The 71,140-nt window shown below is 48.9% G+C and overlaps 2 protein-coding genes across 5 annotated transcripts in view; both read right to left on the minus strand.

The window, feature by feature from the left end:
* Positions 1 to 9,743: 9,743 nt before the first annotated feature.
* ACVR1B (activin A receptor type 1B) lies at positions 9,744 to 41,465 on the minus strand. 4 transcript variants are annotated; one of them, XM_060305710.1, is made up of 10 exons: positions 41,321 to 41,465; positions 24,477 to 24,716; positions 23,397 to 23,645; positions 20,224 to 20,454; positions 18,847 to 18,969; positions 17,481 to 17,648; positions 16,325 to 16,481; positions 14,873 to 14,997; positions 11,462 to 11,592; positions 9,744 to 10,012 (listed from the first exon to the last, which is right to left on the minus strand). In XM_060305710.1, the coding sequence occupies exons 1-10, from the start codon at positions 41,409 to 41,411 to the stop codon at positions 9,887 to 9,889; spliced, it is 1,641 nt and encodes a 546-aa protein (XP_060161693.1). In that variant the 5' UTR covers positions 41,412 to 41,465; the 3' UTR covers positions 9,744 to 9,886. The 4 variants fall into 4 exon arrangements, with proteins under 4 accessions (XP_060161693.1, XP_060161690.1, XP_060161691.1 ...); XM_060305707.1 differs by lacking the exon at positions 18,847 to 18,969; XM_060305708.1 differs by lacking the exon at positions 18,847 to 18,969 and having other exon boundaries at positions 23,397 to 23,517; positions 24,436 to 24,716.
* A 28,917-nt stretch (positions 41,466 to 70,382) lies between these two features.
* Positions 70,383 to 71,140, minus strand: part of ACVRL1 (activin A receptor like type 1) — a 13,096-nt gene continuing 12,338 nt past the window's right edge. The window contains exon 11 of the mRNA XM_030851839.3: positions 70,383 to 70,779. Within this exon, the coding sequence (XP_030707699.1) occupies positions 70,645 to 70,779 (135 nt within the window). The 3' untranslated portion in view covers positions 70,383 to 70,644. The remainder of the gene's footprint in view (positions 70,780 to 71,140) is intronic.

Consider the following 71,140-nt stretch of genomic DNA (forward strand, 5'->3'; position numbering starts at 1 on the left):
GAAAGGCTTTCTGTCTCCTGTCTCTCTCAGTCCATGGGTCTGTCTCCGTCTTCTTGCTTCCTAGTCCCCTTGACTCCGTCTGTGTCTTCCCCACCCCCAGGCCCCTGGGGCCCCAGCCCCTACAGGAGGTGTGTGTGTGGGGGTGCTTCTTCACCCTGCAGTGATTACACAAGTCCAGATGGCAGGATGCTCGTTGGGTGGGGGGCAGGGGGTGGACTGGGGACTGCCACGAACCAAGTGCTAGCTCCCTTAGTGCCTTCCTCTCCCTCCTCCCACCTTCCCCCTTGGCATCACCAAGTGGCCATCAGCTGAGGGGCCGAGGGGGCGTTGGTGGGGAAACACGGGACTCTATTGTGAAGCATTAGCACAGATGGACCCCTGGACCGTCTGCTGCCTGCTCCTGACAGACGGCATCTGCAGCGGGGGTGGGGATGGGGAGGCGGGCAAAGGCAGCAGAGCCAATGGTTTCTATCCTCCTCACTCTGTGCTTACTCATGCAGGGACCCTCAAAAGGGCATCTTGTAAGCTCTTCCGTACCGCCACCCCACCTATCCCAGAGGCTTACCTAAGGGACAGCTCCTCGCCTGAAACCTGGAGGAGCAGACACCACGGGTGTCACAGCACCTGTGTCTGCCAGCCCTGTTGAGACATTCCTCCTTCAGACTGACGTGGAGACAGACAGAAACTGCCCATCAGTATCCAGGCCAGTCTGCCTCCCGACCTCCAAGTCAGAGAACAGCACCAGAGAAGTGAAGCTTACACCAGTTTCCGCCTCCTGCCAGGCAGGGCACCCTAGAGAACCCCAGAGTAAAGGTGGGCCCAGGAGATGCAATTTCTGTCACGTTCATTGCATGATTTCCTCAAACCCTAGAACTTCAGAGCCGGGAAGGGCCCCGTGGGCCGGAAAGGTCACCAAGTGGTCCAAGTCCTTATTCAACGGAGGAGGCGAACTGAAGCCCACCAGGGAGGGAAAGATGGTGGCAGAACAGGCACTAGAAGCCACTAGAGCCCAGGTCTCCTGACTCTGGAGACTATTTAACTCAGCTGCTGGTAGCTCCCGCTGAGAGCTCAGAGACCCGCGCCTGCTTCCTCCTCCCAATCTTCCCAGTTTCTCCAGGGAGGTGATGGAGAGCCCAGGATGCCACACTGTGGGGTGGTGGTGCCCTCTGGTGGCCATGAGTCTCGGAAAATCTTCAAATCAGACTCCGAAGGGCTGTCTGGCTGGTGCTAGCCCCCCTCCTGGAATCCCAGCCAGGTTTAAGGAGCCCCCAGAGCTCCTCTCTGGCCTGAGATGGTCTGTGTTCAGCTGAGACCCCCAAGCCCCGCTTCGGTCACTGCGTTCTGGAGTTTCACACCTGTTAGGAAGTTGTGTGTTTGTCACCCAGCCGCAGGTGACACTGCTCGGTGAGAGGGCAGACAGCTGGTGGGCTTCCTCCGTGGAGGAACCTGCACACGTCAGACAGTACACCAGGCCTAAAGCTTTGCTTTTTCCGACCCTCCACGACTTCCTCCTGAGCCCGAGTCTCTGGTCTAGCATCTGCTCTCCTCATCCCATCTTCTGCAGCTCTCTTAAGGCTGGTGGTGGCGGGGGGTGGGGGGGAGGGGGGGAGGGAAGCATGCTGCACGCCACCTGGGGCCTCATATTAGGACACCTCCCCCTCTGTTCTCCTCCCCCCGGAAGCCTCTTTGCAAAAGCCCCATGGCTCTGGCTCCCGCAGACATCTGCACTCAATCTGTACCTTATTCCTGAGCGTGTCCCGGGCTTTCAGAGTGAACTCTCCAGGCTTTGCTTCCTTTGGATCCAGCTGTCCTGGCCCCTGGCTCTCAGGGTAGGCAGGGCTTGGCCTGTGGTAGGGGCACAGAGAGCGGGGGCTTGGCTAATGGACAAGGCCTAGGTGAGATCCCTTCTCTTTGGGACAAGCCCTTGCCCAGGTACCTAAGAGTCAACGGTCCCCTGAGTCCCGTCCTCGCCCACCTGCTCCAGCTCTAGGCTCCCATCAGGAGGTCGGGGCACTCAAGGCAAGAGCTCCAGAAGCCCAGGCTCCTCTGGCACCTGAGTTAATGTCAGGGCTCTCGCACAGTCATTTCATCCCAGGCCTGGGGGGCTGACCGGTCCGCTGGGGCTCCTCTCTGGGTACTGCCACTGCTTCTGAGTGGAAGGTGGGAGGGTGAGGGCCTGGGACGGAGCCGGCTGTGTGGGCAGGAATGAGGGGCTGGGCCCTGGCTCTCGGATGCTGAGGGAGGCCTGGGCAGCTGGTAGGCAGCTGACTGGGCAGGGAGCGGTTGTTTTCCTTAATGGCTCATATTGCCCAACTGTTTCCACGGGCTCGTGTCTGTGTGTGGCACTGGGGTCCAGGGGAGCTCAGCAGCAGGGGCGAGGGGGGAGGTGGATCCGTCATAGCCCAAAGAGCTAATTCTAGGGGGTCTGAGAGCCGGAGCCAGGTGGATATGGCCGTTTATTTGTTTTGGATACTGTAGCTTCTGAGTCTAGTCCCAGCCAGAGGCCAGGGACCATCTTGCCTCCTAGGTGGGATGGCAAGGTATCTCGGGCTTGAACAGGTTAGACTGGCAGGAGGGAGAAAGGGTCATCTCTCTAGTTTTCCTTACAGTATCCACAAACCACTTCTAGGACAGAGGGCACGTACTATCGTACCCCACCCCATTTCAGACAGGTACAGACGGCTAGGACAGAAAATGACAGCTTTTAGGGCCCCAGACTCCCCAGATCTCGTCTCTCTTGGCAAACACAGCTGCTCTGGTGGTCCAGCCCTCGTTCCTTCTCCCCAGGGACAGCATTGTACACAAGGCTAAGATCCTCCCGTGGACTCCGCACTGAAGTCGGCTTCTCCTCACTGTCCACATCTGATCGCGCCCCCGAACTCTGCGTCCTTTCCACCGTCTCTCCCCATCCTCCAGCTTTTCCTGCTCTACCACCTCGGCAATTACCTTCTCAAGTCAGCACTGTGTCCTCCCCCCCAGTACAAGTAAGATCACATCACTCCCCTGCTCAAAACCCATCAACGGCCTGTCATTCCTACAGCAGGAATGAAAAAAGAGGTGTTCATTCATGGGACAACTCCACATAAGCGAGCTGTTGAGAAGAATTTGGAGACCAGGTCGAGACTCAGGAGGAAAAACTACTGAGATCAGCAGTCTGAGGCAGTTGTCACAGGGGAAGTGATGGCACTGGTGGCTCTCGGGATACAGTCTTGACGGCTTAGCACAGGATGGCTCTAAGAGATTTCCTGTGTGCGCCCCTGGCTCTCTTGCTCTAGCCATACTGAACCTGTGGTTCTTGAGCAATGCACTTTAAAAAAATAATTAATTAATTAATTAATTTCTGGCTGCGTTGGGTCTTCGTTGCTGTGCGCGGGCTTTCTCTAGTTGCAGCAAGCGGGGGCTACTCTTCATTGCGGTGCATGGGCTTCTCATTGCAGTCGCTTCTCTTATTGGGGAGCACGGGCTCTAGGTGCTCGGGCTTCAGTAGTTGTGGCACACAGGCCCTAGAGCGCAGGCTCAGTAGTTGTGGCGCACGGGCTTATCTGACCCGCGGCCTGTGGGATCTTCCAGGACCAGGGCTTGAACCTGTGTCCCCTGCATTGGCAGGCGGATTCTTAACCACCGTGCCACCAGGGAAGTCCCGACACACTCTTTTTGACCAAATCTCCCTCCTCCCCAGTCAGCAGGCCAGTGCCTATCCCTAAATAGATGTCACCTCTCTTGACCCCATCTTCCTGTCTGTTCTGTGTTTCCAGAGGATTGTGTGTCTACCCCACCATAGCACTTACCTCAGTCCATTGTAATTACCTATTAACTAGTCCATTCCACCAGGTAGGGAGCCCCTGAAGGGCTGGCTTTCCCTAGGCACCTCACCTGAGCTTCCACGACGCATTACATACGGCTCTGTAATGGGACTTGCTAAAACCTGCTCTACTCTAGATTCTCTGTACCAATCCTCTCGGTCTCGAAGGGCAGTGGCCACAGCTTGTTCATCCTTGTATTCTGCCTACTGCTTTACACACTAAGGTTGCTGAACTCGTGCTTGTTATTTAATAAGAATGTATTTAGAGCCCAGTCCATCCTATCGTTCCTTAAACCTTCCTATCCCATTATCCTCCATCCTTGGCCTCCAAGGAGCATTCCCAGGTGGATCCAGAGCCGTCTGCCTTATTCCTTAAATCCCACCCTGTCTGGCCATGGGATGCCTAACACTTTTCAGGGTGTGACGCCAGGGGTTTGGTCAGACCAGTCTGGATGTTCCTGTGAAGGTCTGATTGAGATGTGATCAACATTTAAATCAGTAGACTTGGAGTAAAGCAGGTTAGGTTACCCTCCACAGTGTGGACGGGCCTCATCCAATCAGCTGAAGGGCTTAAAAGACTGAGGTCCCCTAAGGAAGAAGAAAGTTTGCCTCCAGACTGCCTTCAGACTCAAGACTGCAACATCAATTCTTCCCTGGGTCTCTAGCCTGTCAGCCTGCCCTGTAGCTTTCAGACTTAACAGCCCCACAATTGTGTGAGTCAATTCCTTTAAATGTCTATCTATCGATCGATCGATCTATCATCTATCTAATCTATCCAGCCCTATTAGTTTTCATTTCTCTGGTGAATCCTAAGAAACCATTCCTGTCTTGATCTACAGCTCTCCCTCCCTCTCTCTCCCCTTCATTATGCACCCCTCACATGTCCCTGCATGTCTCTTGAACTTTACTACTCTACCCCTCATTTTGTTTTGGTTGTATTTAGCAAGCATGTTCTCCAGACTATAGATCAGAAGACATGGCCGGGGGTAGGGGGTGGGGACAGAAATTTAAAACGTGTGAAACAAAACCCCTAGTGATACACCATTAAATGAACGCAGGTCTCCTGGGTCGTGGGCCTTACAAAGGTGAAACGTTAGTAACCTTCAAGGGCACATGAAGCGGTCCCAGAATTGCTGCCTTTCTGATTTTCAAAACGGTAAGGGTGAACCTGCAATCCACAGCCTAGTGAACTTTAGGTCCGTGCTTGGCAAGACGACTGATCATTGATTGGCTTTTGAACTAGGCTGAGATCCACTACAAACCACTTCACCTTTCCTTCCGACAGACAGATCAGAGACGCAGCAGCCACAGGAATACCTGCCACTTCAACAAGGTACCTGGGATTCTCCTGTTATCTTTGTCCAAAAAGAATTAGGGCCAGGGTGCGAGGACAGTTTAATTAGCAGCCACTCTGGATTACTAGGATATATGCCAAACTTCGAGCCAACTTCTAGAGGTAAGTTACTTGATTTTCTCCGGCCCAACAGTCTCAGATGGGAGGACAAATGGAAAACTCTGGGCAACAAGCAGAATTCTAAAATATTGCCAGGCTGCAGCCATGGACAGGTTCTGTGGTGAAATTTAACAGGGTAAACCTGTAAGGCGTACGAGGTCCTGCACTTGAGTTCAAAATACCAACTTCTCATATACAGGAAAGAGGAAGGGGGCTGGATTTTACTCAACCCAAACACAAGATGCAGTCCTGGGATGTGACCTGAAGGTGTCAAGCAGAGTCTGGGATTCTCCTTCTAGTCTGTGCTGCCAGTGAATGCCTGGGTGGAATGTCATGTGCTCTCCGTGGCCCCAGGCTTGAGCCAGGTTCTCGGAGAGCAGCCGGCGTGGGGGAAGGGCATGGCGCCATGGAGGCAGGATGTGCAGAGGCTGAGGGGCTGCAGTCTCTGGCCAGACACCCTGGACCCAAGGTCTTCTCCACCCTTGTGAGCTATGTGGGCAATTTATTTGTTTTCTCTAACCCTCAGTTTCCTAATCCAATCTCATACATTGTTTTGAGGATGAAAGCAGTTCATGTACGTAAAGCCAATTTTGGCACACTGCGTAGCACAGAATAACTTTTTTTTTTTTTTTTCCGCCGCACAGCATGCGGAATCTTAGTTCCCCAACCAGGGATCAAACCCATGCCCCCTGCAGTGAAAGCGCGGAGTCTTAACCACCGGACCCGCCAGGGAAGTCCCACACAGTAACTTTTTAATAAGTATCTGCTAATATTAACTGAAAAAACCCTAAGCTTTGCCAGATTCATAGTAACGTAACAGCTGCCTTCAAATATGTTAAGGGACCTTACATGGAAGACAGAGTAAGTGCTCTGAACCATGCTGGAGAGAAGTTGCAGGGAGGTTTCCCAGTTCTAGGTAAGGAAGGGCTGTTCACTGAGCAGATGGCCGGCAGGTGGAGGTTGTGGTCCTGAGCGTTACAGCACGAGGCCCACGCCACTCGGCAGGGATGCTGTGGGGGAGGTCAAATGCCTGATGGGTGCTGGACCTCTGGAGTCCCATCTAAACTTGAGAGTCTATGATTCTAAGACTTGCTCTCTTGGTTCCTCAGCCTGGAGATGTTGGGTTAGGGCTGTTCCTCACAGCCACCCGCACACTGAAAACCCCGGAGTCACCACTGAAGACTCCCATCTCAAAGTCGCTTAGCCAACCCCAAATTCACATTTATACTCCAAGTCAGGAGGGGGAAAGCTAAAACTGAGGAGGGCCCAGGCTGCCTTCGAGACTGGGTGGTTTGTGACTTACCAGGATCAAGACCCTCTTTTATATAAAGAGAAAAATGCTAAAAGACAAAGACAAATACAGGCAAAGCCCAAGAAAAGGTGCTGAGTTCGTCCTCCGCTCCCTCTCACACGCCAGGCCCTCCTTCTATGAAACACAGGGCAACAGCCTCAGGAAGACCCCGGATGTTCCGACAGGGTCCTCTTCTGACATGACCTGCTGCAGCTGGTGTTAACGTCGTACCCCAGCCAGTGGCGGGAGGGACGCTACCTGAAGCACCTGCCCAGCTCCTCTGATAAAGGCTGGGCAGCCAGTCCACGGATGTAAAACAGATGGCACCAGAAAAGCTCTGTGAATAAAACTTTAATAATGTACAGCAGAAACTGGACAGGCTCATTCTTATATTAAAACAAAAGATTTCCTATATTACAACTTATTTACATTTGCATACTGAAGAGGTAAAGTGTCTAAGTGGCTATCTTACAGTCCATTCTAATAAAATGTACAAAAACAAAGAGAAGTACCGAGAATGCCGTTCGGGGGCCTTGACGGCGACCTAAGAACGGGCTTGGACTTGGTCTGTGAATCCAGAATCCAGAGGTGCAGGTAGCCCTATGGATCGGGGTTAGCCTCAGGGGGCCAAAACCACAGCTTTAGTTTCTTCCCAACTCTCTCACTCCTAACTCTCGGGTTAAGAGTGGTGGCGGTGGGATTGGGAGCTTCCCCCCAAAACTGCTCAGTCTTCCCCAGAGGTGGAGAAGGAGGAGTGTGTGGTGAGGACAGCAGGGCCACCGGGGGAGTGGGCTAGTGGCTTGGGAGTCCCTGGGTCAAGGAGTGTTGGCAGATCCCAGAGGCTGGCTGCGGCGGGGGGGAGAGGAGTCTGAGTTCCGTCATCTCCTCTAAACCGCTAAGTTCTGCCGCAGGGCGGACAGATGGGGCATCGGCAGGGGTGGGGAAGAAGGTCCCCCTAATGACACAATTGGTATTCGAGGGAAATTAGTCAGGAGCCAGTAAATTGGCTCAGAGGGTTAGGGGAAGATCTCCTTTAACGCAAGGAAAGAAGCGATACAGCAGGAAAATAAATAGGAAGGCCAGGGCACGGGGGAGACCAATGGAAGTGGGGGGAGGGCTCTCCCCTCCTCCACAAGCTTTGGCAGAGAATCGCTGGGCTGGAGGCAGGGATGCTCTGAGGCTGCACACAGTCTGTGCCTCCCCTGGGGGTAGGAAGGGGGCTCCGGATGAACGCAGCGACTGGGGGGGTCTCACTGCCCACCACCGGCCTCTTTGGTGGGGGACAGGTGGGCATCCTCACTCCTTAGTGGTCTTATATAAGAGCAATCACTCCAGGCTCAAAAGGCTCAGAAGCAACTACGAAAACTTCTGGTTTCAAAACAGTCACCCACTAACTTGAATGGGTCCCATGGTCGGCGCTCCAAGAGTAGGACCCGAGCCTGTCTTGTTCACAGCTGTATTTCCCAGCGCCCGGCGCACTGCTTGGCATCCAGCAGGCACTCAGCGATGTCTGTAGCGTGAATGCCTGCAGGAGAAGCTGCAACCTGCTGGACAACACACGGAAGGCCAGGGCCCCAGTGCAAAACCCACTTGTGGAACTGGGAGGGGGGGCAGAACGCAAACGAGACCAACCCCCAGGGCAGAGGAACTCTTGCTGCTGGGTGGGGGGAGCAGGCTCAGGTACAAGGACAGACATTTCCAGTGTGATTGAGCTGTGTGCGTTTGATTGAAGCATTTTTTGTGTGGTTGTTTTTATAGGGATTTCCTTAAAAACAAATAGATTGAGAGGTAATCATCACATAGAGATGGTTTTCCTTTTATAAAAACTTAACAATATTTAAAAAAAGTTAAAATCCAGACCCTCCCAATTAAATTAAAAAAAAAAAAGAAAAAAAAAGAAAGAAAAGAAAACCAAACCACTCCAGTTAAGTTATGGCTTCAAAGTTAATATATACCTAAGATATGCTGACGGAATCACCACCCACAACCGCGCTTCCAGACGTCGTTAAATACTACACTCAGGTTAAACAACAGGTTCAGCTCGGGCTGTTCCCTTTAGTAAAGCCCCTGAAGTGGATGCAAGTCTCACATCTTCCCTCCACCGTGATCAGATAATCCAGTAAAAGACCCATGCAGATGCCTCCCTCCCGCCCCAGACTCCCTCCCCACTCCTTGCCCCCCCTTCCCTTCCCCACCCTAAATCCACTACCACCAAAAATATACACTGCTGTTTCCAGAATGTGGGATATGAAAGACAGATGTGACATTCCGATCTGAGTCCCAAGATCTGGGCTTCAGATTCCTCGGCCCTTCCTCGACGCTGCCGAGGACGCTGCCCTTAGGCTGGCTCATTTCCCACGGTGGCCGCTGACCACAACACCCAGACTGCCACCGAGATTCTCTCCCTGCCCATCCCACCCCGCCTCCCTTACGTCTGGACCCAAGAGCCTTGCCTGCCAAGACAACCGGGCCAGCTTTGGTTCCACAGTCTGAAATGGAGAAGGAGGGCCAGGCGACACAGGGCAGGGAGACCCACCGTGGAGGGGGGGCTTCTGGAAGGGAGGGGAGGGAGACCTCCGGGAGGGGCACCAGGGAAACCAGACGCTGCTCACTACTGAACAGAGGCCCCAGCGCGCAGAGCCGGCGTGACGACCACACGCCTGACCTGCACATGCACGGAAAGCTCGAGCAGGTAAGTGCGCACCTACAGACACACGTGCGCGCACACACACACACACGCACACACGCGCACGCGCACACACACGTGTAAGGGCGCGGCACAGACCAGGCACAACAGGGGACGCACCTCGGCACATGCATACACGGCTGGACAGACGGGCACTGGCAGTCCCTCCAGGTGTCCCGACGGGGCGGAGGGGAGCACGAGGCCCGGCGCTGCCGAGAGGGGCCATCCTTCTGGTTCCCCGGGCTGCCTCGCTGCGCTGGGGTTGGTCCCAGAGGAAAGCCCTCGGTGCCGCTCAGCAGGGGCCACGCTCGCTCCTCCCGGGCCCTCCCAGGCCGCCCGTCACCATGCCAGGCTTCTCGCCAGGTGCGCCGGGCTTTGCAGAACTTCCCACTACAGCCGGTCCAGGCTGTGGCACTGAGTTCTCCACACCGTTTGCTCTCAGAGGCTCTGTGCCACTAGGAGGTAAATATAAAAGGTGTCTGTGTCTCAAACCCAATGTGGGAGTGAGCGAGTCTCCCGGGCTCTGTCCCTCTTGCGGGCCAGGCTCCTGGCCACAGAGGGCTGGGCAGAAACGAGAGGTAGGCCTCCATCGGACGCTCAACACGGCAGCTCGGCTGTAGGTCCCGCTGCCCAGCAGCGTGTGGGGAGGGGCAGCTAGATCTTCACGTCCTCCTGCACGCTGAGCTGGGAGAGGGTCTTCTTGATGCGCAGCGCGGTCAGGCGGGCCGCGCCGTTGGCGTACCAGCACTCCCGCATCATCTTCCCCATCACCCGCAGCGCCTGCACAGAGACCCGGCGTCACTCGAGCCTGCCCCCGCCCCCACTGAAGCCTTCCTGGTCCCCAGGCTGCCGTCTCCCCCACCCGTGCTCCGCCCGCCCCCCACCCCCTGCCCCGGGCTCCCCCTTCCTTAAGGGACAGCCTGGGGAGGGGGACCTTCTCGGCAAGCATGGTTGGTCAGCCACTCCCCGGTGTCTGGGTGATCCTGAGAGAAACACCTGCAACGGCCTGTGATCTGAAAATCACTTCTGGAAGGTTTGAGTATCCGTGTTTATGACTGTTTACTGACTGCTTTTTGTAAAGCAGCGCTCGAGCCAGGCACAGCAGGGACATCCCCCAGCACGAGCACGCACGCGGCTGTGACCCCACGTTCACGTGCGGAGACAGGGTGGCGGAGGAGGAGGCAGCAGCCCCTGAGGGGCAGCCTCGTCAGAGGCAGAAGCTCACGGCCAGGGCCCGGACGGCACAGGCCAGGGGCAGCCAAGGGGCGGACCTGGAAGGTCACCTGTGGAGGGCTACGGAGTCCCCAGACTGCTGCCTCAGGCCTGTTTTCCAGGTTCCTTTTAGCAGTGGGACCCGTTTTCCCCAGCGGAGTCCCAACACACAAACAGCCCCGACTGAAGAGGGAGTGGGGTGCGGGCAGCTGAAGACCAGCTCTTTCTGCTTCCCTCACCCTCTGAAGTGAATAAACCCTGAGGGTTCCAAGGACCATTTTGGAAAAGGCTGCTCTGTCAGGCAAAGCGGAGGCGTCACCAAAGTGCGAGCGCAGTAATTCTGCTCTTCAACGCAGGCCTGCCCTCCAGTGGACACACTCCTTAAAGCAGAGCCACGAGAGAAAAGGGGGCCCAAGAGCACTAGCGAAGCAAACCCTGTGCCGCCAAAGACTCCAAGACCCCGCAACTCCATGCTTCTTAGGAATCTAGATCATACATTTGTCCTCGTTTCTGTTATTGCCATCGAATGCCACCCTCTCCCCGCTTCATCCGCCATCACTCCCCAACCCAGATTCTCTACACCCTCCTCGCTTCTGAGTTTTTAGAAAGGCCACTTCCCTCGCAGACATGTCTTCTCACTGAGTCCCACCCCCTCATTCTTCTACACCCTTCGTGGACGCCTCTTCTTAACTCTTCCACGAAGCTCAGCTCACCCCTTGGCTCCAGAGCCATTTTTCTAGTTGGGCAGGTCTAACAGCTCCCACTCAGTCTTTGTTCTGTCTCTTATCTGTGTCCTGGGACCAAGCCTTTTTCTTCTTCTAGGCTGTCAATTCCAAAGGGGACCCTCCAGTGCCCAGGACAAGGGCTCAGTATATAATACAACAGCACATAACAGTTTGCAATGACCGACACGCTCAGGGGGTAGCCCTGGGCTTGGCCCCACTTTTGGCAAACCCTCTTCTAAGGGAGAGAAATCGGGCAGATAGAAAGGCCACGGGAGAGAGGGGAGCTTCCCACCTCGTAACTCTGCCACCAGTTGGGGATGTTGGGGCGGAGCTTCTGGTCGCATACGACCTTCCGCATCTCCTCAATGGAAGGGTCAGAGGGCACTAGGTCATAATATGGTAGCTGATATTCCTCATGGACTCCTGGGAGAAAAGAAAACGTCCACCGGAGTTATCAAAAGAAGGAAGAGATTACTCAAAAGCCAATGACAACACCCATGTTGCGATCTGTAAATACCACTTCCCACTAAGAGGAACTAGGGCTCCTTGGAGAGCCTGGTCAGTGCTAGTTATGGGACAAGAGACACACAGGATTAGCCAGGAATATCTTTTTCGTAACAAAAAGCAAGGAAACTATCAAAGACTACTGAGGCCATGTCAAAAGGTACCGACCTGAAAAGCTCCCAACGGGCCAAAGATGAGAACATTTAAGCAACAGTAAGACCTATGACTTCAATGGAAACAAATATTTTAAATCACCAGTTCGTGATGACACTAAAAACAAACAAATAAACCAAAACCTCAGTCGCCTTTGTAGAATGAGAGGGAATAAACTCATTATTTTGAAAAATGTCAAATAAATGGAAAGAATCAAGTATTTATCCTGCCTTTCCTCTTCAAATTAAACATCTTGGTAACCAAATAGACAATAGGGGAAGTTTCTCTTTAAAGAAAAAAATCTAGCTAATACATGAAGTTTGACAGGATCGGAATACTGGCATTTTTCAACCTCTAATACATTTGGATTTGGACAATAATCAACAACAGCTGTTAACATCACAAAAAGAGAGGTAACCACCATTATCTGTGTCTTTTAACAGAAGGATTTTGGGGGAAAAAATGATTCTAGTCTTTAGATGGAACTCTCATAGGAAATTCACAGAAACAGTAGAACGTGTGAACTGCATAAGAGGTTACCTGGAAAATCTAGACAGGAAAACCCTACAGGATGAAGGACCTGGATTCTCCAATTTTGAAAACTGCAGGAGAGGGGACTTACTTGGTGTTCCAGTGGTAAAGAATCCACCTTACAATGCAGGGGATGAGGGTTCGATTCCTGGTCGGGGAACTAAGATCGCACATGCCATGGGGCAACTAAGCCCATGCGCCACAACTACTGAGCTCTCGCGCCTCAACTAGAGAGCCCGCGTGCCGCAAACTACAGAGCCCACGCGCCCTGGAGCCTGCGTGCCACAACCAGAGAGAGAAAGAACCCGCACGCCACAACTAGAAAGAGAAAACCTGCACGCCGCAACTAGAGAGAAGCCTGCGCGCCGCAACAAAAAGATCCCGTGTGCCTCAACGAAGATCCCGCATGCTGCAACTAAGACCCGACGCAGCCAAAAATAAAATAAAAATAAATAAATAATAAATCTTAAAAAAAAAACCCAAAAAACTGCAGAAGAAAAAAATTGAGGGGTAACCTGTAGATTATGAGACTTGGGAGTTATATCAATCAACTGCAGTGGATGGACATTTAAATTAAACCCTGATTTAACAAGCTGTTTTTTATAAAAAATTCACAGATAATTGGGGAAATCTCAACACTGGCTAATGTTATATGATATTAAGAATTAAGATATTAAGAAAACAGAATTACTGTCTGTTTTCTAAAGTGTGATAATAGTACTATATTTTTGAAGTCCTTATCTTCTAGAGCTACAAACTGAAATATTTTCCGTAATAAAAAGTTAATTTAAAAAAATCCAATGTAACTTTCTCATGCCTTTTTCCAGAAAAAAATTCTGCTGTTCTGAGCTGATGGGACAGATTTTTATTTTTATTTATTTATTTTTTTGAGATTAGCATTTATTTTATTATTTCTAAAAAATATTTATTCATTTATTTGGTTGCGCTGGGTCTTAGTTGCAGCTGGCGGGCTCCTTAGTTGCAGCTCGCTGGCTCCTTAGTTGTGGCACGTGGGCTCCTTAGTTGCGGCAGGCAGGCTCCTTAGTTGTGGCATGCAAACTCTTAGTTGCGGCATGCACGTGGGATCTAGTTCCCTGACCAGGGATCGAACCTGGGCCCCCCTGCATTGGGTGCACAGAGTCTTATCCACTGCACTACCAGGGAAGTCCCCCACTGCACTACCAGGGAAGTCCCGGGACAGATTTTTAAATAGAGTCTGACTTGGTTAATCATCTAAGGAGCAATTAGCTTAAACTCTGGCCTCAGTCTGCCAGAGTCTGAATCCTAGTTTATCAGTGGTGTGACCTCGGACAAATCACCTAATCTGTGACTCACCTTCTTCATCTGCAAAACGGTGACAATAATAGTACCCACACAGACCCGTGCGACCAGATTCAGCTTGATCTGTTTTATCTGTATATCATGATCAAAATTTAAGATGTACAATACCTGGGTGCCTCCTCCATGATTTGGATTTTACCAAATGTATCACAGATGGAAAAAGGCAGTAAAATACAGAAAAGGGCTCTGCTGGAACACTCATCAGTTCTTTTTAATTAATTTAATTCACTTCCACTGACCTGGAATCTCTTACATCAAAGATAAATGGCTAAGGGCAGGGTTCTAGTGGTTCTTGAACTTGATCATGTGGCAGAATACTTAGAAGTCACCATAAAATTCTGATATACTAAGCCGATGATAAAAAATGTTTTCTGCTGGGCTTCCCTGGTGGCGCAGCGGTTGAGAGTCCGCCTGCTGATGCAGGGGACGTGGGTTCGTGCCCCGGTCCGGGAAGATCCCACATGCTGCGGAGCGGCTGGGCCCGTGAGCCATGGCCGCTGAGCCTGCGCGTCCGGAGCCTGTGCTCCGCAACGGGAGAGGCCACAACAGTGAGCGGAGTACCGCAAAAAAAAAAAAAAAAAAAAAGTCTTCTGCTAAATCTGATACTACCTTTCATTGAGTTCTGACGTGGTTGAACACTTGCAAATGCCAAAGACTTAGGAGAAAATTGCATAAGAAAAGACTCATTGTGAGAAAATTTACACATTAGTAAGCTTTCTCCCACAAATTGAGAAATCACCACTATTATTTTATCAGTGAAACCCCACATTCCCCAGGAACGTGGCTTGAGAGCCAGTGTGTTAGAATACCCTGCCTCCTGTATAAAAGAGACCCCTGCATTAGTCCTGTGCTATTCCTACCCAGGGCTTTCCCAACCTCGAAAGACCAAGAAAGACAATGTGTTACCAAAAAAACCCCCCAAAAGCCCAAATGAGTCCCCGGAACGGTCACCACTACATAAAACACTATTCAACAAGTTGGTCCAAAGAGTAAACACACTCTTGTCCCTGCGGCTCCCCGGTCCCCTCCCTCCTCTTGGATGAGAACTCTAAGTATGATGGGTGCTGGCGCCAGGCATCTGACAGGCCGTTAGGAGAAAGAAGGCAGGACAACTCTAGCCCCTCAGGACTCTGGACTGCGAGGGAGGAGCCAGAGAAGGCAGGAAGAAAGGTACCTCCAGAGTTGCATCTTCGAGCAATCTCCCAGTACACGAGCCCAAGGGCGTAGATATCAGCACACTTAAAGGAGTCGAAGTGCTTCATGTTGATGGTTTCATCAAGTACTTCGGGGGCCATGTATCTGCAAGAGCAAAGGAAACGTGATCACGCATAGAAAATGATGACTTCTTTCTCGACTCAAAGTACTGATTCAAGGGCCCCCTGAATGTGGGACAGAATCACCCCAAGACAGCCCCTTGGGGAGGAGGAAGTGATGGATTCTTATTATTGCAAACTCCCATGCTTTGGATTCGAATCTAAACACCTTAGCAAGGTTTGGTAATACTAGCCTACTCTTATTTCTACCTCTATTTTTTAACCGCCAAGATTTATTTTAAGCGTGTTTTGATTTCTTGGCAGAGGTATGTGTACTGTAGGCCACAGAGCAGGAACAGTACATAATATCTGGTTGCTACTGGGGGCTTGGACTTTATTCAGTGCAGCCAATAATGGGTTGAGCTTAAATTTCAGTCTGAACTTCTTTTGTTATCTTACCCGTGCAGGTAAGTGAGAATTAGTCCTAGGTAGTCATCAGAGTCCCACTCAGTTAGTTCATGAGTACTGCTTGAGCCACTCCCCACTGCCCACAGAAGGCCAATCAGCTCACCTCAGGCCTCACACTTTGGGGCCTGGGTGGCTGCAATCATTCAGGTCAAAAGGAAGGGGAAAAAAAGCAGCAGCACAATTAGTGAAATTCACTGATACTCAGCAGAGAAACAGCCCTCCTCTTCCATCCTATGAAAAGTTGCATTTCCAGCTCGTGAAGTCGACCTGGAGCCACAGTCAATCTGTCCCTTATTTCCTGTGTTTCGGCCTTGCCATGCGGCCTGTGGGATCTTAGTTCCCCATCCAGGGATTGAACCCGGGCCCTCGGCAGTGAGTGCTCGGAGTCTTAACCATTAGGCCAGGGTACGCCACGTTCCTTATTTCTTACGTCACTTCTCTGTGACGCGGGGAGGAGGCCCATAATCCTTACGCGGGGCCCTCATCTCCACCCTGGACTACCTCTGCTCTAGCTTGGCAAACCTGCTCTCTACACCCTAAGCAAAGCATGCTCCCTGCCTCCTGTGGGGTCCTGCCCAGGCCACCCCTTCAGACTGCAACATTTTCCCTCTCCCCCAGCCAAGCCTGGTGCCTGTCTCCCTTCTAAATCTTGCTCCAGGTTCTCTTTCTCCATGGCCTCCCCTGCCCAAGGCACCAGCACCTATGGGTATAGGGTCCTCCGGAGCTGTGCCGCTCGCACTTGTATCTGTGCGATGCAACCTGTGTGGCTTTCCAGTGTGGGGAGCGGGTGTTCAATTCAACCGCCAGCTGTCAGAGTAAGGACCACACTGCCTTCTCCCACGCAGTTGGGCAAGGGCTACTCAGTACCAGTGTCGGGCAAGCGCGAAGGCCCAGGGCCTTCCTACCGTTTGGTTCCCACCCTCTGGTTGGGGGCAATGTCAATGGTGTCCGTGACTGCATCGTGACGGACAGCCAGGCCCAGGTCTGCAATGGCACACATGCCATTTTTCTTCACCAAGATGTTCTTTGACTTTAAGTCTCGATGAGCAATTCCAGGCTTCCCTAGCAGAGAAAAAACAAACAAACAAACCAGGGATCTTTAAAGACAGACAGTACAAGTGTTAAAAGCATAGTCTCTGCAGCCAGACGTATGGGTTCGAGTCCTCGTTTTGCTCCCCACTAACCCAGTAACCCTGGAAATGCAACTTCACCTGTCTATGCATTGGTCTTCTCATCCATAAAATGAGACTAAACCCCAGTACTGACTCCAGGGGAATGCTGTAAGGATTAAATGTACTGTATTAACTTAGGTAAGTCAAGAGCTTAGAAGGGCATGCGTACGAGCTAATATTGCTATATTAATACTACTCCTGCTCGCCTTCCCCGAACTAATAAGCTCCTGTACAGAACTGCTGAGGACTTCAGAGAGAAGCTGCTGCGCTAGCTACGTTCTGAGAACCAAACGGGGGAGGTAAGGACTGCTACTTGCCCTGAAGAGCCCAGCAACAGGGTCAAACTTTCGTGGCTGGTTTTCTGTCACGGGCAGCAAGAGCTGCTGCCCGGTCGACCAGGCACGAAGGAGCAAGGTGCCGCCTGCCAAGCCCAGGAGCTCCCAAAGAGCTGACGTCAGGCCACAAGCAGGGGTGCCCGCGGTCGCCTTCCTCCAGGAGGGCCCTCCTAGTTCAGCAGAGCCCAGTGTCGAACCCATCAAGCTGACCCACCGATGAGGGTGTGAACCTGCTAAACTGACGCTCGGCACAGCAGCTCCTTCGATTTTCTCAGTCCCCTCCTCTACCAGTGATCCGTGGGCATCTGAGATGACCACTCAGTCAACGGCAGCCTCCCAACCGACAGCCACGCCAGTCCATCGGGGACAAACCACCCACACTTCCGTCAGGAGTCCCCCGAGGAGCTCTGAAGGCAGAGGCACCTCTTGTTCTCGCTGGAGTGAGGCCAAGCTCCTCTCGCTTAGACCAGACCCCAGGCCCTGAGGCCCAGATCCCGCATCCTCAGGGAGAAGGGGTTCTGGGAGCTCGGTGGGGATGGGACAGGCCCACTCACCTTGGGTGCCCACAATCTCCATGTGCAGGTGTGCCAGACCACTCGCGGCAGACAAGGCCAGCTTGATCATCCCCTCGATGGTCACCGTGTACCGGTTTAGATAGTCAAACAGGGAGCCGTGCTCGTGATAGTCGGAGACGAGCCACAGCTGTGTCCAGGTGCCGTTATCTGCAGAGAGCCACAGAGCAGGTCCAGAAAAGGCACAACTACCAGCAAAAAGGTCAAGGTAGGGAAGGAAGAGTCTGTGTGCAAGCCCCAGTTAGACCCCTGTACTCCCCGCTCCCCGCCCCTACACCTCCTGAGGCCCCTCTGTGCCCGTCTCATCCACCACCGTCCACAGCTTTAGGCTCCAGGAAGGACAGAACAGTCTTTCTTTCTTAGACCCGCTCCCTTACTTCTCGTAGGCAGGATTCTGAACCGCACGCACCCTGATTACACCCAAATTTGAAATGCGAGGCACCCCGAGGAGGAAGCACATGCTTAGGCAAAGTAACAGGATCATCTGTTTCTTCTGCAACACTGCTTCTGATCCTGACGAGACCCGCTCATCAAAACCATGACTGGCCGCACCCACCCCCGCCAAGGAGGAAGGCTTCGCAGGCCCTCCTCTGTGCTCCAAGACCCTGCGAGCACAGCCCAGCCCGAGCACCAGGCTCATCTGCAGCGGGTCCTTGAAGTCCACTGCTCTTACCAGGCCATGAGCTCTCTGTGAGGGGAGGAAAGAGCTCCTTTGCGTATTATTGTGTTCCAGGCCAAAAATGCTTTTCAACGCATGAAGAGCACACTTACAAGTATTCCAGAGAGGAATCTTATCATCTCATCCTCAGAAGAGCAATGGGAGGTGGCGAGCACACACTTTCCTACTAGGGGAGAGGGGTATGCAGTGTACAGCGGGAAGGAGGAGTGGGAAGAAGGGAGGGAGAGAAAGAAAAACCGAAAGCTGGTAGTCTAATTAGCTTGTGCTGCTGTCAGTAAGAAGACTGGGAAATGGGATCGAGATCGCCCAAATTCCAAGCTGGCCCTAGCTCCAGGACGCTATACTATCCGTATCATGTTAAACAGGCAACAACAAAGGAATCCGAACTTCCTCCTCCCCTGGCCCTCGCGTGGGTTTCAACAGCCAGATCCTACTCACACAAGCTGCCAGAATCAATACAGGCAGTGGCTCCTGGAAGAGCACCAGCCTGTTTCCCTGATTACGAACGAGCGGTCCACCGAACACAACCCTTTACACTCAACTAGCCCTGACATCTTGAGGACCCTGCCCATGAGTTAGAAGGGAAGACATCTTCTGACCCTCTAAAATATATGTCGGATTTAAATGAATAATCAAAAGGTAATGCTGTTTTACAAAGGCACAGCTTACTCAGAGGGAGTAAGGAATTCTCTCTTCCCCTTCCTCCCTTGCGTGAGAGGTCAAGGCTCTTCAGCCTGGGGGCAGCCGAGGCCACTACAAACCTCCACGGCAACGTGAGGAATGAGCGCCCTGCTGTTGTTTTAGGAAGGAAAAACAAACACTTAGCATCTTCCGTAGCCTCTGCCAGCACCAACTTCTAAAAATTACTGGACCACGGAGCAAACTGTGTCCTGACCGCCGGAGACACTCTTCTAAAATGCAAATGCCTTCACCCACGGTCTTTCTGACTTCAAGTGCGCTACCTGCCCAGGTGTCGGCTGTCCCCTCTTCCTGGGCACTGTAAGGTCAGGGACTGTGTCTTGTTCTTATATGTGATGATTCCAGGACCAGACAGCAGCCAGTGAATATTACCGAATAAATGAATGCAATTTCGATTACTACCCACTCTCTATAATAAAATACAATCCTCTCAAAAAGGCCCTTCCTAATCTGGCCTCTGCCACCTCTCCACCCATGTCTTTGGCTGGAACATCCCAAGCTACCTGCAGGTTCCCAAAGACACTTCCCCTTTGCACATGCGTCTGGAGTGCTCTTTTCATTCGTTTTTCTTTCTGACCAACTCCCTGCCACCTTCGCCTCAATCAAGCTCAGGTGTGATATCTGTGATCCCCATCTCACCCCCAATTTGCGCTCACCAGAACAGCTGTTGTTTGATTACTTCCTATAAACAATCATTAGTTTGTCTCTTTGCTAGTCAGCGAGGTCCTTAAAAATGAGCACATGCCTGGGCACACGAGAGAGACTCAAAAACTACAGCAAAATCAGCAGAGAGAGGGAGGAGGAAATAAGGAACCTCAGGTACAAGCGGACCAAAAGCTGAGCTTGGAGGCCACGGGGGAGCACCCGGGGGGAGGCAGGCTGTGTCTCTGCTGCACCCGCTCCACTGCAATATTGTGTATGATGCTGGTCTGTCACTCAGTGTGGATCGCATGCCATTCCAGGGCCAGCCTTTCCTGGCAGGGGTTGAAGCCACCCTTCTTCGTTCCAACCGGAATGAAGGTAAATTTACTGGAGCCCCTGCAGGGACTACCCTAGGGGTGGGTTTGGGAGTATCACAGAAGGGAAAGTGAGCAGGTAGGATGAGGGTTTACTTATCTGCTTAATAACTGCTTATTTACTTGCTTAATAACCTGGATTTCTGTACAAGCTTTTCATAGAAGAGAAGTTTGAAAACCATCGCCTTACTCAGATCCCCTTGCTATGGGTAATAACTATAAAGGCAAACAAAACTGTGCTGTCCCACAACCGTTCAGTTTCCACAGTCACTCCTCCATCTGGGACTACTGTTGGCTTTGGGACACCCCGTATCCAAACCCAGCCCTTTACCTTTATTGTCAGCAGCAATAAACCCAAGGATGTTCTCATGGCGCAGCATGACTGTCTGGTATATCTCTGCTTCCCGGAACCAAGACCGCTCTTCACGAGAAGAGAATATTTTCACAGCCACGTCACCACCCCTCCAGCGGCCGCGCCACACTTCTCCAAACCGGCCCTTGCCAATAATCTCCTGTAAAACGATGGTTCGGGCCACTGTGCGCTGGACAAAAAGGGGTAACCCTACGGACCAAAGAATGGAAAGAAAGCAGACATTTGTGCATTTGCTGAACTTTGCAACGCCCACTCTCACTGCCACACTGGAAAAGCCCTTATCACAGTGCCTCCGTTCTACACTGGTCCAATGACCACGGAGCTCGGCTGCCCCTACAACCGTCCAGGTAATCCTCCGGAAGTCTAAGCTGTGCAGCGCTGACAGTGAGTGAGCGAGGACGGGGCAATGTATACGATTAGCTCCCCCTCATCTAAGCGATTTCTCCTCCCAGTTAGTACGGACGGACGACAGATCTGAATGTAAATGTCTGACCGGATTTACTAACTCTTCAGCCAGCCTCCGGGGGGCCAATCCACCTACAGCTGCTTTATGTGGAAGAGGAAAGCGGAGGTTTGAGTGCTGGGGGCCGCCTCTGCTGCTCCACTCATTGGCCACTGGAGGGCAGTGCTGCGTGGCCCATGAGAGCCGACGTGTGGTCAGGGCCCACCAGGTTCCCACCTCTCTCCAGGGAGATCAAAGTTCTGCTCACTGGGAGCTCCACATGCAGGACGGGGGTGGGGGGCTACCCAGGCTTATTCTAAGATTACATTTACTGCCTTTATAGGACTCGTTTATCGCCTCATTTGACCCATGCAGTAAGTGTCTCCCTGTCTCTCCAATCACCCCCACCATCGTGACCCTTAACTCTCTCCCTCTCCCTGACCAAACAAATAACGTGTCGTTAACCCCTAAGTTGTGTACTGTATGTTTAATACTATGCAGGAGGCACCTGCATAAATGATCTCATTTCCTCACAACCACCTATACGGTAGGTGGTGTTATTATGCCCATTTTACAAATGAGAAAACTAAGCATCAAAAGGGAAGGTTAAGTAACTCATTCGAATTCCTACAAGCTGTAAATGGCAAAGCATCTAAGACCGACTCTAAGGTTTATGCTTTTAACTCCCACAGTACAGAGCCACCAAATGCTTCCCAATGCAGCCCCCTCCTCTCCAGGTCCCCCCTCGCTGGCCCTTGTCCCGGCCCTCCTTTGAAAGATTTCCAGTGGGCCTCTGCGCCTCCCAGCTCACCCGCCTTGCCCTGCCCTCCCCAACAGGGGGCGTAAAGCACAGCAGCCCGAGGCTTTCCCACCCTGGCCTGGGGACGGCGTGCTGGCCTCTTGACCATTCCCTAAACACCCAGTGAGCGTTCATGCCTTTCTGTCCTTTTGCTCAAGGGTTTTCCCTTGGCCTGGAATGTTCCCTGCCCTCTTACCACTCTCAAAACGTCCGACTCGTGACCCCTTTAGACACGACCTCCTCTGTGAGACCCTTCTCCACAATCTCTTCTCTCCCATCCTGGCTCGGCCTCTTTCTCATTTTGTTTGCCCTGTATCACCCAGAGGGTATTCAACGCATACTTGTTAGTGTGAACTGAACGTCACACAAACAGCAATGACTGGGCTTCCCTGGTGGCGCAGTGGTTGGGAGTCCGCCTGCCGATGCAGGGGACGCGGGTTCGTGCCCCGGTCCAGGAAGATCCCACATGCCGCGGAGCGGCTGGGCCCGTGAGCCATGGCCGCTGAGCCTGCGCGTCCGGAGCCTGTGCTCCGCAACGGGAGAGGCCTCAACAGTGAGAGGCCCGCGTACCGCCAAAAAAACAAAACAAAACAAAACAAAAAAAACAGCAAGGACTTAGTACTTTAAGTCCACAGAATTAAAACCCCAGCACCTTGGAAACTTTGCATATTCTGAATTAAGAATGGACTAAACCATCCAGAGAGGAACAGTTATTAACCATTTTCCTCCAGATGACCGGGCAACTGCCCTGGACCTGCCCTAACCTCAGCTAATCCTGATCTTACAAAAGACTCCAGAAACCCCGAGCAACCCTCCTCTAGCAGCAAGTCAGGTCACAGAGTCAGTCAGTTCTAACCACTGCCCTACCCTCCTTCAGCAAAGAACAAGCCATATATTTTCTCTCTTCCAAAAATATGCAGCTTTTAAATATATCCATCATCTTGGCACTCTCTACTGCAGAGCTTAATAAAGGCAAAACCACAGAAACTCAGGAGATGTCAGAGCTCAAAGTATTCCTGTGCTCAAGAAGGGATGTCTGGCCATGACTGATGGCGGCATAATTTCCCTACAGAAGAGCCTTGTCACATGGCGAGAAAACATACATAAACACGCACAAAGCTCTCACAGATATGATCCTGTCTGTCTTAGTTAGAATGGCAACAGTGACCTTTGTGGATGATTTTTTTCTATAGGAAGAGAATACCACCGTCACTAAAATAATCGTCTGTCTTCACAAAAAGACTCTTTTGCAGTCATAGCCACATCTACTAGCTAGCTGAGCTCTACCCTGAGACTGAGACAACCCAACTCTCTTTACCCTAAATTCTAGTCTCAAGTCAAGGTCCGCCTAAGAAAGGCTTGGTCGCTCACAGGCAGCTCTGCAAGTGGTGCTGACGCCATGCTGGAGGCCCCAGCTGCCTTTATTTCAACCGCCACCAAAAACCCTTGGGCAACTGGCACAAGTCAACGACTCACCCAAGCCGGGCTCTCGGCTCTACTCGGTGTCCTTAAACTCCCCCTGCGGTCGCGCGCAGATCAATGATTAGCTGCCACCACCTCACAGGAACCCGGCACACTCCTGTTTCTCAAAAGGGGCCCTGAAACTGAGTACTCCACTGCTCAGGTGGAACCAGGTGAATTTTAATAGCTGTACGGTTACAAGACTTGGAGAGGCAGGGATCCTGGAATGGAGAGCTTTGCACCTGACCTTTGGAATTCCAGAGAATGAAAGATTTTCTGTGAACCCCATTATCTTATCTTATTACGTGTCAGACTCCCAAAGAAGGAGAATTATGAACGCAAATGGCCAGCCTTCTTCCTGAACACTCCATCCTGCTGGGAGGCAGTGATGGAGGCCAACAGCAGACACGAGGCCTGAAGAAGCGGTACCTGAGCCAGACCCCGACGTGGAGAGGTCGTAGACGAGATCCTGGAGCGTCTTGTCCTTGGAGAGACACATCTCACACGAGGGGTCCTCCACGTCCAGCCTCTGGCGGTTGTGATAGACGCGCTGATGATAGTTAATGACAAGGAAAACAATGATGATGATGAGAAACAGGAGGAACACTGGGCCGGCAATAATGCCCACCAGCTCCACAGGGCCCCACATGGAGGGGTGCTCAGGCTCCTTGAGGTGACCTGGGTCAGGTGAGAGAGGAGAGGGAAAGAACAGAGTAAAAATGAGGGAACGCCATGGCCTCATTTTTCCCCGGCTCCTCCCTCCAGGTGGAAACGCCCTTTTCCTCTCCCTGTGTTCAAGGTGCCCTTGATCTCTCTGGTCTTACTGGGCTCCGTATCTGCCTGGATGCTCTCAGATACAAACCACTCTAGTTAAGGTACCCTTTGCAACAGTCAAACCCACAACCCGCTCTGTAATTTCACAGCATGTCATGGTGCTCTTCCCACCTCCACGCCCCAGGCACGTGCCATGTTCTGCTCCCCCACTTGTGACGGCCTCCTGAAGCTCGGCCTGGTCTCTCTCTTCCTCCTCTCGCCTCCCCAGTCATACCTCCTAAGTGGCGGACCTGCGAAGGCTGGTGTCTAACACTCCTCAGCCTTGATGGCCGTCCTTTCCAGCTCTAGCTCCTCTTCCCATTTTGCCATCACCGTCACGCCAGAAGCTTCCTTCAGATGGCTTAGGGGCCGCCTCCTTCGGGATCAGCCCCAGGCCCTCCCGTGGGGACCCCTGCCTGGCCCTTCCACATCTCACCAGCCGCCCATGGCCGCTCAGCCACGACCCAAGTCGCAGCTTTCACCTCTGCGGCTCACTCGACAATCTGTTTCCCCCATCCTCGGAGCTACAGACCGGACCTGGGAGGAATGCCATCCCATGTCACCTCCGGGAGCATCAAAAAGGCACCTTTACCTATCCTCCAACAAAGGGGCGGGAGCACAGTAGAGAAGGATGAAAATGACAGGGGTGCCCTACCTCCACGATGAGCCAATAGTCCAACAAGGGTGTCCACTCACCGCTGGGCACCCTCAGGTCGATCTTGTTGCAGAAGTCAGTGTAGCAGCAGTGCGTGTTGCGCAGGTCCTCGGAGCTCAGGCAGTAGAAGGGCTTCCCGGCGGGGACCAGCTCCACTTTGGGGATGCAGGTGCGCACATGGTGCTCCATCCCGTCCAGGTTGAAAATGGAAACCATGCAGGCCCCATCTGTCTCACACGTGTAGTTGGCCTGTAAGCAGCTGGTGCACGCACAGAGCAGAGCTGCGGGACATTTGGGAGCGGACACTGACATCAATGGCGAGGTCTTATCCCAGGTCCTTTTCCAGACTTAGAATACAATCCCCCAGCATACTTGATGTTCCAAAATAAGGCGCTTTTATAGAGATGGGGCCAGAAAGATGACATCGTCAGTGGGGGCCCAACCTTTGCACCTGTTTATTCTGCTCACAACAAGGCTTTCTGGGTCCCACCATTGTCCTCTAAGTGCTCTAGTTTATGCCTACAAGAAACAGAGAAACTGCCTTTTTAACTTTTAGACTTTGACTTATTTAAAAAAATTGTTTTGTGGCTAGGAAAGCCTGAGGATGGGAGGAAGGCACCTTCCCTTGGGAGACTAGAGGACCCCTCTCCCCACGCACTCCAGCTGACACCACCCGGGCTCCCTGGAGTCATCATCAACCCCATCTCCTTTCTCTGCACCAGGAACGCCCACAGTTTCCTGAATGCAGTGTGCGTGCTCTCACACATGCTTTTGCTGCAATGCTTCTTTTCCTAGCTAATGCTTACAAGTTCTTTAAGATTCAGCTTAAACGTCACTTCCTTTGAAAAGCTTCCCGACTAGTCCAACAACCTCCTCCATCCTTTAGTCCCCAGCAGGTGCCCCTCTCAAGAGGGGGCAAAAAGAACACCCTCCAAAGAAGATAATATTAGTGCCTACCTCATACAGTCACTGTGAGGATTAAATGAGCTAACGTACAGAAAGTGCTCAATAAATCTAACCCATTCGGAAAGACAACTGATATCACTTTATTTTTTTATTTATTATTTTTTAAAAAATTTATTTATTTATTTTTGGCTGCATTGGGTCTTCGTTGCTGTGCGCGGGCTTTCTCTAGTTGTGGCAAGCGGGGGCTACTCTTTGTTGCGGTGTGCAGGCTTCTCATTGCAGTGGCTTCTCTTGTTGAGGAGCACGGGCTCTAGAGCGCAGGCTCAGTAGTTGTGGTTCGCGGGCTCTAGAGCGCAGGCTCAGTAGTTGTGGTGCATGGGTCTAGTTGCTCTGCAGCATGTGGGATCTTCCCACACCACGGCTTGAACCCGTGTCCCCTGCATTGGCAGGTGGATTCTTAACCACTGTGCCACCAGGGAAGCCCTGGATATCTTTTAAAAGCACTATATATATATATATATATATATATATATATATATATATATATATATATATGTATAAATTTTTTTTTCTTTCAAATAGGTAGTGCACACAATCATCTCTGGAACTAGTGAGTTTGGCTGGGTGTGTATTATCCGTAAGTGTGCACTGTTGACAGGAAATTACTGTAAATGAATTTGGTGCCTCTGAAAGCCAGCTCGGCAGCCCTGGAATCTGAAATCCTTTATTTATCCGTCTAACAAGAATAGCACAGACAGCAGCCGTTGGTTCTCCCCAGCACTGTCTCCCATGAGCCTAACCCAGCCCTGACCCCTTGGGATGGGCAGGAGGGTGGCTTGAGCCACTAGGATACTGAGGTTGGGACTCACAGTGCTGAACAAAGCATTCACCCAGCGGGGATGCAGGTGGCAGGGCCCACCCGAGGCCCCGACTGGACACTAAGCCAATACTATCTGGATCCCAAGAGGGAACATATTCAAACTATGGCCCCTGGAGAAGAGACATTTATGACCAGTCCCGTGAAAAACCAGCCTGTCGTAACTCACCCCTTTCGGCTGTAAACAGTCTATCTTTGTCTCTTCCTCTAAAACACTGGAAGGCATCTCCTGGCTTTTCAAGTCCAAAGACAGATTCCAAATATCTCAGGGTCCAGCCCCCTCCTTCCCCAGGCTTTCTGTAAGTGACACGATCCTTGCCATCCCCAGCGAGGAAACAAAGCAGGGCGAGCACAGACAGGTAAGTGGACAGTGTGGATCTCCACTGCACCGCCTGTGGGATTTTTCTCACCGCGTCTGATCAGAACCCTTTCTTCTGGGAGAAATTCCAAAACACGCAGCTACCTGCTGAAGGGCTCGGGTAGTGTTCTATTTTAAAGGCAGGAAGTTTAAAGCAGGTACCCTTTAGACTAGGATCCCAAACATAAAAGGAATTTTAAAAGTAAACTCCTCCTAAATTTCCTTCTTCTTGCTAACTGAAGTTTACTTCTGCGACTCTGAGAACACTCAGCCCAAACCTCTTTGACTCACCCTGGAGTCCTGACTACTCATCCACGAGCGCAAACGCCCATTCCTCTTGGTGTCAATGGGGACATTCAGGCACAAAAGGGGTCCCCGTGGCGCGCACACCTCTCAGTACACGCGCCCCGACGTCCGGCGATGAGAACAGCCTCAGGTCTATTTTGGGAAGCAAGAAGGGAAAGCGAACAACTCCCAGAGGGCTATTCTGAGCACAGTGGGACACGCGGGCCAGACCCGCAGCCGCCTTTGGAAAAGCAGCTCACTTCAGAGTCCGTCAATTAGCAGGCAGGGAACCAGAGCCTCTGCTCCCAGACACGCACTCTCCTTTCCTTGGTTCGTGGCCTCTTTCACAGTGATTCATTCTGGAGAACGAGCACACCCACACGTGGCTCATTATTTTTGGGAAGTACTTAAACAATCTTGGTGTAAGACAGGAAAGAACAAAAGTGGTGAAATCTATGCTAGACGGGACGAAGGACGGAACTGGGAGCAGGGCCATGCGGCTTTGTGATAAGGGATTGGGCAATACGCCCCTGACTCTATCTGGGCTTCGGCCGCCCAGCCAGAAAATACCATTTATGTTACAGAGATGGTATGAAGATCAGCCCACATCTGCTAAGTGCCGTGGGTACGCTGAGAAGACTGCTCACATCTGTGTACATCTCTGCTTTTACAGAGTGAGAAGTCTGAAAAAGCTATTTTTGCAATAACCATCACTACTGCCCACACCCCTGCAGAGGTTTCAGTTACTCTCACTAGAGCCACAGCAGAGCATCATGGCAGGAACAGGCCACACAGACCCAGTGCTCAAATACCAGCTCTAGTGTTAGTCACATGGCCTTGAGCAAGTTAGTAACCTTCCTGCACCCCAGCTGCCTAATCTGTAAAGTGGGACTGTTAATTAGTTCACAGGACTATGTAAGAATTACATGAAATAAGAGATTTAAAAAGTGCTCAGCAAATAGATGCTCAATGAATTTTAATCCCTCCCTTCAATGTAAAACTCAAGTAAACACATCCATGTACAATGTGTCTCTCTAACCACTAATTAGGAAGTGACAGCAAGACCACAGCAAGGAACTGCTGTTTGAGTCTCAGCTCTGCCAGTAACTGGTCGCGTGGTTTTGGGCAATTCATTTAACCTTCCTGAACCTCATTTTCCTCACCATTAACCAGAAAGAAGGGGTTGAACCAGATGACCTCTAAAATCCTCCACTTGAAATCTGAATCTAGCTTGTTTTTAAATTCACATTGTCTGGATCACTGATTCAACACTGGGAAGTTCTGCTTTAATTCCATATACCTTTTCCTGAACTTTATAAAGACAGACTAGTCTTTAAACTGTCTTCTGTTAATATTCATTTTTCATTGAAACAAAGTAAGTGACAATAAGATTACAAAACATCTGAATTTACTAAAACTCCACTAGTACACTACATCACAAACCTAACTGTGATTTCTTTGAAAAGTTAAATCTGGACTAATGATAACAGCCCTTTATAATCTGTTTCATAGTGACTCATCAAGTGAAATCCGCCTACTACACATGTGTACATAAACAACACATACCTAAAACTCCCAGTGTTCCATCACCAAAGAGTTACGTAGTAGAAACAACACAATTAGGAAAGCCGATGGCAGAAGAGTAACAAAATCAATCTACAGAAAAGCAATTAAAAAGTGGTCAGAGTGAAATTCTCACTAGCACAGCATATTGTTACTAACAAGCGAGTCAAACCTGAACTAAAGACATTTTGGCAGGATTTGAACATGGTGCCAAAGTATGATTAGGAGGCGGTCTGTGGTAGGATGCCAAAGCAAATTTGATTCGTGAGACAGGATGTGTTTGGAGGAAGGCTGACAAGTCCCGACCTGGGCAGACTCTGTCTCACTGCATGTCATGTAGGCACTAACACACGGGGCCTGAGCAAAGGCACCCCCACCGCAGGCCCCTCTCTCCTGCCCACGGCATACTCTAGGAGGATACAGTAAGGCTGTTGCTCACTGGAAATTCCCAAGAACCACCATCCAGGACTAAACTCACAGCCACTCAATCCACATCACCGGGGGACAGGATGTGGGAGGAGCAGGGTGGGGGCACCGACCTCAAAAGGTAAGAGGCATGCTGCAAAACACCCACCTTTGTGCTGGTAGATGAAGGTCCACGAATGTTTTAAAGCTACAGTTTCTATGATTTTTAGCTTATGTATATGCTCCTTGGGGATGGTAAGTTTCATCAATTTAGCGTGGAACAGGGTCCCATTTAGGGACACTAAACCTGCCTCTTCCAAGCTTCACTGGGCAACCTTCTAGTTCTACAGGAGCTTAAATGTGGTGCCCAAATAGCCCGTGCCACCCTTCCTCTTCATGATTTTACAACTTGATCATAAGCTGCCTCTGAGCCCTCATCTTACCAGATGACAGCATCCATCAGGCAGGCCAAACTGATAAGAACAGCCTATTACAACCCATGATTATTTTAATTATTCTTCCATGGACCCTATCCAAACTCCCTACAGCTTACTTGGGATAGAACAAAGACCACAATTCTACACAACTCTGTGATCCTGAATAGCCAAGATGATCTTGGGAGGAAAAAAAAAGAGAAAGAGGACAAAGTTGGAGGGCTCACACATCCTGATTTAAAACTTACTACAAAGCTACAGTTATCAAAACAGTATGCTACTCCCCGAAGTACAGACTATAAATCAATGGAATAGAATTGAGAGTCCAGAAACAAATCTATACATCTATCATCAACTGATTTTCCACAAGAGTGTCTACAACATTTTGGGGGTGGCAAGACTAGTCTTCAACAAACGGTGCTGGACAACCAGAAATCCACATGCAAAAGAATAAAGTTGGACCGTTACTTCACACCATATACAAAAATTAACTCAAAGTAAGTCAAAGACCTAAATATAAGAGCTAAAACTTATATTCGAAAACTTCTAAAACTTTTAAAATGAAAGTAGGGGTATATCTTCATGACCTTGGATTTGGCAACAGTCTCCTAGATATCACACCCAAAACGCAAGCAACAAAAGAAAAATAGATGAATTGGCCTTCACCAAATTAAAAAATTTTTGTGTCTCAAAGGACAATATCAAAAGAGTGAAGAAAAGAGAACTTACAGAATGGGAGAAAATATTTGCAAATCATGTATCTAGTAATGGTCTTGCACCCAGAATATGTAAAGAACTCTTAAAACTAAACAACAGGGCTTCCCTCATGGCGCAGTGGTTAAGAATCTGCCTGCCAACGCAGGGGACATGGGTTTGAGCCCTGGTCCAGGAAGATCCCACATGCGGCAGAGCAACTAAGCCTGTGCACCACAACTACTGAGCCTGCACTCTAGAGCCGGCGAGCCACAACTACTGAGCCCTCGTGCCACAACTACTGAGCCCTCATGCCACAACTACTGAAGCCCACGCACCTAGAGCCTGTGCTCCGCAACAAGAGAAGCCACCACAATGAGAAGCTCATGCACCGCAAGGAAGAGTAGCCCCCGCTCGCCAAAACTAGAGAAAGCCCGCATGCAGCAACAAAGACCCAACGCAGCCAAAAATAAATAAATAAATTTATATTAAAAAAACCCTCAACAACGACAAAAAATAATTTTAAAAGAGGCAAAGGACCTGAACAGACATTTCTCCAAAGATATACAAATGACCAAAAAGTACATGAAAAGATGTTCAACATCATCTCAAATGCAAATGAATTTCAAATTCAAATGTAAATCAAAACCACTTCACACCCACTAGGAAGGCCATAAGAAAGTGTTGGTGCAGACTCAGAGGAAACTGGGACCCTATACACTGACAGTAGGATCATAACCCGGTGCAGCCACTATAGAAAGCAGTTTGATGGTTCCCCGGTAAGTTAAACATCGAATTACCACGTAACCCAGCAATTCCACTCCCAGGTGTATATCCAGAAGATTGAAAACAAGTGTTTAAACGAAAACTTGTACTCGAATGTTCATAACAGCACTATTCACAACCGTCAAAAGGTGGAAACCCCAATGTCCACCAAACATAGAAAGGATAAACAAAATGTGGTATATTCATATGATGGAGTATTACCCAGCTATAAAGGGGAATAAACTACTGATATTCACTACACTGTGGATGAACTCTGAAACATTATGTTAATTGAAAGAAGCCACATACTGTATGGGCCCATTTATATTAAATATCCAGAAAGCATTATTAGTGGTTGTTAGGGGCTTGGGGGAGAAGATGGGGAATGCTGGCTTAATGGGTTACTGGGTTTCCTTCAGGGTAAAGAAAAAGTTCTGGAACTAGAGAGTGGTGATGGTCTGTGTACCATTATGAAGGTACTTAACACCACTGAATTATACACTTTAAAATGGTTAAAAATGGTTATATGTGTTCTACCGCAATTTTTAAAATACCATAAATCTCTGTAAGACAGTATGTATAATATAATCTCAATTACAAAACAATAACAACAAAAACCTAACACGAGCATACCAAAAACAATGGAGGTACAGTGTCCTTCCCAAGTCCCAGGAACCTGTAAACTCCTAAAGGAGGGAACCAGTGTCCTTCTCTGCTTCATTTTCTCACTGGTATCCAGCACAGTGATCAGCAAATAGCGCCATGATTAATAAGTCTCATTCAACAGATCTCAGCCTAGCAATCTGAGAGGGAAGGGGCTCTGCCAGAGTGGACATGCTTTTATCCATTTTATACACCTGTCTACATTTTCATTTTTGAAAGAGTTTTACTGCTTTAAGAAGACAGAAAGAAAAAAGAAAGGGCTTCCCTGGTGGCGCAGTGCTTAAGAATCCGCCTGCCAATGCAGGGGACACGGGTTCAAGCCCTGGTCCGGGAAGTTCCCACATGCTGCGGAGCAACGAAGCCCATGCTCCACAACTACTGAGCCTGTGCTCTAGAGCCCGCGAGCCACAACTACTGAAGCCCGCGAGCCTAGAGCCCGTGCTCCGCAACAAGAGAAGCCACCGCGATGAGAAGCCCGCGCACCACAACGAAGAGTAGCCCCCGTTCGTTGCAAACAGAGAAAGCCCGCGTGCAGCAACGAAGACCCAATGCAGCTAAATATAAAAATAAATAAATTTTTTAAAAAAAAGAAAGAAAAAAGTTGTTCAGTAACTACTGATTTAGACAACTGCCAAAATGTTTATGAAAATCTTGAATCGGGTTTAAAAATGGAGGTGTCTGGCACTAAACTATCACAAAGTAGAGGTAATGTTTGTTTCTCCAGGGGGTGGGGGGTTGGGGAGAAGACAGCGGGTGAGGCTGCAGAACTGACACAGTACCAGGCAGAAAAGTCCTGCTGCATTAAAATACAGCAATCAGATGCTATTGCTAACAAAGAATCAAGTTGCATTTCCAGCCTTCACAATCATCGGAATTAGATTGTAAAACTACACTAAAATAAAACAAAACAAAAACTCTTAAGCACCCAAGAGCCATGATAAAGTCAAATTTTACATGTGTAGTTGGTGGTATCGAAAACATCCAAAAAGTATACTGGTAAAAAGCACTTATGAAAAAAATGTAACTGACTTAATAAAGGAAGCTATTTGTATGACGAGGGGGAAAAACGCACAGATTGAACAATAAGACATTTGATAAGCTTGGTGTTTAATTTCAATCTGGGAAAAGGTCTCAGAGTGGGTTTTGCATAAGAGAAAGGTGTTTGAAAAGCCAGCTCCACACTATATCTATTCTACAAACTGCCTTTCTGACATTCTACTTGGAGACAAACCCAACCCCAGAGAGCTGTTTAAACAAGTCACCCTTAAGCCTCAGGTCTAGAGAATGAAAGCTTTGTTCTCACTCAAAAAAGACGTTTGATGTTTATGCTAAGGAGACCTGTCACTGCGACTTAACTTATGGCTGACTGTAAATGCCTGAACACCTAGCAAGGGCCCACCTGCTGCCCAGGAGAGCGTCAAGGTAAAGCTGGAAGGAGTGGCATCACTATGACAGAGCACGTCCGGTGTTCCTGGGACCTAAATGTCCAGACTCGGCTGCCACATTCAGGCTGCCTACTAGTAACCTGGTATTTCTCCTTTACTGACACGTTTATATTGACAGGTACAACCATTCTGTTTTCTTTCTTTGCTGTACTTAAGCAGACACGCTCGTGGCCCGTCAGAGCAGGGGAGGGTACTTATCAGTGGCAGTCCTCTTTGCTTCCTGACCTACTTACTATACTATGGATGTGTGGAGAGGCCACAGGGTACATCACAGTTTTGAGGGAGAAGAGGGATAGGAATGACTGTTTCAGGCAACTGGGACAATGAAGGAGAAAACAAAATCAGCCAGGACGGAGAATAAAACTAAAGAGGCTGAGATCCAGTTCATCTGGCTGGAATAAAATGGGCAGGTGGTAGAATAAACAGAGGAGAATAAACAGAGATGCAAGAGGTGAGGTAGGAAGTGTGATTAGGATGTTCCAAGTAACTCACAAGTGTTTGCAGCATTCTGAGAGACTGGGATAAAAACTGTACATACAGGAGACAATAAAATTACAGCAGGACAGAACTAGAATTATTTACCTAGGATTTTGCTGAGAGGATGGAAAAGAGATGAATGAATTCAATTAAATTATTAAGTACTTAAAATACACAAGGCTCTGTGATAGGACGAAGACATATAAAGAAAAATAAGGTAGCTCCTAGCATCAATTTTTATGGGGTAGAGAAGCGAGAGTGGGAGAAGCAGAAAGCTATAAACCAGTGTGAACCTCTATACCACTGATATGGATGAAAGAGAAAAGCAGAGAGGATGGAGTCACTGGCTGGGGGATAGGAGGAAGACAAAGTGGGTCCCACATTGGAGGATGGCTGGATTTGGACTAGGCTAAGAAGAGAAGGCCAAGACCAAGAAAAGCACAAGGCATGTTAGGTCCAAAGTAAACAGATGTGACAACAATGCCATGGTTCCAGTCAGAGACAAGGGCAGTAAGGGAGACTAGGCCAGACTGCGTGGACTGTGATGCCAGGCTAAGGGGTCTGGAGTTGATCCTGGAGGCCACATAAAAGTGACACAGAAGGTGCACTTGCCAAAGTTAGATCCAGTGGTAGGAAGGATGACAAGGGAGAGACAGGAGGCAGGGACTGGTTAGAAAGCTACCTTAACAGTCATTACAGTGCCTAGTAGAGTACAGGATTCAGAGCACGTGCTTTGGAGTCAGACAGACTTCAGGCCCACTGCTTAACCTCTCTATGTCCCAGTTTTCTCATCCGTAAAATGGGGATGAGAGTGCCTCAGAGAATAGTTGTACAGAGTACGCGATGTAGCACAAAGGCTCCGTGTAACACTTGAGTAGATGGTAAACATTCAGGAGATCAGAGGCTTTTATCACTACTGTCATCCTAGTGAATGAGAAGGGTCAGAGCTCTTTGTGGTTTTATGGTTCTTCTAACAAGCAGAAGTCAATTTGTGTGTAAATGTCTCAATGGCAAGGACAGAGTCGTTCCTCAGTATTCCTCTCAACATTAAGCTTGGCCCTGCCTATTAGGAATGAACGTTGACTGAATGTGATTCAAGCTTATCTACTACAAGCGTAGAATGTAATGTCTACAAACATACACCAAGACAATATGCAGAGATTTGGGGTAAGGCAGGTTCAACACAAATACTTATTTAAAAAAAATATCCTTCAATTCACAGATTCCTCAACTCAAAACATCAAAACCATCTAAAAAGTTTATCTCCAAAGCACTCACAATCTCCTCTCTCCTCCAAACACTCACAGGTATCTAGGAAAAGGTAACAGGCAGTAGGTGAAAGCCACAGGTGGTCAAAGGACTTCTTTCCACATGCAAGGTCCATCCATGGGGTGACAGGGTACCAGGTCTCAAGGCGCCTCAAGCCTGTCTTGGGCGAGTCCTGTTGTTTCCCTCTCCTGTTTTCCTTCTCCTCACATCACCATCTGACTCACCACACACACATTTTTAAAAACAACACCTATTTACTATTTCACAGTTTCTGTAGGTCAGAAGCCCAGGCACAGCATGACTGATGTCAGCTGGGCCTGCATTCTCATCTGGGGCTGGGACCTCTCTCAAACTCACTCGTTGCTGCCGAACTCTAATGCCCTGTGGAAGAAGGACTGAAGCCCCCGTTTCCCTCCTCGCTGGTGGCCAGGGACCACTCAGCTCCTGAAGTCAGCCTGCAGTTCCTGCTCACGTGGCTCCCATGGGCAGTTCATACATGGATGTTTACTTTCTTCCAAGCCAGCTGGAGCATCTCTGCCTTCCTCTTCTGCAATCAGCTGAGAAAATGCTCTGCTTTCAAAGGGCTAGCTTGATTAGGTCAGGCCCACCACGACAGCCTGCCTATCTGGAGGCGCACTGATTTAATCCCGTCACAACACAGTTGACCCTTGAACAACTCAGGGGTTAGGGGCACTGACCACCATGGAGTCAAAAACCCAAGTATAACATAACAATCATCCCTCTGGATCTGTGGTTCCGCACCCACGGATTCAACCAGCCTTGGACCGTACAGTACTCTAGTCTGTATTTACTGAAAGAAATCCAAGTATAGGTAGACCCATGCAGTTCACACCCACGTTGCTCAAGGGTCAACTGTACCACCTGCATTCATGCGTGACTGAGTAACTGGGAAAAGGTGTGTATATACCTAAGGCTAGGAAACTTGAGGAGAGGAGAGCAGCGGGGGGACTGTGGTAGACAGAATCACCTTGTATTTTATTTCTTTATTGTCCATTTCACCAGCCAGAAGGTACACTTCACCAAGGAAAGCATTTGTCTCCTTTTGTTTACTGTTGTATCCCTGCACCTACAGCAGTGCCAGGTATATGGTAGGTGCTCAAGGGTTAAAGGAACCCTTAGATCACCGTAGCAGTATTCGATATACGTATATATATACCTGTTTAGTTTATTCACAGGCTGGAAACGGGACTCCTAACTGTATACATTAAGCTTTTGGTTCAGTGAAACCATTCAGGAATCCTGGGAATTCCACATGATATAATTTTCTCTCTGCCACAATCATTGTATGGCTTTTAACAAGATACAGTTGATTCTCGTTATTCATGGATTCGTATCTGTGAATCTGCCCACTTGCTAAAATTTATTTAGAACCCCCAAATCAATACTCTCAGTGCTTTCATGGTCATTTGCAGACATGCGCAGAGTGGTGAAAACTTTGAGTCACCCAATGCACACGTTCCCACTGAGGCTGAACAAGGCAATGCTCTGGCTTCTTGTTTCAGCTCATGCTGTTAACATGTGTCCTGCTCATGGTATGTTCAGTGCCAGGCTTTTTGTGTTTTTTCTTGGTGATTTCACTGTTTAAAACAGCCCCCAAGAGCAGTAGCTTAGTGTTCTGAAGCTCGAGAAGACAGTGACGTGCCTTACGAGAAAGAAAATACATATACTGACTAAGCTTCATTCAGGCACGCATTACAGTGCTCTTGGCCCTGAGTTCAATGTTATTGAGTCAACAATGTAAATTAAATGAGGTGTCTTTAAACAGAAACACGAACAACACAAGGTTATGTACCAATCAGCTGATGAAAACGTGTGACCAGCAGCTGCAGGGAACTAACCCTGTGTCTCCCCCAGGAGCAGTGGTCCAGTATTTGCGAATCCTATGTTCAAGTGGGCCTCACAGAACACAGTTACGGCAAATAACACGACCTGACTGGATTAGCCCCATTTTACAGATGAAACAGTGAAGCGGACAGGGATGTGACGTGGCAGCCCCCCGCGCACTCCAGCACACCATCCTGCTTTATTTCCTTCACAGCCCTCATGACTGATAACTGTGTTTACTCATTTATTTTCGGTCTGAGCCACTGCAATAGTCAGTTCCATGAGAGTTCGGGATTCTTGTCCACCTTGTTCCCTGTTACCTCCTCATGCCAAGAACCATTCCAGGCACATACCCAACCGAATGAATAAAGAAACCTCCTGTATGTAATTGTGTAAATATTAGGGGGATTGATTCTTTAAAGGGAAAGGCAGTTACTTTCATTGTGTTAAATTCAAAATATTTAGCGAGACAAATGCAGGCTTCAGACTAAGTGGAGAGAGAAGAAAACCCGAAAAGAACACCAGAGCTGCCTGAAGTGGCGCTGTCTCAGACACCCGTGGGCAGGTACGACTGCTGGGGGTGGCAGCTGCACAGCTGCACCAAGCTCCCGAGACCTACAGAGGAAGAAGAAAGCTACACTCTGAACGGTATTTATCCGCGACGAAAAAGCCAGCAAAGCAGAGAGAACAGGCAAGAGCAGAGACGCTGCCTCCAGGCCCAGCCGCAGGTTGAACCACGTGTGAGAGAAGCTGAGGAGAGCAAAACCCGAGAGCTGGACTCGAACCTGGCCGTGATGCCGCCCCTGCAGAGTGACAGAAACGTAGCCGAGACTGCCGGGGACTGGCGGCTCCGGAGCCGATTCCCTTCAAAGGTTTGGACACTCCTAGGCCAGGCGGAACTGATGGGCTCCGGAGGCCCGCAGCACTTCCAGCATCGGGGGGAACTGATGAGCAAAAGGACTCCAGGATTTTCTTCTTGTGAATACAGAGAGGAAAATGAGGTAAGACCCTCTTACATCAACCCTACTGTAACAGACAAATAGCACAAGAACTCGAGACAAAGAGGCGGGATTCCAGAATTAATGTTCACGGCTGCTCTGAGCAAAAACTGAACAGTAAACAATAAGGATTTCAAAATTAAAACAAAAGAGCCACTCCAGTATTCTAATTTAACCTTCAAAAATAAAGAAGATCTCAAGCACCGTGGACTGAGAATTCCATTCCACCTCAACACCCCGCACTCCTGAGTTATTATGAGAACAGACTGCGAGGCAATTCAACTCGTGCTCCGAAATGCAACAAGCAGCTTCAGCAGGCCATGCTGGAAGAGGCAGCGCCTCATCATCACCTCCTGATTCATATTCTGGTAGCAAGGTTACAATTAGCTCACCGGTGGAGAATACACCTATTTATAACACAGTAGTCCACCTGAAAGACACAATCATCTAAAAAGGTTTTTAGACAAAAATGAAGCGCAGCTTCTTCCTGTACTGACTGCAGATTCCCAAGGTCCTTTCAGATGAAGTCCTCAGTCTAACCTTCCTGTGTTCACAGGCACCATTCTGGCCACCTCTCAGCCTCCATGTTCTTATGTAACATTTACATAGTGCCATAAACATACCCGGAGTTGCGTAAGAATTAAAACGTTGCCAAACCAATAAAGCCTAAAGCAGGTCACTCCCTCCAGACTGCCTTTGATTAGCAAAGGTATGCTGCCCGGCCTAAGATGTAAGGGCCTGTCAAGAGACAGAAATTAACTTGAGGAAATCTGAAACGGGTCCACAGAAATGCACAAAGAAGAAGAAATTAACCACACTGTGACATATGATGCTTCTATCAATCCCAAGAATTACTCTGCCCCATAAGATAAAAAGTAACCCAACATTGCCTGGTCTCTGAAGTCAGAAACTGTGTCTAAAAATACCTCCCAGCCAACTGGCTATCAGTAAGTCAGTCTCGCAAATGTCCCAATAAGAGCGGCACAGACTAGTTCCTTACTTTACAGAGGCAAAACTGAGGCAGTCACAGAAAGGTTAAGTGCCTCATTCAAGGACAACCTGTAAGGGAGCAAAGTTCAGGGGCTGGAAACCAGCCTCCTCCCTCCATCTGGCTCTAACCTTTAACCAGAGTAGCCATTTTATTGTTTTAATCACATCTGTTCCCGGAGCTCTTAACAAAACTAATCTGAGATTCTCTTTTTCTCTATGAGAGTTCACTTTCACCGTAGTTCGAATTCATGTCCACTCAACAAAATTACAAGACTTGGCCTGAAATTAAATTTTTAGTTTACTCACAGAAATTAAAAATATTCCTATCAGAACCTCAAATGTCTCCCTTGTTGCTTTTGTCTTAAGAAATAAATATCACGCTCTCCTGCTACTAATTCAATTTTACGTTTTCAAGTACTAATGTGAAAATTCCAAGGCAGGCCTTAAAACATGGCCCACCTATCAAATGATGCTGTTTATAACCTGGAACTCATGCTTCTTATCACTGGCCTTTTACTAAGTCGACATTAGTTCACTACTTAACGCAGACACCGACCCCTTGCTGCCCTCATGTCCTGTCCAAGTACCAGGCATCAGGGCTGGCTGGTTCTGCCATTCCTCCAGCCCGCCTCGAGGATCACAACAGAGGAAGTGCAGGGGAGGACAGCAATCAACTTCTTGTTATCCCACAGCCTCTATTTTCCCAGAACTGATGTCTTACTTGAAGCCTTTTGCAACAGTGGTCTCTGTAGCATGCACTATTGGCAACTAGATGTGTCCCGGAAAAAACTGTAGTGTCTGGCCAAATTTAAAGGCCTTCGAGAATGCTTGCTGGACACACAACCTTATTTCCAATTTACCAAAAAAAGAAAGCAACTTCCTATTATGCCCACCCATCCTCACGCCAACAACATCCATTTCAGGAAGGTTACAGAAAATGAACTCTGCCCCATTCAGAACCAGCTGTATTATCAATTAAACATTCAAGGCTCACAACAAGAAATATCCCACCAGACACTACACCAACCAACAGGGACACGGCTGTTAAAAATCTTGGATATATTAGGAACAGGATAAAAATTCCTATGGAAGGAATTTAAAGATTTATTCATCACATGTAAAATAACAAACCTGAAGGCTGAGTCTCCTTACTTACTACCCTACTAGAGAAATAACGTCGTGTTACACACTCCAAGAACATGGCCCATAATAAGGCCCAGTAAACAACATTCATGAAAACCATTAATTTACCACCAATGTCAGACTGTGTACATACACCTTCACCATGTCTATCAGACCCCACGACACATTACCTATGCCACAGAGCGGCGAAGACCCAGGAACACGCATGAGGCGCCTTAGCAGAAGCATTAGCCTGTGAACAAAGACCCCACCGCACAGGCTGCACCACTGGGAACAAATATCAAGGCTGGAGGTAATGAACTTGTTTTTGAGACTCCAAAGTGGGATGAGGTCTTTTGTTGATTGTCTGGTTTACGAAGGAAGCCAGAACCCACCTAAGAACCATTCTTTTTAGTGGAGAGAAGAGAGCCACAGGACATACATTTGATCTCCCACTGCTGGAAGGTTAGGGGCTGCTGAGAAGTCAAAGCAGCAGGCTTTGTACATCGGGAGCCGATACAGACCTGGATCAGCTCTCCCAGATCTATCTGTGGGTCAATAATCAGTTCAATATAACTGCCAAGCATAACCTTCATCTGCTACCCCAATGCCAACACGCATTTGAGACGACACCCTTAAGTTAAATATTTTAGGGTTTCATCTGCTCTCCTCAAGCCCCCCAAGCCTCGCAAACAAGACACCCAGCTGAGTGTCCCACAGAAAGGGGCTACCTCTGCAGCGGGAAGGGTGCGGGTGCTACCAGGGAGCAGAAGCCTGTGGGGTTTGGAAGGTAAGGGGTGTGTGAGGTGGGGGAGTGTGTAGGGAAGGGGCTGTGCTGGAAGGTAAATAAATCCTGCCCAAGGGCCGGGAGCCGCTCCAGTGCTGGGGTCTTTAAATGATCTTGGGGGTGGGAGGCAGGTTCTAGGATGTCACCTGAAAGGCATCCACAAAGTGACGAAGTGAATGGGCCCCCTGGGGTAGGGTGGGAGAGGCGAGGTGAAAAGCAAATACACCTAGATGCAGATTAACTGTTCTGGAACTAGGTTTCCTAGGGTTCGAGAGATTCCAAAGCCAAGCTCCCAAAACGTTTAGGGCCCTGTTGGTCCCATTGCCTCCACAGAGCTTCCGCGGGGCATGTGTATTGGAGGGGTGGGGGGGCTGGCCCCACTGAACTCAAGGGACTGCGCGAAGGGGAAATGTGACTCGCTTTCCCAGAACATTAGAGAGGAAGGATAAGGAGGGGAAGAGGCACCCCGAGCGCAGGAGCTCAAGGAAAGGTTTGAGACCCCTTCCCCTTTCATCTGAGGTGCGCAAGGACCCTCAACATGAGGATACCTCGGAGAGGCAAAGACCCCATTGCCCGAGCCCCACAATATTGGCGGGAGAAAATGCGCCCCCCAAGGAGCATCTGGAGAGAGGGAATGAAGACCACCGCCCCTGGACATGCTGAGGGGCAGAAACGTGGACCTCCAAATATTGGGGAAGGAAGCCCGCACTCCCCTCTATGGAACATGGGGGTGCTGGGAGCGCGACCCCCGAGAGCTCCCCGAATCCAGTTTCGCCGGGAAGAGGGATCGGGTCCCCAGGGGCCCGGTGTGAGCTCGGTCCCGGCTGGACGGCCGCGCCTCGGGGGTCGGGGAAAGCCGACTGGGGGTCACCGCGACTCCCCCGCGCCCCCCGCCCGGCCATATTGAGTGCGTGGGGAGGGGGCGCGCTGTAGCCAGGGGCCGCTGCGCGAGGCCTCGCCCTCGCCCGGCCCTCTCCATCCTGGCCCCCGCCCCGGGACTCACCCTGGATCCCCCGCGGCCCGGACCCGCCGCTGCCGGCCAGCAGGAGAACAACAAGGAGGAAGAAGGAGGAGGCTCCGGCCGACTCCGCCATAGTAACCACCACGGCCGCCGCCGCCGCCGCCGCCGCCGCCGCCGCCGCCGCCGCCGCAGCCCAGCAGCGCCCAGCGCGCGCGCGCGCGCCCCCGGCGCCTCCCCTCCTCCCGCGGCCCGGCTCCCGCCTCCCTCTTCTCCGCCCGGCGCCGGCACGTGCACTCCCGGCGGAGCCGGCGCCGCGGCCGCCGCGCGCGCCCCCGAAGGGCGGGGCCGGGTGCGCGCGGGCGCCCGCCTTAAAGGGGAGTGTCCCAGTTAAAGGGGTGGGAGGGGTTCGCGCCTCGGCCAACCTCACCCGTGGGTGCAGAGCGCGGCGCGGAGGAGGCCGAGCCGGACACGCGACTTCTGCTCTGTCCTGCGCTCCCCGCAGCGCAGCGTGATCTTAACGGCACCGACCCCCATCCCCCGCATCGAATGTTCTACGAGTGCCGTGCGTGTTCCCGTTCCCTTCATCCCTACTGCTTAGCCTCAGGCTCCCGTCACGTCCCATCGCGATCGTCGCAACCGTCTCCTAACTAGTCTCCCAGCCCCAAGTGGCCCCCCTGCGATCCGCGGGACGCACAGCCACCTGTGTGATCGAATCATGCGATGCCCCTTTTCAGAACATACCGGGCTTTTTAATGACAGTACTCAGTCTTGGTGAGGGTGCCGTGTGAAGCACTCCCACTCTGCTGTAGGTAGAACCCTTTTGGTAAACAATTTGGCATTACGTATAAAATGTCTTAGAATATTCATATCCCTATCCCCTGTCTTCAAGAAATAACAGAGATGAGGACAAATATTTGTGAGAAATGTTAACTGTTGCATGTTCATCATTGTAAAAAAGCTGGAAACAAGTACTCAATAATAGAAGACAAATTATGGCCCATCCATATGATGGAGCATTATTTTGTAATTAAAAATTATGTTTGTAAAAATAATGACGTGAGAAAATGTCCATGAGATGTTAAATGCAAAAGCAAAATACAAAACTATTTACAGTACTGTTCTAATTTTGTTGGCACTATATATCTGCATGGAAAAAAGACTGAAAAGAAATTGCCAATATTATCACCAGAATAATTTTTTACTTTTTCTGTAAACATTTCAGTATTTTCTAAATATTTTACAAATAAGCTAGTGTTACTTTCAAATTTAGAAAAAAATGCTTATAAAAGGTAAACTGAATCACCCATATCTTTCTGAAAAGAGTTCACTTTCCTTAGCTTGAAAAAGCGCTTGAGATCACAAAAAGGACAGGGTTTTGGACCCAGAGTTCTGGATCTGAAACCTCCTTTTCTTACTAACTGGCATGAAAACGTAGGCAAGCTTTTTAACCTCTCTAAGCACAATTTCATCATCTGAGATGTAAGGGTGGAGAGGATGACCAAAGGTGGGAGTTGGGGTACGGGGGAGCTTCTCAAATGGAATCCCCACCTTTGAAGTTGTCACAAACCTGAAGAACACCCCTCCTCATATAAAGAAAAAAACTGGACTGTAGACACACTCCCCAGACACAACTCACACACACACACATGTGCAAAGTCTTGCAGAGGCACCATGTACACAAGGGTCAGTAGCTGGATGAGCAAACACCTTATTTTTATACTGCTCTGCCTCAGGCCCCCAAAATGGGCATTCCCCCCTCCATTTTATCTAACGGGTCTCCCAAACTCTGTTCCACCCACCCTTAAGGGCTCCCAGCTGTGGTGGGCACAGTGTAAGTTTACTGTGTTAGTTTCCTAGGGCTGCCTTAACAGAGTACCACAAACTGGGTGGCTTAAAAGAACAGAAATTTATTGTCCCAATTCTGGAGGCTAGAAATCTGAAACTAAGGTGTCAGAAGCCCCATCCTCTCTCTGAAGGCTCTAGGGAAGAATCCTTTCTTGTCTCTAGTTTCTGGTGGTTCCCAGAATTCTTAGTGTTCCTTGGCTTGCGGAAGCATAACTTCAATCTCTGCCTCCGTCTTCACATGGCTGTCTTCCCTCTGTGTCTGTATCTCTGTGTCGAAATTTCTCTCTTCTTATGAAGACACCAGTCATCAGATTAGAGCCCACCCTAATCCAGTACGAGTTAAAATCATTTTAACTTGACTGCATCTGTGAAGATCCTATTTCCAAATAAAATCACATTCACAGGTTCTGAGTAGACATGAATACTGGGGGCACACTATTCAACACAGGACATTCACCAACACACGCAGTTGGGAAGGGAAAGCTGACCCCTCAGGAGCACATTACTGAGACCAAGGGAGAGGAACTGTCCTTCCTTATACCTTGCTAAGTGCTGCCACTGTGGCTGCAAGACCAAGAGTCGCAGAGGGGACCTGTGGTTGCTTCACTCCTAAATTACAAGGGCAGTCACATAGCTGAAGGTACAGCCCAGGGAATCAGAACGCTGGGTCCACAGACCAAATACCAGCTCACCTGCTAGCCTTTGACTGTGGACAAGATATTTTACCTCCCTAAACCTCAATTCCCTCATCTGTAAATTGGAACTGATGTTAGTTCTACTTCATAGAGATATTGTGGGGATGGATGAAGATACTGTCTTTAAAGCATTTGGCACGGTCTCTGACACCTAGGAAGTGATATTAAAAGAAAAGCTATGGTGATGATGATGATTTAATCTTTACTATAATCCTATGAAGTGGTTGAGGCATGTCAGGGTGTGCTCAATTTACAGGTGAGGCAACTGAGACCTAAGGAAGGTAAGCCACTCGCCCAAGCTCATGTCTAATTTAGTGTTGAAGCCACAGCCTCCTGGTCCTGTGCTTCTTCAACATCACAGCATCTCATGCTTTTCCAGAGACTGGTTTTCAAGAGCCAGCTGAAGGTGGGAAATTAGACTTGATGGGGTTGGGGAGGGGTGCGTTATATTCCTCATACGCTATTCCTGAGAGTTTGCAGCAACTCCTCAAGTCAGAGTTTTACCAGATGATGCATCTACCTTCCCTTTTAGGTCCCAAGCAGTACGGAGACAGACCGCCCAATCTCCCTGCGCTCCCTCCCACAGCCTGGCTCTCCTCCCATCCCTGAAGACCTCAGCAAAGCATCCACTTCTGTAAGCCTCCTGAATCTTAGGACTGGACCCACATCACATCTACGAACTACTCATCCGCCTTGCTCTGTCCCTTGGTCATGGGATTCCCCAGAGCTACCAGGATTTACTTCTCCGGGAAAAAGTCTTACACCCCAGGCTCCACTGACTAGACCACCCAGTGTCACAGCTGCCATCTTGTTTACAACACACCAAGACACTCCACAGCAGTGAGAGGCCCACGTACCCCCCCAAAAAAAAAAAGATACCAAGGTAAAATTGTCCAATGTTTAGGCATGGCAGTACACGCGGAGAGTGGAGGGTGAAGGGGGCTGGTGGTGGAGCTGAAAAGTAATGTGGGAGAGAGAGACAGATGTGGAAGTCCACATGGAAGTGTCCTTTTCTCCAGTATTCCTGGACGGGTTCTAAGCAGGGGGGTAAAGTGATCATATTTGTATTTTAGAAAGACCACTTTGTTGAACCAAATGAACTTGAACTTTGTGCAGATGGTTTGGTGGTAAGGAAACCTAAGAGCTAGTAGCTCAGACAAAATAGGAGGAGGACCTGACCCTAGGCAGCAGCAATGGAGATGGGAAAGAAAAATAGATTCAAGAGATTTTAAAGAGGTAGAAGCTACAAGATTGATTGGATGTGAGAAGTGAGGAGGAAACAGAGAAGCCCATTATGTTTTCAGTATAATCTGATGTGGGTGACTGTCTGCTTGGTGGCTAATTCAGCAGATTAGCAAGAGCAAGTTTGGGAAAAAGAAAATGAGCTCCCCGTTGGACGTACTGAGTTTGAAGGGCCTCTTGTAGGAACCTGGAGCCATGGAGCTATGGATTGGAAATCAGCAGCATATCATAGTTACGCAGACAGCTCAGGGGTGTGCAGTAGTTCTGGAAGTACAGCAACACAGACAGGAAAGAGGAGACAGAGAAGGAACACTCAGAGAAATAGGAAAAGAACCTGGAAAAAAACAGAATCATGGAAACCAAGGCAGGAGAGGGTTTCAAGAGATCAGTAGTTTCTAATGTTGAGAAGGAGTCAAGTAAAATGGGAAACAAAGAAAGTCTAGGATTTGATAACTTGAAACCCAGCGGTGACTTTTACTTGAGCAGGTTCAGTGGAAGGTGGAGTGGAGGCCTAACTTCAGGGGGCTACAAGTGAACGAGAGGTGAAAGCTTAGAAAAACTGAGTGTCAGACTTCCCTGGTGGCGCAGTGGTTAAGAATCCACCTGCCAATTCAGGGGACACGGGTTCGAGCCCTGGTCCAGGAAGATCCCACATGCCGTGGAGCCACTAAGCCCATGGGCCACAACTACTGAGCCTGTGCTCTAGAGCCCACGAGCCACAGCTACTGAGCCCACGTGCCACAACTACTGAAGCCCGCGTACCTAGAGACCGTGCTTCGAAACAAGAGAAGCCACCACAATGAGAAGCCCGTGCACTGCAACAAAAGAGTAGCCACCTCTTGCCTCAACTAGAGAAAGCCTGCATGCAGCAACGAAGACCCAACACAGCCAAAAATAAGAAAGGAAGGAAGAAAGGAAGGAAGGAAGGAAGGAGGGAAGGAAGGAAGAAAGAAAGAATTAAAAAAAAAAAAAGACCGAGTGTCATCTGTTCTTTAAAAGAACTTGGCTGTGATGGGAGGGGGAGATTTGAATTTCCTTCAGAATGATAGACCAGGTTCCCTGAGCAAAATTTCTGCTAAAGAAACAACCCAAAATGCTTGGCAAACTAGCAAGAAAGTGAAGAATACTCAAGTCAGAAACTAAGGAACAAAGAGAGGAAAGCAGAGAACCAAAGCTGGCTTTCACCTTGAGAGCATTTGTATACCAGGTGAACTTGAACTTTGGTGTTCTGAAGGTGAGCAGGATGCAGAGGACAGAAGAGAAAGTCCAGGACTGCCCAAGGTGTGGGAGTCTAATAAATCTTCCTCTGCTCAAATCTGAGACCCACAAGAGATAAGACAACACTCGGTCAAAGGATGAACTAGAAACAATTCACTCCTCCAGGAGGCTGCCAGGAAAATTGCCTGACTTGAACCTTGGTCCTGAGTGAGAAAAGGGGAACATCTTCCCTGAGAATTCTGAACTACAAGTTGGCCTGCATCATTTAATTTAATTCCAAATTAACCCTACCTGGGTGGTCTGAAAAACTATACACTATTTAGATTCAAGTGGGCCTGGGCTGGTAGTACCCCCTGGTAGTACCTGGAAGAAAGAAGAGCAAATAATCTCTAGAGGACCCACCTTCAACTCAGGCTACAAGGAATTCTCACAGACAAAATTCCAAGAAATATAATCTATGTAGTCAAAAATCCAAAAACAATTAAGTAGGGCTGAGAGAAAAATAACGGTCAACCTAGAATTATATACTCTTAGAAAATGTCTTTAAAAATATATATAAGTGGGCTTCCCTGGTGGCGCAGTGGTTGAGAGTCTGCCTGCCGATGCAGGGGACACGGGTTCATGCCCCGGTCCGGGAAGATCCCACGTGCCGTGGAGCGGCTAGGCCCGTGAGCCATGGTCGCTGAGCCTGCACGTCCGGAGCCTGTGCTCCGCAATGGGAGAGGCCACAACAGTGAGAGGCCCGCGTACCACAAAAAAGAAAAAAAAAAAAGTATATATATATATATATATATATATATATATATATATATAAAAGTTATGTATGAATTCATGCCTACTTTACTAATTGTCAGATATTCCCTATTAGAAGGGAAACAGACTACATAACTTCCAGGTTAAGAGAAGGAAAAAAATAGAATAAGAAAATATAAGCAATCCTGGGCTTCCCTGGTGGTGTAGTGGTTAAGAATCCATCTGCCAATGCAGGGGACATGGGTTCGAGCCCTGGTCCAGGAAGATCCCACATGCTGCGGAGCAACTAAGCCCATGCGCCACAACTACTGAGCCTGCACTCTAGAGCCCCTGAGCCACAACTACTGAGTCCCGTGTGCCACAACTACTGAAGCCCGCGCACCTAGATCCTGTGCTCTGTAACAAGAGAAGCCACTGCAATGAGAAGCCCATGCACCGCAATGAAGAGTAGCCCCCACTTGCCACAGTGAGAGAAAGCCCGTGCGCAGCAACGAATACCCAACACAGCCAAAAATAAATAATAAATAAATAAATTCTTTAAAATAAATAAAGGCGGGAAGAAAGAAAATATAAGCAATCCAAAAGGAGGCAAGAAAGGGGAGAAAAAAAAGGATAGTATTAAGGTGAGATAAATAGAAAGCACAAAATAAGATGGTGAAAGTAAATTCAAATACATCTGTGATTACAATAAATATGCATGGGCTAAATAATCCAAATTAAAAATACAGATTTCTAGACTAGAGAAGAGAAAGAGAGAAAAGGGGATTTCCAGAGGACATACAAGGTCAAAGAAGTGTTTGCTGCATTTTGTTGCTTTAATAAGAAGGGAGAGATTGCAACTTAGACTGCAATAAAGGAGTCAGGAAGAGTTCAAAAATATGGAAGAAGAAGAAGTAAGTGATGGAGCGAGAAGCTGGAGGAGGAGGTGAAAGAAAGTTTATAGGCATGAGAGGGTCACCTGGATGTTCTCAGTCAAGTTTTGGGCATGGCCTGTTTTGGTACAACATGGTCAGGAGGCAGGATAGCATATGATGGAGGACATGCTTGAAGAGAGTAGGGAAAATTTGCAAAAGCCACTGTGGGGAATGGGATGGTGTCCAGGAACATAGGAAAGCAGAAGGTAATTGCCAGGGTGGCTCTGGGACCCAACCAGAGTTGCCGAACGTTAAGTTGAGGTCATAACAAGCCTCTTTGATGGTACAGTTTCCTCTAGAAATGCTCAGCATCCCAGAGTGGGAGCTGAAGAGGGGATGTTTGGAGGCTGAAGGGGTGGGGGAAGCGGTATAGGTCTGGTGGGAGAACAGGTGGGTCCGGGAGTTGAGGGAAGCAGAGGGAGGGCAGCTAAGGCAATGGAAGTAAAAGGAATGTGATGTGGCTGGTGGCTAAGGATGGGAGGATGGCTAGAGGCACTGTTATGGGCCTGAGAATCCCGAAGGCCCCAGTCAGTGTTAGGGACCTGACAGAGTCAGCGGCTGCTGTCTGTGCTCAGGGGCCCCATGGGATGGTGCTGAGCTCTGCTGTTCTTGAAAAAAACCCTCCCCAGGCTTTTCCCCCTCACTTTCTGCTCCAGAGGCCATGGCATGATTGTAGATTACTATAACCCCCACACTGACCTCGTTCCACCCCAGTGCCTCCTTGGTAAACAGGCCCAGTGCCCTCAGCCTTGATGATTCATACTTTAGTTCTATCCGGACATGCCCAGAGGCCAAGCAGGATGGCTCTCCTGGTCATTCTCCTTTTGCTGTGGACCTCTGAGCTTTTGCCTATCTGTACCCCCCTCTTCTCCATGCCCCTAATGAAGCCCCCATCCAGAACCTCATACCATACACCTCTGATATTGCTAGCACTGTAACCTCCCCAACCTCCTGGTCACCCTTCCTGCAGTTACCAGGTACGCCATAGCAAACCCGTGTTCCCTCTCATTTTGTCATCTGCCTTCCTGAGGACATATGAGCTCCCTATTGCCCATGACACCACACCATTCTAAATCTGCAGGGGATTTTTAGAGATAATTTAGTCTGACCTCATTGTTTTACAGATGGAAAAACTGAGGTCCAGAGAAGATAAATGACTTTTCCAGGGCAAAACCAAAACTGGTAGTCAAGACCTCTACATGACAAGCCCTTAATATCCATCCAGACTTACTTCCCCTACACATAAAAACAGCATACAGAGACTGACCATGTACTCTCCTAAGAGCGCTTTGTGGATTATTTATTTAATCTTCACGACAACGCCGTGGGAGCAGTACTACTGTCCACCCGATTGTAGAGATGGAGAACTGAGGTACAGAGAGATCAGATAATTTGCCCAAGATCACCAGCTAATCCCAGTTCTGACAGCTCCTCCGTCATCCTGGCTCCTCTCTCTCTCTCTCTCAATCCCTCCCCCTTTTACACACTTATACACTTGCAAGCACACCTGCCAAGTCCTCAGTCATAGTCTTCCTCCTGCTTGGACAACCCCTGCTCCCTTTTTTTCCACGTGGATTACAAGGGGGTATTGCTGTCACCTGCCTACACCCCCTTCTCCTAGATGAATACATGGTCTGCCCTCTGGCCACAGATGATTGCACCAGCGTTGGGCATCTGAACCAAGGGAAAGTAGTAAATAGACTGGCTGAGGTGTTCAGCTTCTCTTTCATGAGCATTTGAACTAAGGAGGCGTAGAAACTGTGTTACTCAGATGGTGGCAGGAACTACAGAGGAGTAACTGGAAGCCGTGTGGTATCAGGATGAGCTAGGAGAAGAGAATGGAATGGAGTCAAGGCAGGGAGAAGGCCGGGGGTGGTCACCAAGGTGTGCCTGTGCACACGCACCCTCCAGCCTCAGCCCCTCTAACAGTCAAATTGTCCTCCACACATACCCAGTCCAGTGTCTTCAAGACCCCATGAGATCTGGCCATATTTTCCCGTTACCAGTTTCTCTGAGACTCCCATGTACCTTTCCAGGAAATCCTCTTTTTTCACTTCTACTGGTTTGAGTGTGTTAATCCTTGTAGCCTAGGGTTCCTGGCTAGAACCCCAGGTCAAGGAATTCTACCCATCGTTCAGAACGAGCTCAGAGCCTGACTGCTGTAGGAAGCCTTCCCCCTTCCTGGGTGTGTAGCCTCTGCTTCCTCAGACAGATCATTAACGCTACCACTTCCATTTCCCTCCCAATGTTCAGGAAATACTAACTTTGGGGCACCCAGTTCTAATTTTGCCATTTGAAGCTGGACTATCTTTACTGTTACCATTTTCTGTTCTAGAAAAATCCATGGACCCAGGCATCATTTATTGATCCTGGAACATGTTTTGAGTGTCTTTGTGCCAGGCACCGGGCTAGGCCCTGGGAATGATTCAGATGAAGTTCTTAGTTCTTTGCCCTACAGGAGTTCACAGGCCAGGAGGGAAGTCTATACTCCCCTTGCCAAACTGGTCACACCAACACGGCCTCCGGTTTCATGATCCCAGACACACACACACACACACCAGACGTGACTATGAACGCTGTCACATTGTCACACACACACTCAGACACGGGCTCTATCTTGTCTTCTCCTCCCGGTTCCTTCATCGCCTTCCTTGTGCCATGTGCCCACCCATCTGGGGCCTGAGCTCACACTCACACTGCTGTCCGCTCAGGAAGATGCCCTGGAGTTCCTGCTCCACTCACTTTTCGATCATTCTGTGGTACGGGAATTGACACCATAGTCTGAGTGTGCGTGTGCCTTCATGCTATTTTAAGACCCCAGCACTTTGCAAAAACCTGGTGGAGAATACTGCCAAAGCCAGAGGGCGGGGGAGGGGAGGCCAAGCAACCTGAGCCCAGGCGGCCGGGCCTCTGCGAACCCGGTTAGCGGAGCCAGCTGCAGACTCCGCTGTGAACTGCTGCTTGCCCGGCCCGGCCTGACCTGGCCCTCTAACATCTCTCTGCCACGTCCAGCCCTCATCCCTCCCCAGGAGTTTTTTTGGAGTTTGCACACCATGCAGCATGTAAAATTGTTTGTGTTTCTGGAAACGCACGCGCACGCAGAGAAGTCTTGAAATTCTTCTTGGAACGGTTCCAGGGATTTATTTATGAAATTCCCAAGGGGTGGGAGAAACAGAAGTCTGGACTTTGCAGACTGAGTGCTGTGCCGTCATCTCATCAACATAAACAGCAGCTCTGGTGTGCACTTACTAAACACCCACCGCGAGCCTGGGCCGGGCTGGAGGGGTGGGGGCAGGGGAGCATGCACAGGTGCTCTGTCCCCAAGGCAGCAGGGGTGCCCTCCCTGCCATCCCACAAGAGGGAAAAACAAACACGATATTGACATATTTTGCCCATGGTCCCTCCTGCCTGTGCTCTCTCTTCTACCAGCCTCCACTTCCTCACTCTCTGGCTCTCTTTCTCCTGGCGTCTGCAGCCTCTCTCCCCCTGCCCACGCCACTGCGGAGTCCATACTGTCCTGTGGATGGATGTCTCCGTCCTCTGAAGAAAGGCTTAGTGGCTAGTTTCTCCACGAGTGAGAAGCTGAGAGCCGGCTGTCCTGTGCTGCCATCCCCGGATCGGATCGTTCTGCTCCGATCCCTGGCAGTTTGGCAGGGAACAGAAACGGGGTTGAGGCGCAGGCATGGCAGGGTCTGCCAGCTGCTGGAGAAAACTGAGGTGTCCAGGCCTCTGAGGATGGTTTCTAAGTTGTCCCCCAGGACGTGCTGTGGGAGCTTCAGAGGGGAACTGAGTGGAGGCGGATAGTCAAGCTAATGGAGTTGGGGAGAGAGCCTTAATTCTGCTCCCAGTGGAAAAGCGTGTAGAAGCTTCCTGCTGCAAGGCACGCTTCAGCAGGTCTTCTAGCCCCAGTCAAACCTTCTGATGACTGAAGCCCCAATCAATGTTATAACTGCAACCTCATGAAAAACCCTGGGCCAGAACCACCAGTAAGCCACTCCCAAATTCTAGAACCACAGAAGTTGTTATGTGAGATTGTTGAAAGCTGCCAAAGTGTGGAGTAATTTGTTGCATAGCAACAATACATGACTTCCAGGCTTGCATGATATATCCCCTTCTTTGGCCATTAGACCCCATCGCCTACAACCCTCTCCCTTGTTCATTCAGCTCCAGCCAAAATTTACCTAGTTGGCTTTACCAAGTGCTCTTTTTTTTAAACATCTTTATTGGGGTATAATTGCTTTACAATGGTGTGTTAGTTTCTGCTGTATAACAAAGTGAATCAGTTATATGTATACATATACCCTCATGTCCCCTCCGTCTTGCGCCTCCCTCCCACCCTCGCATCCCACCCTTCTAGGTGGTCACCAAGACTGATCTCCCTGTGTTATGCAGCTGTTTCCCACTAGCTATCTATTTTATATTTGGTAGTGTATATATGTCAATGCTACTCTTTCACTTCGTCCCAGCTTACCCTTCCCCCTCCCCGTGTCCTCAAGTCCATTCTCTACGGCTGTGTCTTTATTCCTGTCCTGCCCCTAGGTTCATCAGAACCAGTTTTTAATTTTAGATTCCATATATATGCGTTAGAATACAGTATTTGTTTTTCTCTTTCTGACTTACTTCACTCTGTATGACAGTCTCTAGGTCCATCCACCTCACTACAAATAACTCAATTTCGTTTCTTTTTATGGCTGAGGAATATTCCATTGTATATATGTGCCACATCTTCTTTATCCATTCATCTGTCGATGGACACTTAGGTTGCTTCCATGTCCTGGCTATTGTAAATAGTGCTGCAATGAACATTGTGGTACATGACTCTTTTTGAATTATGGTTTTCTCAGGGTATATACCCAGTAAAGGGATTGCTGGGTCATATGGTAGTTCTATTTTTAGTTTTCTAAGGAACCTCCATACTGTTCTCCATAGTGGCTGTATCAATTTACATTCCCACCAACAGTGCAAGAGGGTTCCCTTTTCTCCACACCCTCTCCAGCATTTATTGTTTGTAGATTTTTTGATGATGGCCATTCTGACAGGTGTGAGGTGATATCTCATTGTAGTTTTGATTTGCATTTCTCTAATGATTAGTGATGTTAAGCATCCTTTCATGTGTTTGTTGGCAGTCTATATATCTTCTTTGGAGAAATGTCTATTTAGGTCTTCTGCCCATTTGTGGATTGGGTTGTTTGCTTTTTTGATATTGAGCTGCATGAGCTGCTTGTATATTTGGGAGATTAATTCTTTGTCAGTTGCTCCGTTTGCAAATATTTTCTCCCATTCTGAGGGTTGTCTTTTCGTCTTGTTTATGGTTTCCTACCAAGTGTTCTTTAAAATCACTTATAAGCCTGAGGTTTTAGAATACAGATCCTAGAAAATAAACTAAGAAACGAAATCATCTATGATTAAGAAATAGACTCACAGATGCAGAAAACAAACTTACGGTATAGTTTGTTTGTATGATATATACACAAACACTGTATAGTGCAGGGAACTATATTCAAGATCTTGTAATAACTTATAATGGAAAAGAATCTGAAAAAGAATATATATAATTGAGTCACTTTGCTGTATACCTAAAACATTGTAAATCAACTATACTTCAATGAAAAAAATTTTTTTAATCAAAAAAAAAAAAAAAAGACAGTCTTCAGGTCTCTGCCCCTTATCTATCCCACCATCTGAGAGGAACTTGGAAGAACTTGAGGTTCTGTTGCCGCCCTTGCGAATATCGTGGCTTTACTTCAAGACCTTAAAGGTAAGCTCCCAGGTGAAAATATGGAATGGTCTGGTAGAGCTGAGACAGAAGGCCACAGAAGGCCACTGCACTTACCGCAGGGGTTGTAGGACTTTTAAAAATAAAAGTCACCACCCAGAAAATAATCAAATCAGGGGACAAGTAATTAAGTATGTTAAGTAAAAAAGGGACACTGGAAGAATAATAGGGACAATGTCCTTCGGACAGAACCTCCCCTTCCCTAAGCAGCCCAGCTCTGAAGTTCAGGCTCCCCACTCTCTTTAGGAAAAAATCCCCCAATGTCCCAGTGGCCTCACAGACTTCCGGAAGTTTCTCCCTCCATTGGGAAGCCCCAGCCTGGTTACTCAGCATGAGCTGGGGTGTGGAGACGTGCCTTCTAGCAGCCTTTCCCAGCTGAGGCAAGCAGGTGTGGGCAAGTTTACTCCTGGGAAGTCTGTTGTGAGTGGGCTGGGAGTAGGACAGGTCCATCAGCCTGCCAGGGCCTGTGTGCATGCGTGTGAGTGTTTGTGTGTGTGTGTGTGTGTGTGTGTTGGCACAGTGCTAAAGGCACAGAAACACATACCCCCCACACCTCTAAAGCTATACTAAGCAACCATGACCTGCCTCTTCAGGCTTATGGGCAAATGTACTCAGGTGAAGATGTGAAGGACCGGATGGATTTCCTTAGTGAGAAGGGCCATGGGCTCTGGGCTCAGACAGATCAGAGTTCATATCCCAGCTCTGTTACTTACTAGCTGTGTGATTTGGGGCCCATCACTTAACCTCTCTGACCTTTGGTTTCCTCATCTGTAATATGGGAATAATGACTTTTATCTTGCAAAAATTTTGTGAGGATAGAATGAAGCTGTCCTTTATCACTTGCCAAAGGCTGTAGACAGGAGAGTTATGACTTCCAATAGGTCCATGATGCAGGCACTGAAGTCGGAATGCCAGTTTTTAACCTTACCATGCTGGTCTCCTCACCTGTAAAATAGGTAAAAGAATGGTCCTTCCCCATAGGTTTGTCCTGAGGATCAGACAAGTCAATACATATATAGCAGCACATTTAACAGTGTCCGGCCACAGGAAGTGTTCCAAACATGTCAGATATTGTTCTATAGACTGCCTAGCACTGAGCCTGAGCTCACACCGCTGTGGTCTTTGTCTCAGGACCCAGCCCCGTCACAGAGCCACTGTCCCAGCTCGCTTTGCCTGTGGCTTCTGACCAGTTTTTCTTACAGCAAAATCTGGTTTTTCCTCAAGCTGGTCCTTCCCAGGCGTGCTGTTGTCATGGGAACCTTCAGGGGCCGCCTGGGTTTGGGGGAGGAAAGGGTTGTGGATGAAAGCTGAAGAATCCCACCGCTGCTGTTGCAGCCACTACAACAGTAGGCTGGCCACCATTCTAGCCCCCAGAATAGATCCCGACAGTGCCAGAGGGAAGGGTTTATGGGCGCTTACTCCTGCCCTGCCCCAGCGCTGGTCAGGTGGGTGAAATCCCGTGATCCAACACTCTCCACCATCATGTCTCCATCCTACTGTCAGAAGAGGATCCTGATACTAAATACCACTGTTTCTTTCTGGGGCTGAACAAATACACAGCTTAGAATAGGGATTTGTAATTGATATATTACTACTTCACCTTCAAGACACACTATAGGACTCCAGAGTGGGTATAATTAGCCTCACTTTACAGGTGGAGAAACTGAGGCCTCAGAACACCTAAGTGACTTGCCTGAGTCATTTAGCCAGTAAAATGTGGAACCAGTCCCTGGAACCCAAGCCTTTTGATCTTTGCCATTGCCCCGAAATGCCTGGGACTGGAGGGGAGTTTGCCCTGGAGGGTGCAGGGAAGGGAGGGAGGAGGGCCAGGAGCCAGTCCCCATAACCCAGTGTACACCACCTGCCTCTCCTCTGGGAGGTGATTCTGAGCGGACGAAACCACTCTCCTCTCCTCCCCCACTAGAATTCCACTCGGAAATTAAGGCAGCCTTTTTTTTTTTTGAGTCCTGAAGATTTTCTAAACTTGGACTTCAGAACTCCACTCCTAGGAATTATCCCAAGCATATCCATATACTTCCTGACCCTACAATTGCAGCTGTAGGAATTCATCCTAAAGAAATATTGTAATCGGACACTTGCATAAAGATTTGAAAATCGGGAATGTCATCACAGCTTCAGCTGAAATAGTGAAATATTGGTAACAAATGAATATTCAAAAAGAGAGAATCGTTCTTGTAAGGTACATCTATACACATGGTTATAGAAACTTTAATGAGGTAACAAGATGTTTATGACATACAGTTAAAAGGGGAAAGGCAGGTTATAAAATATGTACTAAAATACAGTATATTCTAATATTTATGTTTTAATTATCATAAAAAAGAGCTGGAAGGATATTTAGCAAAATGTTTACAAGAGTTATCTCTAGGCAGTGAAATTACAAATATTTTCCTCTTGACTATATTATCAACATTTTCAAAGATGACTATATATTAATTTTACTTTTGTAACTAAAACAATCAATGGAGGTATAACGTAAGTAAGACACAAGGATGTACTGTAAAGCACAGAGAATAAAAGCAATATTTTATAATAACTTTAAATGGAGGATAATCTATAAAAATATCAAATCACTATGTAGTGCACTGGAAATTAATATAACATTGTAAATCAACTATACTTCAACTAAGAAAAGTAAACTGATTTAAAATAGACTTATCCACAAAGATACACGATGCAGCATGATTTGCAATAGAAAAAAACAGAAAAGCTATGTATATGGATATATATATATGGAATGACTTAATAAATTACATAATACACTGTTATTAAATATTATGAAATCATTAACATGATGATGAATTCTGTATAGAAATATTAAATTGTTTATTATATAAAAGAAACATACTGGACACAAAATACCCTGTGCCCCGTGATCGTAAGTATGTAAAGTATGTATGCAAATATTTGCTTCAATTTGGTAGGGCGAGATTATGCATAATTTTTTTTCTTTCGTTCAAATTTACCAAAATACGATACCTAGCCTTTTCAATAAAAAAAAAAAATACTCATGGGATGATACAGTGCCCTGAACCTTATTTCTGAAACTATTCTAGAGAAATAGGTGCAGAGAGTTCTGCCATCCCTTCCTCAGTCATTCATCCTTTGCATGTAAAAATAATAACATTATTGTAATTATTTCTTGATTACCTACTGTATGTATACATACCTCATTTCTAACTTTCACAATAACTCTGTAAGACAGTAGATTACTTAAGACTGTGTCGATTCTAAGTAATAGAAATCCAGTCTAGCTATTTAAGAAAAAACAAATTTTTTTCTTCTTTAGTTTCTCCCAGACTCAGTGCAGCTGGTCTCAGGCAGTGCCTGGAAGCAGGATGTCAAATGGACAAGACTCTTTCTCCATTTCCACCCTTTTCCTCCCTGGGCCTCTGCTTCATCTGTGCCTCTGCTTCCCTCTTCTCTGATGCAGACCAGCATTCTCTGCATCCCATCCACAAGGAACATGTGGCCCCTGACAGTCCTCAGGTCTATGCTCAGCATAGCTGCACAGGAAAGATTCTGGTGTGACGCTCTCTGGGTCACAACTCCTCATTCAGGAGGTAGGGACTGATGGTTCAGCTTGGGTCAAGTGTCAACCTCTGGCCCAAATATCTGTGGGGAGTGGGCTTGGTCATGTTGTACAAACACGGCTATCAGGGACCACCACTGTTCCTATAGAAATAGGGAAGAAGGGGTGATTTCCAGAAAAAGTGTGTGAGCGTGGAGAGGTGGAGGTGGGTCAGGTAGCTGGAAAGAAAAATCTATATATGCTAGACGAAGCAGGTATTACTATTCCTCTTTCTACAGATGAGGACACAGAGGCTCAGAGAGGTTAGTCTACAGGCTCAACATCATATGCAGAGCTTGAAAACAGCAGAGCTGGAATCCAAACCCAGGTCTGCCTCTCTCCGAAGTCCACTTCATCACACCACTACACGTATTTACTGATGAATGCAAGTAGTCAGACCAAGAATGTCCTAGACACCAAGAATGTCCTAGTGTGGCTGGAACGTGAAGATGGAGGAGGGCTGTGGAAAGAGATGTGGTCAGAGCTGCGGGCTAGGTCAGATCGAGCAATAGGGGCCTCTGTTAATAAGGAGTTTAGACTTTAACCTGAGGGCAGTGACGTTCAGAGGAGAGCATCATGGAGTGTCCATTTGTATTTTAGAGGAACTTCTCCAGGCTTCAGTGTAAAGGATGAGATGGCGGGGCTAGATGGATGCAGGAGAGCAGGGGGACATTCCACTGACCTAGAGGAGGGGTGCTGGTAGCTGAGACCAGGACGGGGACAGAAGCAGGTGGATGGAGTTGGAAAGATAACTGGGAGGTAGAATGGACAAGAATTTGTGTTTCATTGATGGGGGCGGGGTTGGTGTTTGGGAGAAGGTGGTCATGAACAGATCTCCTGTGTTTTCTTGGATAGTAATACCGTTCTCTGAACATCAGGGGCAGAGCAGGTTTGGGGTGGCAGATAACGAGTTCTGTTTTGGACATGATGCATTTGAGATGTCTGGGAGACATCCAAGGAGCTGTTCGGAAACAGCTGAGTCTTGAGGTCTAGAGGTCAGGGTGGAGGTGGGGGCTGGAGACACAGACTTGAAAGTCGTCATCAATGAGCCTTAAAGCCAAGGTGTGATGAGCTTATGCAGTAGGCTTGTGCAGATGGCGAAGAGGACCTCGGACTGAAAGCCAGGAACACCAGCATTTACAGGAGAGGTAAAGAGAGGCCTTCAAAGACATCTGAAAAGGAGCCGCCAGAGAAGCTGGAGAGAGACTGGCAGCGTGTGGCAGGAAAGCCCAGAGGCGGGAGTGGTCAGTGGTCAAATGTCGCTGAGAGGTCGAGTTAAAAAAGGAAGGACTGATAAGGGTGAACCGGATTTCGCAACAAGGAGGCCAGGGGTAACCTCCAGGAGATCAGTTTCCATGGTAGAGCCAGAAGGTGGTGGACTGAGGAGTGAGTGGGAGGTGCGGAAGCAGAGACTTCATCAATAAATATGACCATGAAGGGAAGGGGAGAGGGATTGGGGTGGTTGGAAGGGGGGTGGTTTGCAGCAAGTTTACACCCTGGTGGGAAGGACTTCATAGAGAAGGTCAAGTCGAGGATTCATTTCGAAAAGTGAAGGGCCATTAAGAGTGAGGACCTGGGCTTCCCTGGTGGCGCAGTGGTTGAGGGTCCGCCTGCCGATGTAGGGGACGCGGGTTCGTGCCCCGGTCCGGGAAGATCCCACATGTCGCAGAGCGGCTGGGCCTGTGCTCCATAAGGGGAGAGGCCACAACAGTAAGAGGCCCGCATACCGCAAAAACAAACAAACAAACAAAAAAAAAAGAGTGAGGACCTGAGGGGGGACCTGAGGAGGGAGAGGTACGGGTGCAGTGAGTTCATGGGTTTGGTGTCTGCAGTTGCAAGACATCCTGGGGCTTACCATTTTCCATGCAGGAAAAGGCAAAATCAGCGGAGATCTGAGAGTCGCAAGCCTCTCATTTACACAACTGTGATAAATCCGTTTTTGTGTTTTTACCTCAATACTATGGGATCAAATTTGAAAAAAACATTCAAATTTTTATTGAAATACAGTAAAAGTGCAGATCCAGTAGAATTGTGGAAAGGCTAGTTTGAATGAGTGAGTATTGGTTAAAAAATAATAATTTTATTCATTTCAGGTACATACAGTAACACAAAATATTACCTAGTGGTTGGGAAAGAATCATTTGTAATTAGCATAGAAATTGTTTGGAATGTAAATTAGTTTTTCTGAAGTACTTGACTATGCTTAAAAACAGTACTTTAGTATTTTAAGAATTTCCCTTGTGGGGTGAAACCACTTTATATCTATTTTAAGACCTTGTTAAGTCTGCTTAAATGTAGTTAATTTTTTTTTTTTTTTTTTTCTGTAAAAGATACTGGCTACATCAGAAAACAGTTTCTGGCAAAGGTAAGATTGTGCAACTGTGCACCGCATGGTACTTTCCAAAGGCCATTTCCACCAGACAGCAGATCTGATTGCCGGAGATTGTTACTAAGGAAACGGTGGGCGTGAATATAAATTTCATTTCACAAAAGACCCAACCAAAGTATTGATCCGAAAGGAGCAGCCAGTAAGTACAGGATGAGGAGTCTTCTTCTAATGGAAATAAATACACATATATATATATTCATACACGTGTACCTATACGTATAGGTGCATATACACATATATCTGCAATCATAAACTTTCACCTTGCCCTGCACATCTCTCTTTTTTAGCTGCCGCCCAGATGAGGAGGCCGGGGAGATTAGAGAGCCAGAGGCTAGGGAGAGGGATTGCTTTTCTTTCCCCTGATTTGAGAGAGGGACAAAGCAAGAGTTTTTTATTTGTTGGTTGGTTTGTTTTTTTTTTTTTTGGGTGGCACCGCTCGGCATGTGCCACCTTAGTTCCCTGACCAGGGATCGAACCCATGTCCCCTGCAGTTGAAGCGCCGAGTCCTAACCACTGGACCACCAGGGAATTCCCAGCAAGAGGAACTGACACAAAGCCAGCTTGTAGCTCTGCAGAACCGAAGCCATGAGCACTACTGGTGAAAAGAGTGCACTTTCATTGGTATTATTATTATTTATTGAACAACAGTTCTGGCCAGGCCCCTTGTCCAACATGATCACGATTCCTCACATTATTCCCATTTCAAGATGAAGAGGCCGAGTATTCTGTGCTGTTTCATGCCCAGGATCGCAAGCTTCTGAGCGGCTGAGTCAGGACTCAGACTCTGTTGTTGTGTTGCCTTTTCCCCCTGTACTTATGGGCCTCAGGTTAATCACGCGGTAGCTCGTCATCATCACGGGCCTGTGCAAGGCGGCAAGGCCTCTCTCAGACTGTATTTTCCACCTCTTTCTCCAATCCCCTTTTCAATCTCCATCCACCTTGCTCCCCTCGCTGCACAAGCATTCTAGCCAGCTTGTGTCCTTAAGTACAGGGGTATCCTTGTTAAGAATGCAGTGTTGTTTTGAATATGTATGAATTCTATTCTTATTGTGTGTGTGTGTGTGTGTGTGTGTGTGTGTGTGTGTGTTAAGAACACTTGACATAAGGTCTCCCCCTTAGCATATTTTTAAGCATACAATACAGTGTTATTAACTAGAGACTCTTTGCTATACAGTAGATCTCTAAGCCTTGTTCCTCTTGCATAAATTAAACTTTGTACCCTTTGACTACTTCCACCGCATTTCCACCTCACCCCAGCCCTGAGAACCACCATTCTACTTTTTTCTTCTATGAGTCTATTTTAGATTCCTCATCTAAGTGGTATCCTGTAGTATTGGTCCTTCTGTGTCTGGCTTATTTCACTTAGCGTGATGTTCTCCACGTTCATCTACGTTGTCGCACACAGCAGGATTTCCTTCTTTTTATGTTTAAATGTTTATTTATTTATTTATTTTTGCCACGCGACATGCGGGATCTTAGTTCCCTGACCAGGGATCGAACCAGCGCCCCCTGCACTGGAAGCATGGAGTCTTAACCACTGAACCACCAGGGAAGTCCCAAGATTTCCTACTTTTTAAATAGTCATATTAAAATTAATTAATGGCTGGATAATATTCCTTTGTATATACTATATCATTTTCTTTGTCCATTTGTCTGTCGATGGACATTATCTTGTTTCATGTCTCGGCTATTGTGAGTAATGCTGCAATGAACACAGAAGTGCAGAGGTCTTTTTAGGATCCTGATTTCAATTCCTTTGGATGTATACCCAGAAGTAAGATTGCTGCATCATAGGATAGTTCTATTATGCATTCCAAATTTATGTAAAAGACACTGTGCCCGCCTTCTCTTTCTGCCAATCAGTTCTATATTTTAAAGATCTATCCACGTTGCTGTATGTATATCTGGTTCCTTGCTTCTGATGGATGACATAATGCTCTGAAGTATTCATCCACAACATTTTACTTATCTGTTCCCCCAGTGACGGACACCAAGGTTGGCTCCAGCTCCCTGCTACCACAAGCACCGTCCTCATGCATGTCCCCCTGGGGACTTGTATGAGAATTTCTCTGAGATGTGACCCAGAAATGGTATCATGAGGTCAAATGGCATAGGCACACCCATTCTCACTAAGCAATGCTACAAAGGCTACACCAGTTTCTCCTTTACAAGAACTGAACAAGAGTTCCTATTTCCCCACCTCCTTGCTAATACTTGGCACTACTCACTTTTCTAATTTTACCATCTTGATAGATATTAGTTTTATGTCATTTGAATATGCATTTCTCTGACCCCTAGTGAGTTCTAGCATTCCTTTTTATACTTGTTAGTCATTTGGGTTTCCTTTTTTGTGAATGAACTCTTCATGTATTTTGCCCATTTTTTTATGGAGTCTTGTTGATTTGAAGGAGTTTCTCATATATTGTAGATAGTAATGCTTAACAGTAGTAATTAAGTAATGCTTAATATCTTGTAGATATTAATGCTTAACAGTCTTTTAGGGATTGTAAATATCTCTTTTGGTCTACCATTTATCTATTAACTTTATTAATTCATTAATGTTAAATTTATGGTGTATCTTTGAAGAGTATACTGATATCATCATATCCATATAGTTGTTCGTTTTGTAGTTTGTGTTTTAAGAGTCTTGTTTAAATCCTTCTTCATACCTAGGTCACAAGGATGTTCTCTTACATTTTCTTTTTTTCTTAAATTTATTTATTTATTTATTTTTGGCTGCGCTGGGTCTTTGTTGCTGCGCACGGTCTTTCTCTAGCTGCGGCGAGCAGGGGCTACTCTTCGTTGCGGTGCGTGGGCTTCTCATTGCAGTGTCCTCTCTTGTTGCAGTTGCAGAGCATGGGCTATAGATGCGCAGGCTTCAGTACTTGTGGCGTATGGGCTTAGTTGCTCCGCTGCATGTGGGATCTTCCCGGACCGGGGCTCGAACCCGTTTCCCCTGCTTTGGCAGGCGGATTCTTAACCACTGAGCCACCAGGGAAGCCCTACATTTTCTTTTATTACCCTTACAGTTTTGCCTTTCACATTTTGGTCCTTAATCCATTTGGAGTCCATCTTCGTATATGAGGTCATGTAGAGACCTAACCATTTTTCCTCAAAAATGGTTTGAGGAAACCAACACTATCTGAACAACCTAGCCTTTCTTCACTAATATTTAAACAGTTTTATTGAGCTATAATCCATATACCATACAATTCACCCATTTAAAGTGGCTTTTAGCATGTTCACAGACTTGTACAACAATTATCACAATTAATTTAGAACATTTTCATCACTCCCCCTGGAGAAAACCCACTATATGCGTTAGCCATCATCTTCACTAATTTTTGATGACACCTTTATCACATATCAGTTCTCAGGTCTATATGGATCTGTTCCTGAGCCCTTAATATGTTCTACTTGTCCATTTGTCTATGTGTCCACTTGTCTAGTACTATCCTATTACTATGGTTTGTCTTATGTCTTATTATCTGCTATGGCAGGTCTCCCCTTTTCACACTTTTTTGAAATTGGCTTAGCCAAATTCACATAATGACCTAGGACTTCCACTTTTGAGAATTTATCCTGTGGATATACTTGAATGAAGCCAAATGATATACATACATATTTAGTCATTGCAGCATTATTTGCTATAGCCAAAAACTGGAAACAATCAAAACTTCCAAAATGGGGGACTGGTTTAATTATAGTACATTCAAACAGCAGAATACCATGCTGTTGTTTAAAAGAAGAATTAGAAGAAGAAGAAGAAAGAGAAGAAGAGGAAGGAGGAGAAAAATGAAAAAGAATCTTAAAGCTCTCTATCTGCTGATACGGAAAGATCTCCAAGATGTATTATTAAGTGAAAAAAGTAAGGTGTTGAATAGTGTGTACGTTACTTTTGTATAAAGATGGGGAAGGACAAGGATGCATATTCGAATTCACTTATATCCATACAAAGAAACTTTGAAGAGACAGAAGCATAAGAAACTAAGACCAGTAATTTATTTGGGGGTCAGGGAACACTGGCAGATGGGAGACAAGGATGGGAGGGAGAGATTTCACTGTCTGCCTTTTGACACTTCTGTTTTTGAATCATGCGACTATATGACCTATGCAAAAATTAACCTAAAATAAGGGAATATTGACTTAGCTCTTCATGAATTTATATTCTTCCATATAAAATTTAGAATACATTTATTGAATTACTAAAAAAAAAACAATCCAAGTCTTGACTAGGATAAAACCCTCTGCTCCTCCCCTCAAGGGTCAGAAGTACACTGACAGCTTTGAGGGCCTGAAGCCAAGAGAAGGCCCTGGTCAGGTGGTAACCAGGACTGGAAACAGTTCCGAATTCAGGAGAAAGACCTCAAGTTGTAGATGGCTATTGGTTTTCGTTTAAACCCTGGCCATTTAGAACCATCTATTCTGCTCCTTTATGTTTGCCTAACTGTTTTATTAAGGAATGATCTCTCCAGGGAAGAGGGGAAAAGAAGTATCTAGTATAAATCTTTCAAATGACCCTGTCTGAACTTCCCTGGTGGCGCAGTGGTTAAGAATCCGCCTGCTCAATGCAGGAGACACAGGTTTGAGTCCGTGTTCGGGAAGATCCCACATGCCGCGGAGCAACTAAGCCCATGGGCCACAACTACTGCGCCCATGTGCCACAACTACTGAAGCCCGGGCACCTAGAGCTCGTGCTCCACAACAAGAAAAGCCACCGCAATGAGAAGCCTGTGCACCGCAATGAAGAGTAGCCCCGGCTCACCACAACTAAAGCGCGTGCACAGCAACGAAGACCCAACGCAGCCAAAATTAATTAATTAATTAATTAATTAAACAAAACAAAACAAAACAAAAAAACCCTGTCCATGATCCATGACTACTTGCACTAGTGAGGACAAAGCCTCGTCACACACCTGGTGGCAGGTTATCTTAACTGCAGGCCGAGTGCTTGAGAAAAGAGCCTTTGTTGAGGGGCTTCCCTGGTGGTGCAGTGGTTGAGAGTCTGCCTGTCGATGCAGGGGACACGGGTTTGTGCCCTGGTCCAGGAAGATCCCACATGCCGCGGAGCAGCTGGGCCCGTGAGCCATGGCCGCTGAGCCTGCGCGTCGGGAACCTGTGCTCCGCAACGGGAGAGGCCACAACAGTGAGAGGCCCGCGTACCGCAAAAAAAAAAAAAAAAAAACCAAACCCAAGAAGGGCAGTTGGACACGCTTTGCAAACTTGTTTGTTTTCTTTCCCTAAACATCAGTCCAGCTTCTTGTCCCAAAGGATCATAGACTCCAAATTAGTAGAATGAAAATTAATGAGATTTTCCAGTAATAAGCCCGAGACTAAAATGATGGAAAATCCACTAATTATAGACTATGCAGCCACCTAACCACGACTTGGATCCAGGCCTCTGGCGGGGAGGGAGGCGAAGGGAAGAGGGAAGGTCGTCGATGCAACCTGTGCCTCACAGTCCTTCCTTCCTGCTGCCACTGCCCTTTTCCTTGGACTTGGGGGCCTCGCAGCACCCAGAGTTTCCTGCCTCTGAACTCCTACCCACCTCCTGCCCCCAGGTCAACCAGGCCCTGCTTCTAAGGGCTCTGTAAGGCTAAATTCCTGGAAACTGCAAAATAGGGCCCAAAGTGGAGGTGGGGGGTATGTTTTTGCCTCAGTTCTGGGAAGCAGTGGGGGAGGAGTGCAGGGAGAAGAAGAAGGGCAGAAAATGCAGACAAAATGCCCATTATACCCAAGCCCTGTTAATTTCCTTTTTTCATCTCTTTATCAGTGTTTGTTGACTGAGCTTCTTATCAACAGGAAACGCCTGCCTAAGGGGATGAGGCAGGTCCAGGGGGACTGGACGCCAGGGGCCAGGAGCTCTGGGTGGTACGGTGCTGCTCTCCAGCCTGACTGAGTGGCCTCATGATTCCCAGGACCCAGCAAGTCTCCCAGGCTCCTCACCTTGGCATCTGGTGAATCCTTAGGTCTCCATAGTGAGACACGACAGCAGACAGGCCCTGATGATCCCTTTGCCGGGGCTCCAACCCTAGCCTTCTGTGACCAAGGACAGGTCACCAAACGGCTCAAGCTGTGACATGAGAATTGTTCTTGCCCCTAAAACCCACCAGCCCCCCTCTTTTCTAACTGAGAGGCCAAGTGACCTGCCAAGGTCAACAGACGTCTTAGTAAGTCACCCTAACTGGCCCTTCTAGCATGTTTGCCTTTATCCCTCAGAGCATGGTGCCTATTCTGGGCATCCAGGCCTGGGACAATTAGGTGCTTGGCACAGACTTTTGAAGGAGAGGAGGGGACTCTAGCATTGATTGACCTCCTACTATGTGCCAGGTGCTTTAAAAACATTGATCATCAGTCTAGGATACCCGTCTCCCAGATGGGGCTCCCGGAAGAGGGACAGACTGAGGGTCAGATTTCACAGGAGGCTAAGAGCAAGTCTTGGTGCTGAAAGTAAACGTCCGAGACGGATAGCTGGGCCAAGCCAGCTTTACGGTGGCCGAGAGGAACAGGTTTATCTAGATGTCTTCCGTCAAACTGGCAGAAGACTGAACCAACCATATGGGAACTGGCTGTTCTGGTAGAAGAGGCGGGAAAGGTTTGTGTACCACAGAATGTGGGCCACCTTGCTTCCCGTTCCTTGCCTCTGCCTATCAGTTGCCCCCGAGCAGCCCCACTCTGCTTTTGGTGGTGCTGGTGGTAGTAAAGGAAATGCCAGTGTGCCTCTTGCCCTGCCCCCCCCACCGGCTTCCCGGACAAGCCTGCTCTGCCCCCCACCTCACCACTTGCTCCTGCAGTTGGGGATCTAGGTCAGTGAGAGTGGGTGGGTGAAAAAGAACAGAGAAGAGACTCATCCAGACGTGACACCCGCAGGGCAGCAGTGACAACACTTTAACCTGAAAGCTGCCTGAAAATAGACTGTGTGTCTATGACATTATGCAGATCATATGCAAAGACAAGAAGCCTTCTGTCTCTATTTCTAGCAATCTGAACGTGGCCCTGGTAGAAGCAGCTCGTTCCAAGAGTCGCCCACCCGGAGTGATGACTGCACAGTCAGCATCGGTCCCCGCCCTGGGAGACCGGACTCAGGACGTGCACCCCTCCGCTCCATCCCTAGGGCTGGATCTTTTAGGCATGGGGATTTGCCACTTCTTGGTCTGTTAATCCGGATGTGAGAGAGGCTCTAGAGGGAGAAGAGCCACCCTCTGAGGGTAGATGCGGGGCAGGACTGAGGGAGAATGGTGATTGGGAGAATAGGGAGAACTGGGTACCACAAGGCCTTGACAGGGGAGGGCGTGGTCCTCAGCATCAAAGCTCACGCTCCAGGAACCAGCTTCACTCTCATTTGGGCACGTTACACAGACACTCATCACCCCTCAGAGAGAATCCTTACCACACAAATGGTCCTCTCCCTCTTTATATAGATAAGGCAATTGGAGCCTGGGGTCCCCCAGGAAAGCAAAACAAAGCTGCGAAGAAGTTGATGGGTTTTCTTCAAAGGCAGGCAGGTTCCCTGAGGCTCTACATGGAGGCAGGGGCTTAGATGCCGCGACCTCCCACCGACTCTGGAGGGCAACGAGCCAATTCTTTTCCAGATCCCAGCCTGTCTTCTTGTGATTTCTTTTCCGTAATATTCCTACGGACCTTCTGCCCACACGCCAACCATAATGTGGACAGCAGGGTGGGGATTTAAGGACCAGGGACTGGCAGGCACAGGAGGAAGGGAAAAGCTGCCTTTGCAGGACGCCAGGAACGCTCTTATTTCCCCAAAGCTGGTGTAAGAGGTCCTCTGGGAAGGAGGGTACTGTCTCTTGTGGAGGTCCATGGACATTGGCATCCACAGTCCTAGCCGGCTCCAGGCCTGAGGCCGCCTTGGGGGCTGCTGGGAGGAGGGCAGGTCCTCGTGGTAAAACGAATTGGGATACCCCTTTACCAAGGGTACCCCTTTCTGTGGCTCCCTAAGGGGGCCTCTACTGCAAAGGCACAGATCGTCTAGGCTGGGCGGTCAAATGGAAAAGTCACCTCTTGTCTTCTTTCAGTACCTGCCTCCCCCATGGTATGCCCCCGCCCTCAGTTTCCCGTGGGGAGAGGGAAGGGTGCCGTCTGAGCCCGTCCAGGACGCCAAGGTGGGATCCCGAGGATGGCGGTCGCCTTCTCATTCTGAGGATGAAGACTGACTCCAGGCAAGGCGGGGGCCCCATTTGAGGAGGGGATTGAGAACAGGGAATTAAGGCGGGCGGGTCCAAGCTGCCTCTGAGTGAGGACGCAGCTCCTTTCTAGATGTGGTTTTCGGGGGACAGAACAGAAGCATAGGGAAGCTCACGCACGCGGGCGCCGGGTGGCGAGCTCCTGGGCGGGTAAAAACAGGCGATCCCCGCGCGGGGGCGGGGCGGGGCGGGAGGCGGCCGCTGGGTAGCCCTTCGGCCAGCAGAGGGCGATGCGGAGGCGCCGCGAGCAGGCTACTCCCAGCCGGCGGTGGGAACTGAGATTTGGCTCCAAGCAGGGGCCTGCGCCAGCTGTGACTTGTCTCTCACGGGCAAAGCCCGGGCGGGATACCCTGGGACCCTCTCCTTCCCCGTCCCCTCTGGTTCCCTCTGCGATGGGCCACTGCAGAGGCACCGGCCTGCGAAGACTCAGCAGGAGCTCCGGACCTTCAACCATGCTTTATTGAGGACCTACTGTGTGCTAAGCACGAGCTAAATGCTCCCACGAAGAGTATCTCCAGGTTAAGAGACTGTAATTTCGGCCTTGGAACACCGTCCTGAACTCAGAAGCATTATGCAGACCGCTCTCACCAACGCCTCCTCCTCTCCCTGGCCACAGCCGTACTCCCAACCCTGGCCCCTTCCCTCAACCCTCCCCCATCACTCCACCTCTTGCCTCAGACCTTCTCCTCTTAGGGATTTTCCGGCCTTTGGTGAGCTGCTGCCTTCAGTTTCTGGCTGTGGAGTCTCAGGAGACTTTTAACCCCCAAATCCAGTGGAGATAAAACCCTTGGGGAGTGTCCTGATTCCTGGGCTAGGTGGGTTCCAGTGACCAGAAGACGTGACACTATCGGGAAGCAGAGTGACCCACGACGATGTGGGAACGTGGCAGGTCCATGTAGCTTTCTGTTTCACCCAGTTTCACTTCCTGGTTCTCCTCCGGGCCTTGCACAATGCTGGGAGGCAGCCTGGGAAGGTGCCTCTCTGACGGTGGAAGGAAGAAACACTCGAGAAGCCGAGAAGCCGGCCAGGGAGGCTGTGCTGGGGCGTTTCCAGCAGGAGGGGAAGGAGGCTGTGTTTCCTTAATCTCCTGTGGACAACTGAGGGTCCTTCTCCACCCTGTCCCAGGCTGAGGGCTGTGAGGCCAGGTCTTCCCAAGCTTGGGGCTGTCATGTCCCTAGCCTGAGCTCTGTTCCCCACCAACACTCAGGCCCCACCTCCAGCCCCATCACCTTCCAGCCCATCTACCCGCCTGGGATTCAGGGTAACCTCCTCAGCGCATGGACATACACCCTCGGTATTTCCAAACGTCGAACTTTCCATGTGTTTCTCTCCAGCCACCAGGTTCTTCCTAGACACACACTCTCTGGGGCCCGGCCAAGGGTGTGGGCCTGGGCCAGGGGCCAGTGGGGAGCAGGAACCTGGGTGCTGCAGGCTTGCTGGCTGGAGCCAGATTTCTTCTGAGCCTTGAGGCCCTGCAGGAAGCTGGCCCCTGGCCCCTCTCAGCCCTGGGCAGAGAAGGCGAAGCTATAGAGCAGGTGAGGGGCTGGCTTGCCTGTCAGAAGGCCCAGGGCTGTGTGAGCCCAAGGATGGCCACAGGCATGGGTTACGGCCGGAACTGGAGCTCGTAGAATTAAACTAGGAGGCATTTCAGACACCCTTGGCCTCAGCTAAAGTTATTTTCAAATCTCCATCTTGAGGCAAATTGCCAGGGGCTGGGGCACAATGAGTACAAGGGACTGATGAACTGAGTTCTGACACAGGCTAAACATTTCAAAGAACTTTAGAGCTGAAAAACACCTCAAAAGACATCAGGACCAAATCTTCATCTACAAATCTTTCAATATGTAGATAAAGAAACAAAGGTCCTGGGCCAGCGAAGCCCTCCTTCTTGTCCTGTAGAGCAAGCACCCGGACCAGACCCTGGGTCTCCTGACGCCCAGCTGAGCCCTTCCCCGACAGCCATGCTTGGCTCCAACATCCTCTCAGTTTATTCTGAAAGTCCTGGGCCTTGCCCATCTGACCTGCCACCTCTCCACTGGCCTATGACTCTGCCACGCCCGCAGCAAGACTCCTTGGGTTTAACACCACAGTAAGTCAGCTAGGAGGGGAGTGGAGCAGGGGCCCAGGATCAGGCCCCCCGCTCTCTTGGGCAGCTAGCATTCAGCTGGCAGGGGTCTTGTCTAGGAGATAGAGGCCCAAGGCGGCCTGGAGCTGAGATACAAACCCACGGAGAAAAACCCATGGGCCTGGGTGTCTGGGGCTTGGGACAGAGGCTAAAGCCTGGCAGGGCAGGGTGTCTACTGAAGGCTGGACGGGGCCCTGTGCCACCCTGGCAGCTCCGGTGGGGCAGTGGGGTTGACTGACAGCAGGGGGTAAAGTGCAGGCCACCCTGGCTCTGAGGCCTCTTTTGCATCAGGTCCTGGGGGTGGTAGGGGGGTGCACCCAGGGTGTGGGAGGCGGGGGGTGGGGTGGGGGGGGGGTGGGGGGGAACCCGACGTCAGGGAGCCTGCTGCTTTGAGCAGGCGAGACGGCGCGCGGCGGGTGCGGGGATCGGGTTTCAGCCCAGCTGTATTTTTGGCTGGATGGGCTGGGGGCCGAGTTGGGCAGGCACAGCTGCCCACAGAGGGGCATTCCCCTCCTCAGCACACACACTCACAGAACCTCTACCCAGACAGGCCACCATCCACTGCCCACCACACACACTGCAGGCAGAGGGGAGTCAGGCTTCAGGCCTGTGGCTAGTGAATCCCTTTGGGCCTCTGGAGACCGTTGCTGAGCTTCTGTAGTGTCTTCTTGATCCGCAGCGCAGTGAGGCGGGCAGAGGGGTTTGGGTACCAGCACTCCCGCATCATCTGAGCCAGGCCTGAGAGGACCTGGGGGGAGGGAGAGGGAAGCAGAGGAGAGAAAGCAGAGACACGGGTCAGGGAAGGTGGAAAGGAAGAGGCGAGGAGGATGCCCAGTAGTGGGGAGACACGAGCAGAACAGAAAGGATGAGAAGACGGAAACGAGAGTGTCGAAAAGGAGGGGGAGAGGAGGGACAGAAGTGGTGGTAAGAGGGAGCGTGGCGGGAACCAGGCAAGGATGAGGAAGAAAGATAAACATGGAAGACGAAGGGAGTGGAGTGAGCAGGGGATGGAGAGAGGCAGGCAGGACGGAAAGAGAGATGTAACTCAGATCTTCGGGGACACCCTTCGGTGAGTACACCCCACCCTCACCTCCACCAAGATCCAGGAA

Source organism: Globicephala melas, chromosome 10 (genome assembly GCF_963455315.2).
Source record: "Globicephala melas chromosome 10, mGloMel1.2, whole genome shotgun sequence".
NCBI lineage: Eukaryota > Metazoa > Chordata > Mammalia > Artiodactyla > Delphinidae > Globicephala > Globicephala melas.

Excerpts from the sequence above, each read along its gene's own strand:
- ACVR1B (XM_060305710.1), bottom strand. The coding sequence starts at position 41,411 with ATGGCGGAGTCGGCCGGAGCCTCCTCCTTCTTCCTCCTTGTTGTTCTC. Across the intron at positions 17,649-18,846 it reads GAATTCCTTACTCCCTCTGA|ATAACGGCACCTGGACACAG; the intron begins GTAAGCTGTGCC and ends GGCTCTCTGCAG. Across the intron at positions 16,482-17,480 it reads GGAGATTGTGGGCACCCAAG|GGAAGCCTGGAATTGCTCAT; the intron begins GTGAGTGGGCCT and ends TTTCTCTGCTAG.